This window comes from Odontesthes bonariensis, chromosome 23, assembly GCF_027942865.1.
Source record: "Odontesthes bonariensis isolate fOdoBon6 chromosome 23, fOdoBon6.hap1, whole genome shotgun sequence".
In the NCBI taxonomy this organism is placed as follows: domain Eukaryota; kingdom Metazoa; phylum Chordata; class Actinopteri; order Atheriniformes; family Atherinopsidae; genus Odontesthes; species Odontesthes bonariensis.
This window is the reverse complement of record NC_134528.1, coordinates 3,848,974-3,920,722: the sequence shown is the minus strand read 5'-3', so window position 1 is coordinate 3,920,722 and position 71,749 is coordinate 3,848,974. Positions and strand designations below refer to the sequence as shown.

At 44.9% G+C, this 71,749-nt stretch overlaps 3 protein-coding genes across 4 annotated transcripts; 2 read left to right on the top strand and 1 right to left on the bottom strand.

The window, feature by feature from the left end:
• Positions 1-6,855: 6,855 nt before the first annotated feature.
• LOC142373871 (transmembrane protein 100-like) lies at positions 6,856-11,307 on the top strand. The gene is made up of 2 exons (XM_075457327.1): positions 6,856-6,996; positions 9,920-11,307. Exon 2 carries the CDS (start codon positions 9,960-9,962, stop codon positions 10,398-10,400), a length of 441 nt encoding a protein of 146 aa, XP_075313442.1. The 5' UTR covers positions 6,856-6,996; positions 9,920-9,959; the 3' UTR covers positions 10,401-11,307.
• Positions 11,308-25,194: 13,887 nt separating this feature from the next.
• On the top strand, positions 25,195-25,524 carry smim36 (small integral membrane protein 36). The gene has a single exon (XM_075457133.1). It carries the CDS (start codon positions 25,195-25,197, stop codon positions 25,522-25,524), a length of 330 nt encoding a protein of 109 aa, XP_075313248.1.
• Positions 25,525-54,590: 29,066 nt separating this feature from the next.
• Positions 54,591-70,774, bottom strand: hlfb (HLF transcription factor, PAR bZIP family member b). 2 transcript variants are annotated; one of them, XM_075457444.1, is made up of 4 exons: positions 70,390-70,774; positions 65,859-66,188; positions 58,342-58,556; positions 54,591-55,700 (listed from the first exon to the last, which is right to left on the bottom strand). In XM_075457444.1, exons 1-4 carry the CDS (start codon positions 70,490-70,492, stop codon positions 55,485-55,487), a joined length of 864 nt encoding a protein of 287 aa, XP_075313559.1. In that variant the 5' UTR covers positions 70,493-70,774; the 3' UTR covers positions 54,591-55,484. The 2 variants fall into 2 exon arrangements, with proteins under 2 accessions (XP_075313559.1, XP_075313558.1); XM_075457443.1 differs by having other exon boundaries at positions 54,592-55,700; positions 58,342-58,559.
• Positions 70,775-71,749: the final 975 nt, after the last annotated feature.

Here is a 71,749-nt window from a genome sequence, read left to right as displayed (position 1 = left end):
ACTGTACAAGTGGAAAATGTCATCCCAAAAAACTCTGAAGCTTAGGGCAAGACCAGAGAAGATGACCCAGAGTCGTTTGGTGTGTTTCTAACACACCAAACGACTCTGGTGTGTTAGAGCCTCTCAGAGTGTCTCGGTAAACAACAAATGGGACGTCAGAGTGAGAGTGTTTTCCTCTGGTTTTCATGGGTTCAGCAGTTTGTTGGAGCCTCCCGGGGCCGTCAGGTGACTTCACACTTTTGATGAAGCCTTATTTTAGAAACAGGGAGTTTACGACAACGCTTCAGAAATGCTGAGTCAGCTGTTCCACTTTGTTTCCAGCCAGAAACAGAATCAACAGCGGCGGGATCGTGGAGCTGACGAACGCACCTGCGGTCGCAGGAAGCGGCAGGAAAAGCTAACTCACCACTTTACGTTCGCGGCCTGAAACCATCTGCTGCTCAGAGGAAGCGGCGCCGGACGTCTCCAGAGACTCGCGTCCGAAGCAAACAGCTCACATCTTCCCTGACCCAGAAATGAATCCGGGAAGGAAGTCATTTAGCGCTCTGCGGATGGCCAGCGGAGGGAAAATCAATCCGCCTCACATCAAACGTCTCATTTCGCTCCGATTGCTTTTGGAGAGAATCACTTCATAAACTCCAGGAAGTGTTGTGAAGCCCGAAGCTGCTGCAGCTGTGTGGGAGCCCAGAGCCCAGAGCCCAGAGCCCAGAGCCCAGAGCCCAGAGCCCAAAAAGGCCAGAGCCCAGAGCCCAGAGCCAGGAACCCAGAGAGGCCAGAGCCCAGAGCCCAGAGTCCAGAGCCCAGAGCCCAGAGCCCAGAGAGCCCAGAGCCCAGAGCCCAGAGCCCAGAGCCCAGAGCCCAGAGCCCAGAGCCCAGAGCCCAGAGCCCAGAGCCCAGAGCCCAGAGCCCAAAGAGGCCAGAGCCCAGAGCCCAGAGCCCAGAGCCCAAAGAGCCCAGAGCCCAGAGAGCCCAGAGCCCAGAGCGCCCAGAGAGCCCAGAGCCCAGAGCCCAGAGCCCAGAGCCCAGAGCCCAGAGCCCAGAGAGCCCAGAGCCCAGAGCCCAGAGCCCAGAGCCCAGAGCCCAGAGCCCAGAGCCCAGAGCCCAGAGAGCCCAGAGCCCAGAGCCCAGAGAGCCCAGAGCCCAGAGCCCAGAGCCCAGAGCCCAGAGGCCAGAGCCCAGAGCCCAGAGCCCAGAGCCCAGAGCCCAGAGCCCAGAGCCCAGAACCCAGAGCCCAGAGCCCAGAGCCCAGAGAGCCCAGAGCCCAGAGCCCAGAGTCCAGAGCCCAGAGCCCAGAGCCCAGAGAGCCCAGAGCCCAGAGCCCAGAGCCCAGAGCCCAGAGCCCAGAGCCCAAAGAGGCCAGAGCCCAGAGCCCAGAGCCCAGAGCCCAGAGCCCAGAGCCCAGAGCCAAGAGCCCAGAGCCCAGAGCCCAGAGCCCAGAGAGCCCAGAGCCAAGAGCCCAGAGCCCAGAGCCCAGAGCCCAGAGCCCAGAGCCCAGAGGCCAGAGCCCAGAGCCCAGAGCCAAGAGCCCAGAGCCCAGAGCCCAGAGCCCAGAGCCCAGAGCCCAGAACCCAGAGCCCAGAGCCCAGAACCCAGAGCCCAGAGCCCAGAGCCCAGAGAGCCCAGAGCCCAGAACCCAGAGCCCAGAGCCCAGAGCCCAGAGAGCCCAGAGCCAAGAGCCCAGAGCCCAGAGCCCAGAGTCCAGAGCCCAGAGCCCAGAGCCCAGAGAGCCCAGAGCCCAGAGCCCAGAGCCCAGAGCCCAGAGCCCAGAGCCCAGAGCCCAGAGCCCAGAGCCCAGAGCCCAAAGAGGCCAGAGCCCAGAGCCCAGAGCCCAGAGCCCAGAGCCCAAAGAGGCCAGAGCCCAGAGCCCAAAGAGGCCAGAGCCCAGAGCCCAGAGCCCAGAGCCCAGAGCCCAGAGCCCAGAGCCCAGAGCCAAGAGCCCAGAGCCCAGAGCCCAGAGCCAAGAGCCCAGAGCCCAGAGCCCAGAGCCCAGAGCCCAGAGCCCAGAGCCCAGAGGCCAGAGCCCAGAGCCCAGAGCCAAGAGCCCAGAGCCCAGAGCCCAGAGCCCAGAGCCCAGAGCCCAGAGCCCAGAACCCAGAGCCCAGAGCCCAGAGCCCAGAGAGCCCAGAGCCCAGAGCCCAGAGCCCAGAGCCCAGAGCCCAGAGCCCAGAGCCCAGAGCCCAGAGAGCCCAGAGCCCAGAGCCCAGAGCCCAGAGCCCAGAGAGCCCAGAGCCCAGAGCCCAGAGCCCAGAGCCCAGAGCCCAGAGCCCAGAGCCCAGAGCCCAGAGAGCCCAGAGCCCAGAGCCCAGAGCCCAGAGCCCAGAGCCCAGAGAGCCCAGAGCCCAGAGCCCAGAGCCCAGAGCCCAGAGCCCAGAGAGCCCAGAGAGCCCAGAGCCCAGAGCCCAGAGCCCAGAGAGCCCAGAGCCCAGAGCCCAGAGCCCAGAGCCCAGAGCCCAGAGCCCAGAGCCCAGAGAGCCCAGAGCCCAGAGCCCAGAGCCCAGAGCCCAGAGAGCCCAGAGCCCAGAGAGCCCAGAGCCCAGAGCCCAGAGCCCAGAGCCCAGAGCCCAGAGCCCAGAGAGCCCAGAGCCCAGAGCCCAGAGCCCAGAGCCCAGAGAGCCCAGAGCCCAGAGCGCCCAGAGAGCCCAGAGCCCAGAGCCCAGAGAGCCCAGAGCCCAGAGCCCAGAGCCCAGAGCCCAGAGCCCAGAGAGCCCAGAGCCCAGAGCCCAGAGCCCAGAGCCCAGAGAGCCCAGAGCCCAGAGAGCCCAGAGCCCAGAGCCCAGAGCCCAGAGCCCAGAGCCCAGAGCCCAGAGCCCAGAGCCCAGAGAGGCCAGAGCCCAGAGCCCAGAGCCCAGAGCCCAGAGAGCCCAGAGCCCAGAGCGCCCAGAGAGCCCAGAGCCCAGAGCCCAGAGCCCAGAGCCCAGAGCCCAGAGCCCAGAGCCCAGAGCCCAGAGCCCAGAGAGCCCAGAGCCCAGAGCCCAGAGAGCCCAGAGCCCAGAGCCCAGAGCCCAGAGCCCAGAGCCCAGAGCCCAGAGCCCAGAGCCCAGAGCCCAGAGCGCCCAGAAAGCCCAGAGCCCAGAGAGCCCCGCTGTGGGGATCAAAGGGGTCACCAGGGGCCCTGAGGCCCTCACCTGCAAAAACAATGTCAGGTTGGGGGGATGCGAGGCGTGGAAGGACACGAATGCAAACTTTCAAAAGGCAAACTGATTTATTGGTCAAAAACAAGGTTAACACAAAACGCTGCCGAGCCGGATAACAAGACTAAACTGTGATAGACAAAACATGACTATGGAAAAACAAAAGAATAGACTAGACAATCCAAAGGCATTCACCATCATGCAGGATCGCCCTTCCCCGACAATAACTAAACATCAAGCAGCTGGCTTCTCAGCTGCAGGGTGGAGGCTTGGAGGAGGAAAACATGACCCTGAGAGCTGTGCTGCTTTGTGACGTCACAGACAGCAGAGCTGCATCCTCAGAGCATCTCCCAGTGTGCACAGCTCAAACTGGAGACTTCAGGATTTACAGACCGGCAGACCAACCTGTAGCAGCAGAGAGTGAGGAACTAAGTGAACCCCTGATCCAGCAGCTGGTAGCAGCAGTGAGTGAGAAACTAAGTGAACCCCTGATCCAGCAGCTGGTAGCAGTGAGTGAGAAACTAAGTGAACCCCTGATCCAGCAGCTGGTAGCAGCAGTGAGTGAGAAACTAAGTGAACCCCTGATCCAGCAGCTGGTAGCAGCAGAGAGTGAGAAACTAAGTGAACCCCTGATCCAGCAGCTTGTAGCAGCAGTGAGTGAGAAACTAAGTGAACCCCTGATCCAGCAGCTGGTAGCAGCAGTGTGTGAGAAACTAAGTGAACCCCTGATCCAGCAGCTGGTAGCAGCAGTGAGAAACTAAGTGAACCCCTGATCCAGCAGCTGGTAGCAGCAGTGTGTGAGAAACTAAGTGAACCCCTGATTCAGCAGCTGGTAGCAGTGAGTGAGAAACTAAGTGAACCCCTGATCCAGCAGCTGGTAGCAGCAGTGAGTGAGAAACTAAGTGAACCCCTGATCCAGCAGCTGGTAGCAGTGAGTGAGAAACTAAGTGAACCCCTGATCCAGCAGCTGGTAGCAGCAGTGAGTGAGAAACTAAGTGAACCCCTGATCCAGCAGCTGGTAGCAGTGAGTGAGAAACTAAGTGAACCCCTGATCCAGCAGCTGGTAGCAGCAGTGAGTGAGAAACTAAGTGAACCCCTGATCCAGATGCTGGTAGCAGCAGTGAGTGAGAAACTAAGTGAACCCCTGATCCAGCAGCTGGTAGCAGCAGGAGAAACTAAGTGAACCCCTGATTCAGCAGCTGGTAGCAGCAGTGTGTGAGAAACTAAGTGAACCCCTGATCCAGCAGCTGGTAGCAGCAGTGTGTGAGAAACTAAGTGAACCCCTGATCCAGCAGCTGGTAGCAGCAGTGTGTGAGAAACTAAGTGAACCCCTGATCCAGCAGCTGGTAGCAGCAGTGTGTGAGAAACTAAGTGAACCCCTGATCCAGCAGCTGGTAGCAGCAGTGTGTGAGAAACTAAGTGAACCCCTGATCCAGCAGCTGGTAGCAGCAGTGTGTGAGAAACTAAGTGAACCCCTGATCCAGCAGCTGGTAGCAGCAGTGTGTGAGAAACTAAGTGAATCCCTGATCCAGCAGCTGGTAGCAGCAGTGTGTGAGAAACTAAGTGAACCCCTGATCCAGCAGCTGGTAGCAGCAGTGTGTGAGAAACTAAGTGAACCCCTGATCCAGCAGCTGGTAGCAGCAGTGTGTGAGAAACTAAGTGAACCCCTGATCCAGCAGCTGGTAGCAGCAGTGTGTGAGAAACTAAGTGAACCCCTGTGTTTTGTCTCAGTTTCTGTTCGATAACTAACAACACGGTGTGATATCTGTCAGGTTACAGGCGGTAAATAGAGGACTGTGTGTGTTTTCAGTCTCCAGGATGAATAAATCAGTTTTTTTTCCTTCTTGGTTGAAGCACCTTTTTGTTCTGCATCAGGTAAATCAGTTTATAAATCAGACTTTAGCCCCAGCAGGCAGAAAGGCTTTAACAGTAAACAGGGAGGCGGCTTCCTGCCTGTTGGGTTACTGTCGGCCAGGCTGAAGCTCCTCAGCGTCGGACAGTCTGAGTCTGTTTGGGGTTAAACGTGTGAAACCACAGGAATTACTCAGGCGGGGTCTGTTTTAGCTGTTTATTTGTTCAAAGCAGCAGGAAGGAGAGCTGGATTACAGACTGAGACTGAGATGCTGGATGCTGGTCTGATCTGTCTCATCGCTGGAGACACCATCAGCCTCACCAACACTATGACCTGTTCTAACAGCTGTCAGCTGCAGCTTCACTTTAACACGATGCAACAGACATGAAGCAGAGCTGCAGCTTCATTTTAACACGATGCAACAGAGATGAAGCAGAGCTGCAGCTTCATTTTAACACGATGCAACAGAGATGAAGCAGAGCTGCAGCTTCACTTTAACACGATGCAACAGACATGAAGCAGAGCTGCAGCTTCACTTTAACACGATGCAACAGACATGAAGCAGAGCTGCAGCTTCATTTTAACACGATGCAACAGACATGAAGCAGAGCTGCAGCTTCATTTTAACACGATGCAACAGAGATGAAGCAGAGCTGCAGCTTCACTTTAACACGATGCAACAGAGATGAAGCAGAGCTGCAGCTTCATTTTAACACGATGCAACAGAGATGAAGCAGAGCTGCAGCTTCACTTTAACACGATGCAACAGACATGAAGCAGAGCTGCAGCTTCACTTTAACACGATGCAACAGAGATGAAGCAGAGCTGCAGCTTCACTTTAACACGATGCAACAGAGATGAAGCAGAGCTGCAGCTTCATTTTAACACGATGCAACAGAGATGAAGCAGAGCTGCAGCTTCACTTTAACACGATGCAACAGAGATGAAGCAGAGCTGCAGCTTCATTTTAACACGATGCAACAGAGATGAAGCAGAGCTGCAGCTTCACTTTAACACGATGCAACAGACATGAAGCAGAGCTGCAGCTTCACTTTAACACGATGCAACAGAGATGAAGCAGAGCTGCAGCTACACTTTAACACGATGCAACAGAGAGGAAGCAGAGCTGCAGCTTCACTTTAACACGATGCAACAGAGATGAAGCAGAGCTGCAGCTTCACTTTAACACGATGCAACAGAGATGAAGCAGAGCTGCAGCTTCACTTTAACATGATGCAACAGAGATGAAGCAGAGCTGCAGCTTCACTTTAACACGATGCAACAGAGATGAAGCAGAGCTGCAGCTTCATTTTAACACGATGCAACAGAGATGAAGCAGAGCTGCAGCTTCACTTTAACACGATGCAACAGAGATGAAGCAGAGCTGCAGCTTCACTTTAACACGATGCAACAGACATGAAGCAGAGCTGCAGCTTCACTTTAACACGATGCAACAGACATGAAGCAGAGCTGCAGCTTCATTTTAACACGATGCAACAGAGATGAAGCAGAGCTGCAGCTTCACTTTAACACGATGCAACAGACATGAAGCAGAGCTGCAGCTTCATTTTAACACGATGCAACAGAGATGAAGCAGAGCTGCAGCTTCACTTTAACACGATGCAACAGACATGAAGCTGTCAGCTGCAGCCACGCCTCTAACATCACAATGTGACAACGTTTACACGTTCTCATGATTCCTGATCATGGGAATTTTCCAGGATTCGGCTGTTAGGAACACAGAGAGAGAAGCACCATGAAGGGAGGAAAGAGTTAAAGCTCCTGCTGCTGGTCTGGAGGAGGTGAGGAGGGGGAGGAGTGCTGGGAGGAGTGCTGGGAGGAGTGCTGGGAGGTGTACATAGCCTCACTCCCACACTTCCTCCTGCAGTCTGGGCGATGCAGCGAGCAGCTGCGAGGACGTGAAGCTGTGCAGGCTCCAGGCTTCATGAGCTCATGTCTGCAGGCAGAAAATCAGCTGGAACACGGAGGAACGCAGCCCTGCTCCCTCACGCTGTAAGTCTTTCATTTCCTTCATCTGATAACCGAGCAGCAGCAGCTGCTTTACTCCTTTTTTCTTTTTCCTGAAACGTGCGGCAGCTGCTCAGCTCTGATGCTTTTCTTTGACTCAGGAGTAATGAGGAGGTGTCTGCTGGGTGACACCTGGGAGGGAAGCCCGGCCGAACTGCTAACAGCAGCAGCTTCAGCGTTATGAATGAGAAACATGCAGGGAGAGATGGAAAAATCTCAATTTTAACTGTAAAATGTGTAAAAACGTGTCGCAGCTTCTTTAGTTTATGCGTTTATGTTTATGCATTTTTCTGTTTCTACGACTAAATTTACAGAAAAGTTGTGAAAATAAAACAGAACGGAATGATTTACTTTATCTTATTCACAACATATCAACACAGTTTCATGATGGCAGCAACACGTCTCATAAATGTTGGGACAGCTCTATGTGTCCCACTGTGACGCTTCTCCTTTAACAACATCTGTAAACATCTGGAGCTGAGGAGCCCAGCTGCTGGACCTCTGGCAGAGGAAGGTTGTCCCGTTCCCGTCTGACGGAGGACTCCTGGGTCTGCTTTGCTGTATTTTAGACGTTTTCAGGTGGTGAAACATCTGGACTGCTGCAGCTCAGTCCAGATGTTTTCAGGTGGTGAAACATCTGGACTGCTGCAGCTCAGTCCAGATGTTTTCAGGTGGTGAAACATCTGGACTGCTGCAGCTCAGTCCAGATGTTTCACCACCTGTAAACATCTGGAGCTGAGGAGCCCAGCTGCTGGACCTCTGGCAGAGGAAGGTTGTCCCATTCCTATCAGACTCCTAGGTCTGCTTTGCTGTATTTGAGATGTTTTCAGCTGGTGAAACATCTGGACTGCAGCAGCTCAGTCCAGATGTTTTCAGGCGGTGAAACATCTGGACTGCAGCAGCCGGACTCTTCCACCACGAAGCTGCTGGAACAGATACAGGATGTGGTTTAACTCTGTCCTTCCCTGAAGAAGATGCAGATGTTGCTCTTACAGCTGTTTACACCTCTCAGCACTGATGGAGCCTTTCCAGATGTGCAGGGTTTACAGTTCCAGAGGCACTAATGCCCCATCAGAGGTGCAGGCTTTGACCTGAGAGCTGATAACAGCTGTTTATACCTTTCAGCTTGGATGGAGCCTTTCCAGATGTTTCCAGCTGATAACATCTGGATGCTCCCTCTGTCCTCTTCAGTCTGGAGGACGCAGCGTCAGCTTCTGATCCATCTGACCACAGAACAGTTTCCCACTTCAGTCCATCCTAAACCAGCTGTGGTCCAGAGGAGACGGCAGAGTCTCTGGGTCATGTTCACATCTAGCTTCTTCTCTGCTGATGGAGCTCTGACCTGCATCTGTGAGCTGTGTTCAGACCGTGAACAGAATAACAGAATAACAGCAAAAAGGAGGCTCAGAGTCAGACTTTTAAGCCTCTGTGAGATCAAACGTAGTCTCATAAGGATGATGTCTGCTTGTGATTGGGTTTGATTCCAGCCGGTTAATATCAGAACTGGATCCAGATCCTGCTTTCATCATGAAACATGTAAACCTGCAGCAGACAGGGTCTTTGTTGGCTCGTTTCAGCACCGGATTGTTGCTGAAACAGCCTTTTCTCAGCCTGTTGTCACCCCTGATCTCTGCTTTTTATTTGGCCACACAGCCAGATGTCGTCTTATTTCAGCTGCTGTTTGTTGTTTTAATTTGCTGTTTGAGGCTGAAAGCTCCAGGCTCTCCTCTGTCTGAGTCACATTAAGGTTTCATTACCAGCAGCAGCCTGTTGAACCCAGAGACAGATGGACTCCTGGCTGTGCGCCCATACAGCTGCGCTGCTTCCCGTCAGGTTCACCTCGCTGATGCTCATCAGTAAATCATCAAGAGTGAGATGTTTGTTTTTCTCAGCCCACCTCGAGCGTTTGCCCTCCTGAAAGGTGGTTCAGATGTTCAGAGACAGACAGTTTTTTTTTATTTACAAAAATTTTTTGGCGGGGCTTTTGTGCCTTTAAGTGATAGGAAAGTTCAGAGAGACAGGAAGCAGGGGGCACAGAGAGGGGGAACAACACGCAGCACAGGACTGTCCAATGTGGGACTTGAACCGGGGCCAGCTGCAGCGAGGACTATAGCCTCTGTACATGGGGCGCCTGCTCAACCTACTACGCTACGGACCACCCCTGTTTTATTATTTATTTTATTATTGTAAAAGTCTGTTGCTCACAGGTTTTTATTTTGTAAAAGTCTGTTGCTCACAGGTTTTTATTTTGTAAAAGTCTGTTGTTCACAGGCTTTTATTTTGTAAAAGTATGTCGCTCACAGGCTTTTATTTTGTAAAAGTCTGTTTAGCAACATTTGAAACATTTTCAGGTGAGAAAGTAGTCGTTTAGATCCCCAACGTGTTGAAAATCTGACAAAATACCGGCTATTTACAATTTTGTTCCCACGAATTCGGCGCTGCTAAAGCTAGCCGCAGTGAGCAACGCACTTCCTGTTATTTTCACAAAATAAAATACCCGTTGCCTTTTATCATAGGGAAAGCCATTACCATACAATTGGTGCTTTTGTTTTGAAAACAGGAAGTGAACCTACCCTCGTTGTAGCTAGCTTGAAACTGCCGTTTTGACAGGAAATGACGATCGGCGACGTCACGTTACGTTGCATCTTGGGTAGTTTGAGTATGAGTAGTAACCTCATGATGCATACCCAACATTTCAGAGAATCTAGTATGCATCCGGGAACTTCTCGCTTACTCAAACTCGCATACTAACTCAAAAAGTTAGTAGGAGTAGTAGGAGAAGTATGCGGTTTCGAACACTGCTCATGTCTGAGCAGCAGCAGGAGATCCAGAAGAGAAGAAGAGTTTCCGCACAGCTGGACCTCCAACCTCAGTTAAACCTGTTCTAACATTCACTTTCTCTGTGCAGATAGCTGCTCTGTGATTGGCTGACCTCTGACGCCACCGAGATGGCCCACCTGTTCCTGGCCAGCAAGATCACCATGCCGGAAGACTTCCACTGCAAGGGTAGTTCCAAGAGGACGCCGCCAACCATCTCTGCTGAGAGGCCCAGGAAGGACGGCAGCGTGGTCGTGAACACGCGCGTCCCGCACGTTAACGAGGTCCAGCTGACCGCCGCCACCGGCGGCGCCGAGATGTCCTGCTACCGCTGCACGGTGCCGTTCGGTGTGGTGGTTCTCATCGCTGGCATCGTGGTGACAGCAGTGGCCTACACCTTCAACTCCCACGGGTCCACCATCTCCGTGCTCGGGCTGGTTCTGCTGTCGGTTGGGCTGGGCCTGCTGGGGTCCAGCGCCATCTGCTGGAGAGTCCGGCTGAGGAGGAAGAAGGACAAGCGGCGGGAGAGCCAGACGGCCCTCATGGTCAGCCAGGGGTACTGCGTGGTGTGATCCCACCGCAGAGGACCACATCTGGAAGTTTTTAAAATGTCCATTTTCCCAAAGACACACGGCGGACATCTTTCCAGTTTGTGAGCTGTGTTCGTCTTCACTGCCTGAACTCTGCGGGACGCCAGAAAAACTTGAATGGATCAGGTTTGCAGACTGGAAAGAGATGTATCTGATGGCCCACTTTGTGAAGATGACTGCAGACTCTTAGAAGAAGGCATCACGGAGTACAGGCTGCTCTTTGGAAACACTTTGAACTCAACTCTGAAGTGTCGGAGGCAGCTGGACTCTGTAGTTTGCTTTGTACCAAACAGGAACAAACGAGTTGAACTCTTGGAAGTCTCACTCAGTGGGGTCACATGGCCCTGAAAGGATCGGATTATTGGCTAAATTACAATCAGACTGAGTTATTAAGTGCATGTAGACACCTTAATCTGACTAAGAACTGGATCGGATGGGATTCAGACCCCGAGATAACTGGGCTGAAAGTCACTCTAAACCTGCTTGTAGACGCTGAAGCTCGTGGTGAATCAGACTTTGCGTTCTGCGCATGCTCCAGATGTTTTCCCGGGGTCGTGACCCGGAAGTCAAAGGAGACGATATTCCTGTTGTTGTCGCCGTCAGAAAGAAACAAACAACGCGATGGAGAATGCTCCGTTGGGCATCGAGTTTGTGCAACAAGCAGCTCATCACAGACCAAATGTAGAGGGACGTAGCTTCATCTGGCTCTGCGTTCTCCATCTTTCTCCAATGCCTGAGTTTGTTGTTGTTGTTGGTGGTGAAGAGGTCAACAGGAAGTGGCTCTATTAGCAACAGCTGGAATGGGTACAGCGCCACCTATCATACCGGGGTATGACACGCTTTGTGCCTCTGATCCCATTCATGCACCGCCATATATCCAAGGAGAATTACCCTTTAATAACTCATTCTGATTGTAATTTAGCCAATAATCCGATCCTTTCAGAGTCATGTGACCCCACTGATTGGTGAAAAAGACATTGCTGATTGATTGATTGATGTAGTTAGTTTCCAATGAATTTTAATCTGCACGAAGTCCTAAAGGTGCAAAGCATGAGGATGTTTAAACAGTTGGATTTCTTGTAAATGATTCATCTATCCAACATGGAGGATGTGATGGTGGGACAACAGAAACGACACCAAACACGACAGCGTTTGGGCTGATAAATGCGTCAGAAGCTCACTGATGATGGACACTTTCTGGTTAAATCTCGCTTAAAAGCTAAAAGAAAAAGCCTTTGAAATGGTACTCTATTTATGTGTTTCTTTCCTTCTTTCGTTGTTCGTTTGTCTCGTTTGACTGAACTCTTTGTGACCTCTGTTCATTATTCAGTCGTGCAGCCTTTGGCCCGGGGCATATTTAATTTAAATTTCATTTAAACAGCAAATAACGACAGATTTTAAGACTTCTAATGTCAGATTCTGTCTGATAAGAAGGCCTGAGAGGCTGCATGTTGGTCCAATAATAACTCAATTAAACAAGAATGTTAATCACGGGTCACTTCCTGTCCACTTGTCCTCAACCTCAGTCGTCACTCCATCACTCCTTCATCTATCAGCCGACCCTGTTTCCTCCGCTTGTGCTCTGTTTATTCAGACTTTCTGCTCTCTTCAGATATATTCTAATCAGACAAACTCCTCTGTTGAGGAATCATTTCAGGCTCTGTTTGCTCAGACTGTTCCAGGATCCTTTCACACAGTTTTATCCTCACTGAGCTGAACTTTTTGTCATCTGTGCACCAAAAACTCTGTTTTTTACTGCTTTGATTTTGTCGGGCACATTTGAAATCAGAACCTCTCATTGTGGATCAGCCTCTCTTTTTCCAGTTGGATCTATTAGACGTCTTATAATGTGGTGCAAACTGGTCTGTAGTTGCAGGTTTTAGATGTTGGATAACCCTCACATGATAAAAGCATCAACCAGCCGCTGCTCGGCCTGCTGTCATGCAGGTGTGCACAGGTAACACCCAGAGGTGGGTGGAGCAGCCAAAAATTGTACACAAGTAAAAGTAAAAAGTATTCATCCAAATAATTACTTGAGTAAGAGTAAAAAAGGTGAAAAAACTACTCGAGTACTGAGTAACTGTTGAGTAACGTCTGATTTATTTGTTAACACAAGCATTCAATCAGACAGACAAAAATACTAAATAATCATCTTTAGGCAGATTAGAGTTCATCCAATTGATGAAATAAATTAAAATGAATTAATTACAAAATAGCTTAAATTAAAATAATCCAGGTAAATTCAAGAACTTCAATAAAATAAAAGAGACTTAGGAAATGTTTAAAACATATGTAACCCATATGTAACCTAAAAAACAAACATTCACCTATCCATGGGGGGAAAAACGAGTTTAGGAAACTTAGCGCTACATGTTTCCTCAAGTTAGATGTTGAGTTTCTGCTGAAATGTGCGTTTGTTTTGGTTGACACAGAAGACACATAATGTAGCTGCTGTTTCTCACTCTTTGTAAGGTAAACATGCTTTCAGTATGAGGCCTCGTCTGCGTCTTCATTTCCCACCGTTGGTTCTGACATTTTTCATCTGTTTCTTTGTTTGCTACGACTGCTAATGCTAAAGCTAACCCGTCCCGCCGCTGAGATCGAGTACGGTCACGTGACCAGACTGCACGGCTGCGTCTGATTGGTGGAACACAGTCAGGTGGTAGAGCCTTTGGCGGAAGTCTCTCTCTCTGTCAGAATAAAACATTAAAATGAGGCGTACGCGGGGGGATAAAAATAATGAGGCGTAGAATACCAAAGAGGTAAGAAGAAAAGTAACCAGCTCATTGTAGCCTAATGTAGCGGAGTAAGAGGACAGTTTCTGCTGCACACATCTACTCAAGGAAAAGTAAAAAGTATAGAGATTTAAAACTACTCCTAGAAGTGTAATGTTTTCAAAAACTTTCCCACATGCCACTTTGTCTGTTTGGTGCTCTATGATCCACAGTGAAAGCTGCAATACGAGTTCACATGTTGAAGTTTTACCTGATCAGGTGTCAGCTCAGTCTCATTTATTCTGTCAGAGGACACAACTTTCTGCTATTAAACTCGAGTTCCAACCAAACTGAGCGGCTCCTTTCTCTCTGACTCAGCGATTACAAACTGGGAAGTTATATTTAGTTGTGTTTACGTTGCCTAGCGTCCCCCAGACACACGACCAGATAAACTGAGGAGGTGGTGGTGACGGCTAACGGTTACGACGCGTTGTCACCTGTGCAGCGCTAACTTTATCTCAGCTGGGGGCAGGAGCTGGGGGCAGGAGCTGGGGGCAGAAGCTGGGGGCAGGAGCTGGGGGCAGAAGCTGGGGGCAGGAGCTGGGGGCAGGAGCTGGGGGCAGAAGCTGGGGCAGGACCTGGGGCAGGAGCTGGGGCAGGAGCTGGGGACAGGAGCTGGGGGCAGGAGCTGGGGGCAGGAGCTGGGGGCAGGAGCTGGGGGCAGAAGCTGGGTCAGGAGCTGGGGCAGAAGCAGGGGCAGGAGCTGGGGGCAGAAGCTGGGGGCAGAAACACTCTGGAGCAGGCGCAGCTCCTCTGCGAGCACCACGAAGCTGTCGGGATGAAAATAGAAGCAGAATCTCACAGGAAGAGGAGCAACACTGAGACCCAACACGCCCTCTAATTGCATATCAGATCACTTCTGCTAAACTGCCCAACCAAACCGTAGCTGCGCCGACTTACTGCATGGTGGGTCCCAAAAGGAAGTGTTGCCCTCACTGACCCCCCCACAAAGGAATGCATCTCACTGGGAGGTTTTATTTGTGCATCCTGATTATTCTCCAATCAGGCATTTCAAATTTAAACACAGTTTGCACCACAGTTAAATAGGCAAGGCAATTTTATTTGTAGAGCACTGTTCAAAGTGCTTTACAGCTACATAAAATCACAAGAAGGCAATAAAATCATTCCAAAAAAACATAAAAAATAATCATTAATTAATTAAATTAAAAGTGAAGAGTGCAGATAAAACACTTTCAGGTGTCATATGCACAGCTAAATAGAACTGTTTTCAGCCTGGATTTAAAGCGGTACAATGTAACTTCTCAAAAAGCCAGAACTGGAGCTCCCCCTACAGGCTTGGACGGATACGACACTGTCGTAAATACAACACCCTTTCACTTTCACAAAACACGTTTGTTGACGAACCGGCGAGGAGTCAGAAGGTGCAAGCTATGTCGACTGAGAAGGTAAGAGTAATCAAATGTTTTACGGTGCGTTCACACCAAACGCGATGCGAATATTCGCACCGCCTTCATCGCGCGATCGTTGCCGCAGGTGTAAATTAAATTCCATTGCCTCTAACGCCTCTTTGACACCCTCCGGAGGCGCACTCAGCTCGGAGAATTTCACCGCCTTCTCCAGGAGTTGCGTCTGGATGACGGCCGCTTCCAGCGGTATTTCAGGCTCACCAGGACCCAGCCCGATGAGCCACTTTCCGAACACAGTGAAACATGAAGCAAGTACAACACAGCACAAAGCATGGCAGCAAATAAGCTACTTACTAATCCAGCAGAAAGGTGGCTAGCTCTGAATCGAACTTGTATCCAAATGTTGCTTTCAGCTCTCGCCAACGAGTAAAAGCTGTTCCGAGAGGAACTCTAGTCCGGTCTCTTGCTTTATCGGCCTCTCTCTTCCTCTTCCTTGCTTCATCAGTCAATGTGTTCTTCAGTTTCTTCGGTGCCTCTGCCATGATGATCGTACTGACAATGTTGTGCTAGCTTAGCCTTATACCTGGGAGCGTGGGAGGGGTCTGTGGTAGGAGTGCCAGAAAGCAAGTCGAAGTACTTCCGCTCAGCTACCGGGCCACCACCGGGCCGCTCCAGCAAAGTTACATAGCGCAGTTTTTCCAACTCAGACCCCCGAAGGGCATAGGAGACAGGCCAATCGTAATATTAAAACTCATTCTAGCCGCACAATTTTTTTCAAGCTGTTATTTTAAGGTAGAATTGTTACATAGTGCAGCTTTAAACATTGTCAGAGTTGAGGCCTGTCTCACATCTTCTGGAAGACCGTTCCAGATGTTAGGAGCATAAAACTGAAACGCAGCCTCACCTTGTTTAGTCCTGACTCTGGGCCCCAGCAGGAGACCCCTCCCTGAGGTTCTCAGAGCCCGAGTTGGTTCATATGGCTCTAACATGTCAGAGATGTACTTTGGTGCTTGACCATGAAGACACTTGTACACAAGCAGAGCTGTTTTAAAGTCTATTCTCTGAGCGACAGGAAGCCAGTGCAGAGACCTGAGCACTGGACTAATATGGTCTTATTTCCTGGTTCTGGTCAGGACTCGAGCAGCAGCGTTCTGGATGTAGTGGAGCTGTCTTACAGCCCGTTTAGAGCCCAGTGAGCAGGCCGTTACAGTCTAACCTGCTGAGACAAACGCATGGATCAGTCTCTCTAAGTCTGGTTTAGACACTATTCCTTTGATTCTGGCAATGTTTTTTAGATGGTAAAAAGCTGCTGATGTTACAGATTTAATGTGGCTGTTAAAGTTCAGGTCTGAGTCCAATATTCCCCCCAGATTTCTAACTTGATAAATAGGTTTTAGAGAGAGAGTCTCAAGGTGACTGATGACACTTTCTCTTTGTTTCTGTGGGCCACACAGACAATGATTTCAGTTTTGTCTGAGTTTAGGACATAGACATAGGCATAGACATAGCCATAGCCAGAGCCATAGCATTAGCCAAAGCCAAAGCCAAAGCCATAGCCATAACCATAGCCATAGCCATAGCCATAGCCATAGCCATAGCCATCGCCAAAGCCAAAGCCATAGCCATAACCATAGCCATAGCCATAGCCATAGCCATCGCCAAAGCCAAAGCCAAAGCCATAACCATAGCCATAGCCATAGCCATAGCCATCGCCAAAGCCAAAGCCATAACCATAGCCATAGCCATAGCCATAGCCATAGCCATCGCCAAAGCCAAAGCCAAAGCCAAAGCCAAAGCCAAAGCCAAAGCCATAGCCATAGCCATAGCCATAGCCATAGCCAAAGCCATAGCCAAAGCCATAGCCAAAGCCATAGCCAAAGCCATAGCCAAAGCCATAGCTATAGCATTAGCCAAAGCCAAAGCCAAAGCCAAAGCCAAAGCCAAAGCCAAAGCCAAAGCCAAAGCCGTAGCCGTAGCCGTAGCCGTAGCCGTAGACGTAGCCGCAGCCGTGGACGTCAATACCCGATACCGATACCGGTATCGGGTATTGGGTTGATACTATTCTAACATACTCGTATTCGTTAAAGTTAACCGATACCAATTTATTGCATGAAAAGGGTGGCTTGTCATTTTTGTTGTATTTTTTTAGATTGTCGGCTCGGGGAGATGTCGAGCTAATCAGGAACGGTGTGGTTAGGCTAGTGAGACCGAAACCTGTCTTTCAATTCATTGCATTTTTTTTGTGGTAGAAGTATCGGCATCAGTACTCAGATCCAAGTATCGTATCGGTTTGAAAAAAAGTGGTTTTGCTGCATCCCTGGTTAAAACTAAAATTTAGCTAATCCTTTTTGTTTTTCCTCCTTATAATGGAGACATTCTTATTTTGATCATTTTTCATAGATACACTTCTCTCACTTTGGGAGATGTATATATATATTAATAGATAACTTCCGTAGCCTGCTTTGTTTCTCTCTTGGAGAGCCTTGTGAACTCCTGCTCCTCATTAAAAGCCTTTTCGGATACATCATCTCCTGCTCCTGTGTCCTCCATTCTCTGGGAACTGACAGAATCTGCTCTAAAAACAAGAGGGAAAGCATTTCCTGAAGAATGTGAGGGGCTCACATGCTTATAAAATACCATTTTGTGTTGGGAAAAGGGCTTTTTTATGTGTTTATGCATCTGGTCCCTGGACTCTCTTATCAGGCTCATAACTAAAAGGCTGTGGTCTCTCATGTGAGTGTTTGATTTCATATTTCTATTTCTATATTTCTTCTTTGTCGTGCGCACAACTCTAAATGTTCTTGCAGTGCACGTGTAGGACACATTTCTTCAAAAACATGGTTAGTATTTGCAGACTTTAAGCCTCTGAGGTTGATGACCTGAAAGCTGCTTTAACACTGATTCCTGTTCCCTCGCAGAGATTCTCGTGCCTTCTCAGGCTGTGTGAGCGGGGGAAATCCCGAACCTCCCTTCCTGTAACGCAGCCACCAGTTGAAGGACCAAAGGTGTAACACAGTGGCAGTGTCACCCCCTTTCCTACTCCTGCTAAACACACCCCAGACTCTGGACCGGAAAGGGCCTGGCACGCAAAGAGACGGGGAATCGGCATCATGAAACGGGATCGGCCAGAGAACAGGAAGGACTTTCTGCTCACACACTCCCTTTACCAAAACTTTGAACCAATTCCCCAGCAGGCGTGAGACTGTCCTGTCATCCAAGGAGAGTCGAGGTTGTCTGAGATGAGGAAAATAAACCTGATTCCAGACTGAATCTGACACCAAAACTCTCATTCAGAGAAATGCATCTGCAGATAAAGTTTGGGATGAGGTTTAGTGGAAAAAACTAGCATCTGATGAGAGACTGATGGAACATTTTCAGATCTCTTCAGTTTCCTCCAAACGTGCTGCTGTGCATGATGAGCAAACATCTCCACTTTGGTCTGGTCTGTCCAAAGGACATTGTTCCAGAAGTCTTGTGGTTTGTTCAGATGCAGCTTTGCAAACCTAAGCTGTGCCGCCATGTTCTTTTTAGAGAGAAGAGGCTTTCTCCTGCAGCTTTAACCTTTAACATGCTAACTGAGGCCCGCAGAGTCTGAGATGTAGCTCTTGGGTTTCTGACCTTGGGGTGACCTTTAACCTTTAACATGCTAACTGAGGCCCGCAGAGTCTGAGATGTAGTTCTTGGGGTGACCTTTAACCTTTAACATGCTGACTGAGGCCTGCAGAGTCTGAGATGTAGCTCTTGGGTTTCTGACCTTGGGGTGACCTTTAACCTTTAACACGCTAACCGAGGCCTGCAGAGTCTGAGATGTAGCTCTTGGGTTTCTGACCTTGGGGTGACCTTTAACCTTTAACATGCTAACTGAGGCCCGCAGAGTCTGAGATGTAGCTCTTGGGTTTCTGACCTTGGGGTGACCTTTAACCTTTAACATGCTAACTGAGGCCTGCAGAGTCTGAGATGTAGCTCTTGGGTTTCTGACCTTGGGGTGACCTTTAACCTTTAACCTCTGGGGTGCTGATAAGTAAAATCTTGAATTAAAGTTAAATTTAAATGAAATGAAATGAAATTAAAGTTTTCACATGATTATTTAAACAATAAGAATAAGAATGATTATGTGAGAATAAGCTAAATCAATGAGAAGTTACATCAAACAGCTGGAACAACAGTCGAAGAGCTGCTGAACATCTGTAATGAAGTTAAACCACAAAACATTCATTCACTTCTGAGCTATGAATCACACTGATGACATGAAGGGATCTCAGTCTGGAACAGGTTTAATGGTCCTTACTATAGATAAGTTTTCAGGTGGCTCATTAGAGTGATGGAGCAGGCAGAGTTTGTGGTGAGGTGAAGTCTAACTACCCGTCAGCAGCTGCTGCCGACAGCTCGGTGGATCCGTAATGAGGCTGGAGGTCGATGATGCCGTCAGTCAGAGGCAGCACAGCTCGTTACAGACTCAGAGTCTAAAACTGGAAACCGATGCAACAGCACTGGTTCAGTCGTTATTTCTCCTTGTTAAAGTTATAACAGAATGTGTGTGGTAGCGAATGAGGGCGACACGGTGCAGTTTAAAACTTACTTCACTGATAGTTTACAAATATCCAGGGAAATTAATTAAAAAAGGACAAATAATAAAGAAAAATAAAGGACACATGATAGAAAATAAAGGACAAATAATAAAAATGGACAAATATTAAAAAAATATAAAGAACAAAAGATAGAAAATATAGGACAAATAATAAAAAAATAAAGAACAAATAATAAAAAAAGGACACACGATAAAAAATAAAGGACAAATAATAAAGAAAAATAAAGGACACATGATAAAAAAATATAGGACAAATAATAAAAAAATAAAGAACAAATAATAAAAAAAGGACAAATGATAAAAAATAAAGTACAAATAATAAAAAAAAAATAAAGGACACATGATAAAAAATAAAGGACAAATAATAAAGAAAAATAAAGGACAAACGATAAAAAATAAAGGATAAATAATAAAAAATGGACAAATAATAGAAGAATATAGGACAAACGATGAAAAATATAGGACAAATAATAAAAAAATATAGGACAAATAATAAAAAAATATAGGACAAATAATAAAAAAATAAAGGACAAATAATAAAAAAACGACACACAATAAAAAGTAAAGTACAAATAATAATAAAAAAGGACACACAATAAAAAGTAAAGTACAAATAATAATAAAAAAGGACACACGATAAAAAATAAAGGACAAATAATAAAGAAAAATAAAGGACAAACGATAAAAAATGTCCACAATCTCACTGGAGGTAAAATGTGTCTCCTCAGGTGTGTCTCCTGTGTTTTGTCTCTGAGGAACTTTCAAATGTGCTGGCTTTATAGAGACACCAAGCACAGCAACAACGAAAAAAGCATGACCCTCATCAGTGGATCACTGGGCTAATATACCATTTTGGTTTCTAAACACTGTCTGCCATACTGTTTTATGTGCAACGTACCATTTCAAATTACACACACCAAAATCCTGGAGAGACAGGATTGGAGATTCTTATTTTCATATTTAATTTCTTTATGCCATATTAGTCAATGTTTGATGGTATCTCATTTACAACTCACATACTGAAATGAAATGAATTTTGTGTAAATAAACAGTCATATTATTCATAATGTAGTCTACTGGTTATTATTACCATCACCTAAGGTCAAGGACTATCGTAGGACGTTATAAACCTTTTCTATATGTCAATACAAAATGCCACCCCTCTACAGATCGTGACCCTATCTGGCCCCCCCAAGAAAAAAATCCTAGACACGCCCCTGCGTGCACCCCTGAACAAGAGCTGAACCCCACTGGGACGACCAAGTGGTAGAAAATCCTGCACAGGTGCGGCTACTTAACCCCAACTGAATCATAGAAACTATTTAATAACCTGATTTATCATCCCCCTGTTGCCATGTGCACACACAACGTGTACTGAGGTCATGTTCTCCATGATGTTTTATGTTTACACAGCTTTAGCATCACAGAGCTAACCCTCAGTTTCTCCTGAAGACGTTTAATGGAAGAAAATAGGATCTTTAAAGACTTGTTGAACTGTTTATGTGAGATTACTCTGTTTTCTGCTCAATAAACAGATTTCCCAGGCTCTGATTTTAAATCCAGGGGCCACATCTGTGTTTGGCCCCTGAAGCTGTGCAGCCTGGAAATGATTTTGAACTCTGGAGGTTATGAGGCTTCAGAGGGTCAAGCCTTCATATCCTTTCCTCGGATGGAAAGCAATATGAGCTCGTCCTCTCAGGGCGACGTGAAGGAAGTCTGTTTGTTGCTCAAAGATTCTGGAAATCTGTGGAATATTACTGCGATCCAACAGACTGTGCAGCGACAGACTCTTAGCATGTGTTAGCATGTGTTAGCATGTGTCAGGCCCATCTTCAGGTTCCTGTGAGCCCCAGCCTGAAGCTAAGCTGTGTGCTAACGCTCGGCTCCAGTGATTTACTGTTTTTGTAGCACTCGTGTTAGACTTAATGTTAGAAATACAGTTTATGCTACTAAGACCTAGGTTCTGAGGAGTAATAAAGAGTATGGTTAGTAGTAAACAACTGACAGATTTATTGCAGCAACACACATAAAAAAATATATATAGAATATCACAATTAGAGTGACTGGAAAAATAACCCAAATAAAATAGAGCTCTTTTCTTACAAATAAAATAAAATAAAAGTACAAAAAACAGGGAATAAATGGCTTCCAAACCCTGGTTCCGTTGTTCAGTTCTTGTTGTACTAGTTAGTAAATGTTCTTTGTGTTTCTTGTGTTATTTGTGCAGAACAACAAATAAAATTACTTAATCACTTCAACACATATCAAATCACCATAAATGAAATGATGTCACGTTCAATCGCTGCATCAAGTTTACACTTTTTTTCTAAACCTGTAAATGGAGATAATCTCCCAAAGAAATGATTTTTAACAGTCTTTAGACATGAATTTTCTCAAATCTCCACTGGTAAAATTAGAGCATTCTCTAGGTAACACAGTAACATCTTTTAACATGTGATCAATTTTAACAACACTTTCAATGTGAAATAATGAACTTATGAACACATTTGACTAAATAACATGAATTCAACATTTAAATACTCCGACTGGTTTTAACCGACATTCTACTATGCTATATAATGCTAATATGAGCAATTCGCTAACCAACGGCCTTGCTAGCCGACGACCTTGCTAGCCATTAGCTTCACATATCATTGATATTTCTCACCAGAGTTTCCACAGTAAGTTACAATTATCCAGCCCCGTCAATGACACACTTTATCCTCTTTTCTCTTTTTTTTCTTTATACTTTCCTCTGTGCTTTGTGTCTCACCGCTCACATGGCTGGGCTCTCTCATTATGCTCGTTTTTTTTCTTGTCCCTCACACACACAAGCGGAGGATAGGGCCAAGGATCAAAAATTAACTCGCGCAGCATTAATCTTATTCGTGACCGTACACTTTTAGTGTGTGGGTTACACCTGGAAAAGGCTTCACACCCTGAAGGAGAAGCAGGGTTTGTTTGAGTCGAACAGCGGTGGGTCCAGGGTGGTGCGGTGGGAAAGATCCTGCCATAGAAGCCGGTTTCATCCTCTGAAGGAGACCCACCACAAGGACAACAATGGCACGGAGGCCCCAAACGGCCCCATTAACCAGGGTGAGGCACTTCCCTTCATCCGTCAAAAATCCATTTTCCCTCCCCAGACCTTTTCTCTTTCATTTGCTGACGTGCTGAAGGATTTAGAGGCTCGTTGGAATAATAGCCTGAGCTGGAAGCCCCCAGTTTGCAGGGGGTGCTGGGACAGATAAGCAGCCAGCGCTCCGCTGTGCCTCCGCGACACAGGAAGTTCACATTGTGTTAGAGGAGAATAGCAGCTCGCTTTGGACTGCCATTGTGGTCTGCTGTCGTTCTTCCACGAAGGCGTCAAGACTGGTCTGAAAAGGTTGTGATAAGAGGACGAAAGGCAGCTCAGGAGAGACGTATTCTCCAGGAAGTGACGTCCCCTCTGCTGTCGGTGGCTTAGTGGACCTTTGTGTTTCTTTTCCTCCTGGCTGAACATTTGTGTTTACACAACAAATCGTTTATTTTCACATAGCTTAAAGTCCAGTCCTCAGCAACCTGAAACTCCCCCAAACCTTCAGGAGGTTCACACACATTTCATGGAGATCTCCTCCACAGTAACGTAAAGGTTGTGGTTTTAAGTTGTTTGTGTTGTTGTCTCCGGTTACACACTTACATCTGTTTCAAATATGTTCATTGGGAAATACATAATTTCACAGAGAAATGAACAAACAACAGTTATGTTCCCTTTGTTTTTTAACAATAATAACGACAACGACAAAAACTTATAGTCTCTCTCTCTCTTATACATGATTTAAGCGGCACCAGCGAGAATACAGGAGGGAGGAACTTTCTCTCGTTGCGTTTCCAAAGAGAAAACAGATGTCACTCAGTTTTCAATGGAAAACAAATTCCAACGTTCATTTACAGTGATGTCTGCCGTCCATGACACGTAATGTGAACTAATTCACGTTCAAGTTCTTTATTAAAAAACGTGTTGCGTTCAGTTCAACGTTCACGAAAAAATGAGCGTGTTCAATGAACGCGTTCTTTTGAACTCGTTCACGCACAACAATGAAAATTGTTTGGTTCAGGCAGACTCTTCATTTTTTCGCCTGCCTTGAAGTATTTGCTGGTGCGACTCAATGGCGAAAGAGTCCAGCAATCTCAGCCAGCCATCCGGCTTTCGATTCTGCTCACGTAGCATCTCAGTCTGAGCGTTGATTGCTCTGCCAACCCCCTCAAACGCTGCCCACGTTTTCTTAATTTCTTGATATGCCAGGTATCCCCGAACTCCAAACAGCAGGAAACCAGTAATCATGAATCCAAATGTGTATAAATCGTCAACATCCTCGACTGACAACATCAACAAACACACGATCCGCCACTTCCCCCAGGAGTCCATTGAGTATCCATCGAAGAATGTCCCGCCGGGGCATGAGGGTTCTCCTTCTCCCAGTTTTCCATTAGAAAAAATGTGATCAATAGCGTTGAGAGACCAGCTGACCAGATCCATCATACTTTAATTCGTACGATATGTAAGGAGAGGCTCCAAAAGACAAAACTCAGACACGCTGAGCAGGGCAAAAAAAAAAATTTTTTTAATAACAGTAATGCTGCGTGTACACCAAGAGCGACCTACGCTACCTGAGCGCCGGAAATCCTTATTTCTCTATGGAGGGTGAGCTACCTGCGCTACCAGAGCGGATTCAAGCGATTAAACTCAAGCTAACTTTATGGTAATGAGCTATGACGCGGTTCGGCGAAAAGCAATGACAACCCACAGATTGTAGGGGTCCGCCAATCCGCGGGGTTCACGGAAACAGACGTGTAAACTTTAGTTCCTATCCAAACAATAGTCGTTTAATCCTGAGACTGTTGCAATTGCCGTGTCGAGTGCTTCAATACAATAGTGTAGTAACCCCACGCATACCTTTCTCACTGCAATTAAGTTTTATTTCGGATTCATTTCGGATTTTATTTCGAATTTAGTTTCTTTTTCACAGCTGCCTCTGCTATTCCTGCTCTTCTCAGGTGTGCCTAATGTAGTTTTACATCATTTGTAACGTGATGTATATCTTGTATAACAAATTGTAAATAACAACACGTTTATTCGTGTCCCTGCCCTCTCTTTCCTCGTGTTTTTTTCCGCGGGGCCTTTAAAAATTGAGCATTCTAAATGTGACGTCACGAGCTACCAAAGCTACCAAAGCTAATTCTCAAGCGAAGCCTCTCCAGCGACCTCCGCTACCAGGCAGCGGAGGTCGCTCTTGGTGTACACGCAGCATAACATCCACCTGATGGAGCTCTGATGGATGATGCTTTTAAAAGTTTAAGGAACGACAATAAAACTGGATATTCTGTATAATTCTTTCCAACCTTTATGTTTCCATTTATGACAGAATTAAAACGAGCATGAAAATACGGTGAAATAATCAATCTTAATAAATTTAGATACCAGGAAGTAACAGCAGAGATCACATTTCTGCAGCTTTAGCTCCTCTAACTCCTTCATTGGCTCCCTGTTAGAGCAGAATGATCAGGATGCATTAACATCATTAACACGGCAGCAGTGCTGCTCTGGGCTGGACCTCGGCCTGTTCTGCTTTTGCTTTTAGTGTAATTTCATTTGAAAAGCAGGAATAATCCCTCAGACGCTCCCAGCAGGGACGCTCACAGCCAGCTGACAGGTGTGCGCCGCCGCTGTCCATTTGGTGTAATTCTGTCACCGTGCTGTAGTTGGCAAAATCAAAATGGTGGCTTAAGTTATTAAAACTGAGCAGCTTTAGTCATTGGCTGCTGACATTGAAGGTTGTAGGAGCAGCGAGGATTAATGTCCTTTAAAGCCCAAAGCCTGATATCCTCTGTGGCCCCGCCCCCTCCCTCGGCTGATCCGTCTCATTTCATCTTCTGATGCCATCCTTTGCTCTTTCTGCTCCTCCTGTCATTCAGCCCGGCTGCCGGCCTCCTTCGTCACGCTCTCTTTTTTTCATCTGGACCGCACGTCTTCCTCCTCTCTGGGTCCTGGCGGGATACGAAGCGGCGCCATGGGTTTCATGGAATTCTACCTGGAGATTGACCCCGTCACCCTCAACCTCATCATCCTGGTGGCCAGCTACGTCATCCTGCTGCTGGTGTTCCTCATCTCCTGCATCCTGTACGACTGCCGAGGCAAAGACCCCACCAAGGAGTACGCCCCCGACAACACGCCGGCGCCGCCCAGCCAGTCGCCCATACGCCTGGTGGTCATGCAGAACTCGCCGGCCTCGGCCCGCTACGAGCCCAACAACACGGCGGGCCACGGCGAGCCGCCCACGCCGGACCTGAGAGGAGACCGAGCCGAGAGGGAGCGGGAGAAGAGGAGCACTCTGGTCTGAGGACGGAGGACGAGGGAGCTTCTGGGCCACGTGTTTCTGTTCCTGGACTCTTAGCTGTAACCTTTAACCTTTCTGGGTGGAGCTGCTGAGGAACCAGCCGGAGGTAAGCAGCCCAAACACTGGAAAAAATGCCCCTCCAAAAATAAGTAAAAAAAACAACAAATAAAAGACGTTTCTGCTTGAAATAAGCAAAAGAATCTGCCAATGGAACTAGTGAAAATCGGCCTGTCAAGATTTCTTGAAATAAGATGTGATATTTAGGACTTTTGAGATAAAAGTGATCTTGAAATTAGCTTAAAAACCTCTTCAAATGTAAAAAAAAAGCTTGTTTCACATAAAATCATACTCTAAACAATTTGTTTTCAAGACTTTTTCACTTAACAAGATATTCCAGATGTATTGTATTAAAACAAGTCCCTATATCTGGCTGAAATGGTGCTTGTTAGGCAGTTGTGTCTGATATTAAGTGTAATGAGATATTTTGACTAGAAATGAGACAAATATACTTGGTAAGACTTTGATTTTTTCCAGTGTAGTTACACTGGAAAAAATGCCCCTCCAAAAATAAGTAAGAAAAACAACAAATAAAAGACGTTTTTGCTTGAAATAAGCAAAAAAATCTGCCAGTGGAACTAGTGAAAATCAGCTTGTCAAGATTTCTTGAAACAAAATGTGATATTTGGGACTTTTGAGATAAAAGTGATCTTGAAATTAGCTTAAAAACCTCTTCAAATGTCAAAAAAGCTTGTTTCAAGGCAAGGCATCTTTATTTATATAGCGCATTTCATACCACAGGCAACTCAATGTGCTTTACATAAAGACATTTAAAAGATAACAAAAATAAAACACAGTTAAAAGCAATCAAAGAAGAGGGGGAAAAAGAAAAACATAAAAAATAATCATTAATTAATTAATTTAAAAGTGAAGAGTGCAGATAAAACTCTTTCAGGTGTCATATGCACAGCTGAACAGAACTGTTTTCAGCCTGGATTTAAACATTGTCAGAGCTGAGGCCTGTCTCACATCTTCTGGAAGGCAGTTCCAGATGTTAGGGGCATAAAACTGAAACGCAGCCTCACCTTGTTTAGTCCTGACTCTGGGCCCCAGCAGGTGCCAGTTTCATACGAAATCCAACTCAAAACAATTTGTTTTCAAGACTTTTTCATTTAACAAGATGTTCCAGATGTATTGTATTAAAACAAGTCCCTATATCTGGCTGAAATGGTACTTGTTAGGCAGTTGTGTCTTATATTAAGTGTAATGAGATATTTTGACTAGAAATGAGACAAATATACTTGGTAAGACTTTGATTTTTTCCAGTGTACAGACCAAAGTAAGAATGTGACCCCCTGAACTGTCTAAATGTTTCCATTTCCACAGAAAGTTTAAAGGCAGATTACAGGTCAGATACGTTCAGTTAACAAGGCTGTAGAGCCGAGAAAAAAAGCAGAAAAATGGAAATGAAAGCAGCAGATTTACTTCACATATGACTAAATTATTGTTTTAATCCCCAAACGGATGCCAGATGTGTTTCTGACCAACTTATCGTGTTCAAGTCTGAGCTAAAAGTGTCGACTGAAGCTCAAAATGCTTCTCAGAACGATCGATCGTGGTCCCAAAGTTTATCCCTCTCACAGCTGATTCATTCACTCATTCTTATCTTTTCTGATCATTTCTCATCGTAATATCAAACTGATTCATTTGGAGTAAATTATTCATTATTCAAAAGGGAAAAAATCTAAATGTTTAATAGGGACTGTTCAAAGTACATACCTTTAAATAACCGATAAATAAATAAATAAATGAAAATAAATAAAACAATAAATACAATAAATACAATAAATACAATAAATAAATGAAAATAAATAAAACAATAAAACAATAAATAAAATAAATAAAATAAATAAAATAAATAAAATAAATAAAATAAATAAAATAAATAAATGAAAATAAATAAAACAATAAATACAATAAATAAATAAATAAATGAAAATAAATAAAACAATAAATACAATAAATAAAATAAATAAAATAAATAAAATAAATAAAATAAATAAAATAAATAAAATAAATAAATAAAAATAAGTACAATAAATGAAAACAATAAATAAACAAATACAACAATAAATAAATAAATAAAATAAAACCAATAAATACAATAAATAAAACACAATAAATACAATAAACAAATAAAAACAATAGATAAATAAATAAATAAAATAAAATAAATAAAATAAATAAATCTCATAAAATAGAGCAAAAAGAGCTTCTTCTTAAAGTGGGGAAACTTCAGCTTAAAATGGTTTTTCATCCATTTTGTTAAATTATCAGCTCATTGATTTGCATAAATGTTGCATTTCCAGAAAGGAATTCATTTGCTAAAATCTTTAAATTGTGATGTAATTACAATCGAAATGGTAATTTTGTCTTCAGAAACCCGATGATGATGGTTATCCACATGAGGGATTTATCCAAGTCTCAGCTGTGAGTTAAAGTGCAGAATTAGACCAGTTTATGGAAAGAAGCTGCAGAATAAATGCAGCGAAATGTCCCTTTATGGAAAAGAGCCCATCCCAAACAGAGTAGATTGTTCCCAGTTAAACCACATCTGCTTAATCACCTTGCATATGAACATCTGCATGTTGTGGAATATTCAGGGTCGCTGTGAATCAAGGACACATGCAGCACGTGTGCACGCGTGCACGCCGCCACGCCCGAGCTCCGCTCGCTGTAATCCATCGTGCATTAGCAAACGGAAACCGAAGCCAGCAGCAGTTTCAGAGATCATCGGTCCATTTAATCACCGTTTGTCTCTGTTTGTTTCTGATGACTCAACATCAGAGGAAAAATGTATAAATACACATTTACATTTGCAGGACTGAGAGGTTCAGGAGGGCCTTTGTTCCCACGGCCATTAAAAGGCTTTTTTAACAGGGACTGCTGAGTTATTTTATTTATTCATTTATTGAGTCATTCATTATTATTATTATTGTTATTATTATTATTATTATTAGTTAGTAGTAGTATTTTTATTAGAATTGGTATTATTATTGTTGTTGTTAACATACAATCATTGTAAATATTAATAATTTTTTTTGAGCTACTTGACTAATTTGAATTTCCCCCATTTTGGGATGAATAAAGTATTTTTTTATTCTATTACTGCCACAGTTTGGGCTCATCTACCCAAACATCTTGACTGAGGAGGTGTGTCAGAACCACCTCTTCGACCCGCTGGTGTCACCATCAGATGCGATGGATAACATTCAGTTTTCCATGAACCGGGCTCACCGTTCCTGCACTTATTTAAGCTGCACATGTGGCGCCAGATGTTAAATATCACTGCGAGTGTGTCAAACACCGTCCATATCTGAAGGATGTTACCAGGAATACCCGAGTTCTGATGGAGTTCTGAGGGAGTTCTGAGGGAGTTCTGATGGATGATGCTTTTAAAAGTTTAAGGAATGACGATAAAACTGGATATTCTGTATAATTCTTTCCAACCTTTATGTTGTCGAAACCAGTTTCCATTTACAGACAGAATTAAAACGAGCATGAAAATATGGTCAAATAAATTTAAATACCAGGAAATACCAACTCAGTTAACAGCTAACAGCTAACGGGTAACGGGTAACAGCTAACAGCTAACGGGTAACGGGTAACAGCTAACGGGTAACAGCTAACAGGATACAGGTAACAGCTAACAGGTAACAGGTAACGGGTAACAGCTAACAGCTAACAGGATACAGGTAACAGGTAACAGCTAACAGGTAACGGGTAACAGCTAACAGGATACAGGTAACAGCTAACAGCTAATGGGTAACGGGTAACAGCTAACAGCTAACAGGATACAGGTAACAGGTAACAGCTAACAGCTAACAGGTAACGGGTAACAGCTAACAGGATACAGGTAACAGCTAACAGGTAACAGGTAACAGCTAACGGGCAACAGGTAACAGCTAACAGCTAACAGGTAACGGGTAATGGGTAACAGCTAACAGCTAACAGCTAACAGCTAACAGCTAACAGGATACAGGTAACAGGTAACAGCTAACGGGTAACAGCTAACAGGATACAGGTAACAGCTAACAGGTAACAGGTAACAGCTAACGGGCAACAGGTAACAGCTAACAGCTAACAGGTAACGGGTAATGGGTAACAGCTAACAGGATACAGGTAACAGGTAACAGGTAACAGCTAACAGCTAACGGGTAACGGGTAACAGCTAACAGGATACAGGTAACAGCTAACGGGCAACAGGTAACAGCTAACAGCTAACAGGTAACGGGTAATGGGTAACAGCTAACAGGATACAGGTAACAGGTAACAGCTAACAGCTAACGGGTAACGGGTAACGGGTAACGGGTAACAGCTAACAGGATACAGGTAACAGCTAACGGGTAACAGCTAACAGGATACAGGATACAGCTAACAGGTAACGGGTAACAGCTAACAGGTAAGAGCTAACAGGGAACAGGTAACAGGTAACGGGCAACAGGTAACAGCTAACAGGTAAGAGCTAACAGGGAACAGGTAACAGGTAACGGGTAACAGCTAACAGGTAAGAGCTAACAGGGAACAGGTAACAGGTAACGGGTAACGGGTAACAGGTGTTAATCTATCGACTGGAAGCATTTCAAACAACGAGAGCTTTTCAGAAGCAGAACAAACGACTTTAACTACACTATAAATGTTTGAGTCATTCAGAGGTGGCCACAGATGAATCAGATTATCTGGGATCATCTGTCAGTGTGAGCAGACAGCAGACAGAAACATCTGGCTGTGTCAGTCCGTGTTCCTGCACACCTTCCAGAATATCACCGATAAGTAAATGAACCAGGAAGAGACGTAATGCATACAGAGCTTTAAACTGATCTGGTCTCCAACGGCAACGGACAAGCAAAATTAGCTTTTTGATCAGGGCAAGCAGAGGTTGACAGTTCGATTCGTGGGAAACTCAAAGATCTGCTCCCATCCTGCTGGATGATAGTCTGGTTAACGGACCCTCGGAGGTCCGGCTGAGTCCACTGGATCCTTTTCAGAAGCAGACAAAGGACCAACAGGAAATCTGAGCTGATGCTGTGACACTTTGGCTCATCGGGGTGAGTTCTGGACGTCTTTGTTTGTGACACTTTGGTTCATCGGGGTGAGTTCTGGACGTCTTTGTTTGTGACTCTTTGGCTCATCGGGGTGAGTTCTGGACGTCTTTGTTTGTGACACTTTGGTTCATCGGGGTGAGTTCTGGACTTCTTTGTTTGTGACACTTTGGCTCATCGGGGTGAGTTCTGGACTTCTTTGTTTGTGACACTTTGGCTCATCAGGTGAGTTCTGGACGTCTTTGTTTGTGACACTTTGGCTCATCGGGGTGAGTTCTGGACTTCTTTGTTATTGACACTTTGGCTCATCGGGGTGAGTTCTGGACGTCTTTGTTTGTGACACTTTGGTTCATCGGGGTGAGTTCTGGACTTCTTTGTTTGTGACACTTTGGCTCATCGGGGTGAGTTCTGGACGTCTTTGTTTGTGACACTTTGGCTCATCGGGGTGAGTTCTGGACGTCTTTGTTTGTGACACTTTGGCTCATCGGGGTGAGTTCTGGACTTCTTTGTTTGTGACACTTTGGCTCATCAGGTGAGTTCTGGACGTCTTTGTTTGTGACACTTTGGCTCATCGGGGTGAGTTCTGGACGTCTTTGTTTGTGACACTTTGGCTCATCGGGGTGAGTTCTGGACTTCTTTGTTTGTGACACTTTGGCTCATCGGGGTGAGTTCTGGACGTCTTTGTTTGTGACACTTTGGCTCATCGGGGTGAGTTCTGGACGTCTTTGTTTGTGACACTTTGGCTCATCGGGGTGAGTTCTGGACTTCTTTGTTTGTGACACTTTGGCTCATCGGGGTGAGTTCTGGACTTCTTTGTTTGTGACACTTTGGCTCATCGGGGTGAGTTCTGGACGTCTTTGTTTGGGACACTTTGGCTCATCGGGGTGAGTTCTGGACTTCTTTGTTTGTGACACTTTGGCTCATCAGGTGAGTTCTGGACGTCTTTGTTTGTGACACTTTGGCTCATCGGGGTGAGTTCTGGACGTCTTTGTTTGGGACACTTTGGCTCATCGGGGTGAGTTCTGGACTTCTTTGTTTGTGACACTTTGGCTCATCGGGGTGAGTTCTGGACGTCTTTGTTTGTGACACTTTGGCTCATCGGGGTGAGTTCTGGACGTCTTCGTTTGTGACACTTTGGCTCATCGGGGTGAGTTCTGGACGTCTTTGTTTCTGCTGTAAGAGGCCGGCAGCAGCCTGTAATCCCCCGGCCGTCCCCACCCCCCCGGACAACATAAACCCTCGCTGGACGGGGACGTGATGAACGGAGGCTGATCGTCACTCATCCTTTGACGTATGCTGGACAGCAGGACTCGCCCTTTGAGGCCTGCATGTGTGTGTGGGGGGGTAAAGTTTACAGATGTGGCTGGCAGCAGATGTGGGAGTCAACAGATTGGTTGGATGGTGATAAAAGAGGCTGATGAAGAAACTCAGCTGATGATGATGATGATGATGATGGTGGGAAATCCTCTGGTTATCTCACACTAATGAGTGACATCAGCACCAGGATTCAGAAGAAGGAGCACAGCTGGATCACAGCTCGAGCATCGTGTTGACCAGCAAGAATATAGATCAAGATAGATTACAGTACCAGAGGTAGAGATTCGCATATAGCACGAGACACCGGCAAAGTTTTCCTACGGCTGTGTTCGAAACCGCATACTACATACTACATACTACATACTACATACTGCATACTAAATACTACATACTGCATACTGCATACTTCCATACTGCATACTGCATACTACATACTGCATACTGCATACTACATACAGCATACTAAATACTACATACTGCATACTACATACTTCCATACTGCATACTAAATACTACATACTATATACTGCATACTACATACAGCATACTAAATACTACATACTGCATACTACATACTTCCATACTGCATACTGCATACTACATACTGCATACTGCATACTACATACAGCATACTAAATACTGCATACTACATACTGCATACTACATACTTCCATACTGCATACTACATACAGCATACTAAATACTACATACTGCATACTACATACTTCCATACTGCATACTGCATACTACATACTGCATACTGCATACTACATACAGCATACTAAATACTGCATACTACATACTGCATACTACATACTTCCATACTACATACTACATACTGCATACTACATACTTCCATACTGCATACTACATACAGCATACTAAATACTAAATACTACATACTGCATACTACATACTGCATACTACATACTACATACTACATACCACATACTAATCGATCAGACATTATGCAGAGCGTTTACCCACAATGCATTTCGCTCCTGCCCGAGCCGAAATTAGCCGGCCTGAAGCTGATTTCCCTTAAGCTCTAAACTCTGTAAACTTTAGCAACATTTGAAACATTTTCAGGTGAGAAAGTAGTCGTTTAGATCCCCAACGTGTTGAAAACCTGACAAAATACCGGCTATTTACAATTTTGTTCCCACGAATTCGGCGCTACTAAAGCTAGCCGCAGTGAGCTAACGCACTTCCGGTTATTTTCACAAAATAAAATACCCGTTGCCTTTTATCATAGGGAAAGCCATTAGGATACAATTGGTGCTTTTGTTTTGAAAACAGGAAGTGAACCTACCCTCGTTGTAGCTAGCTTGAAACTGCCGTTTTGACAGGAAATGACGATCGGTGACGTCACGTTACGTTGCATCTTGGGTAGTTTGAGTATGAGTAGTAACCTCATGATGCATACCCAACATTTCGGAGAATCTAGTATGCATCCGGGAAAAAAGTCAGTATGAGAGGTAGGAGAAGTATGCGGTTTCGAACACAGCCTACATCTCCAAGGAGGGATGGCTCTGTTTGGTGGTAAACTTCCACATCTGCAGGTTTTTTGAAAGAGTGCGAAACGCCATCACAGGTGAGACGCAGCTCAGCTGGGTGGAACATGTCATACTCGATGCCCGCCTGTCTGAGCTTCGCCTTGACCGGGTCAAAAGCTGCTCTGTGGCGGCTGAGCTCGGCACTCATATCCGGGAATACGTGGACCCTGGCCTCTCTGAATTTAAGTTGGCCCGTGTTTCTGGATAGATGAAGGATCTTTTCCTTATCCGAGTCGTAGTGCAGCCGCACAGTTATGGCTCTGGGGCGGTCGCCGAGTTTGGGTTCCGGAGCTAAAGTTCTATGAGCACGGTCGAGCACCAGAGGCACCTCGGTGAAAAATGAGGCCATGAATGTCGTCGGTTTCCCGTTTTCTGCAGCCTCTGGGATCCCGATAATTCTTAGATTCTGCCGGCGGCGTCCTTTAGTTTCCCGATCTCCCGCTTGAGCTCCGAAATGACGCCCTCCATGCTGGTGATGCTGGAATGATGACGGTTCAGCGCGCCCTCCATCTCCCGAACAGTCGTTGCCATCTCGGTCTGTGTGGAGCGCAAAGATGCTATTTCAGCTCTGAACTCCGTTTTTAGAGAGGCGATGTCAGCCTTTGTGTCGTGTCGGAGAGCCTCGAGGTCTTGTTTGATTTCAGCACCAAAAGTCACCATCTCCTGTTTGATCGTATCACCCAGTGGTTGAGGAGAAGCATCCATCTCAGCTTTAAGTAGCTGGAAAAAGAGCGTACTCCTCGGGTTGCTGCCTCGGAGATGGGGTTGTCCGGGTGGTGGTAGCGCTAGCGTTAGCCATGAGCGTTTGTTTGAGTGAGGGGCTAGCTAAACTTTGGCCGACCTCTTCTGAGTTTTATTTGCCATAACACACACAAGTGGTTCAACAATATATGCGCTGCAGAGTTATGTTAAAATGTCGTGTCCTACTCAAAGTAATAAGTTGAAATATGCGGAGCGTGTCAGACTTGCGGTTACTCCATGTCGGGTGAAAACCGGAAGCCTTATCCTTCATCTTTATGCTCTGAACAGGAAGCAGACCCTCCTGCAAAGCTGCAGAAACTGTCTGAAAGACGCATCTTTCTGGAGCTTCAGATCATCTCCAGCGGATTAAGTCTGTCACGTTAGTCAGATCTGGAGTTACAAGCTTTACGGATTTAAACTTCAAAGGTCATCTTTGGGTTTTTACACCCCTTTGTAGCTCTTCTGTCAGCTGAGAGCTGTTTCCAAGGCTGAGAATGAGCTCTGAACATCAGCCCGTCTGGCATCTGTTTCAGCTAAATTAATCCTGAAACCCTTTCTTAAAGACATCACTTTCAGATCCTGTTCATCTGCTGTAGATAGTTCTTTAGGCCTGACACTTCTTCTTTTGTCCTCCACTTGTCCAGTTTCCTCAAATGTTTTAAGGACACACTGCACACCATGCTGAGATATGCCAAGTTTTCAGCTAACAGCTCTTTGGGAATCACCTTGTTGCTGCAGAAATCCTGTTTTCTGTCTGTCACACTGTGTTATCTTTGCTGTTTTTCACACATGCAGCTAAAGAAATGGGAACAAATCTTAATTCCAGTCTAAAACCCACAAAGAGCTTCTAGATTATTCATTTCTGGTGGCATAAAACAGTTTAATCATTTAATTTATATTAATGGTTCCATAATTAGTCATTAGATTATATCTTATATTCCTTTTAAATTGAATCTTATTTACTTTTACTTGATGTTGAATAACATATAATTCTTATTATTGTCTGTTTTTTTTCCTACTTTTCTACTTTTAGATGTGATAGCGTTCATTATTTTGGGATTAGGATTTTTTTTTAAAACTGTATTTCTTATATTAATTTGACTCTTTTGGTAACTGAAAGCAGTTTTAACGTAAATGTACAAAAAAGTTGAAACTATGAAGCTGTTTTTCACAGATGCAGCTAAAGAAATGGGAACAAATGATGTGTGTCTGTGACAGGCTGCTGGGAACAAAGTGCCTAAAGATCCAGTTTAAAATGGCTTCTTTGCAAAGTTGGACACAACACTGGTTCATCCCTTGAGTTAGAAGCCTTTTTCCTGCCTGAATGCTTCATAGCTCAGAGTTAAGTGGCTTAACAAAGAAAAAAAACACATTCCTCTGAAGATGCTCAGGTACAAGGACTGAAGATGAGGGAAGAAGCAGAAAATGTCCAAAGAGAAACTCTGAAAGAGCTTCAGGAAGCTGCAGAACTGCTGATCGGGACAAAGATGGAGTTAAAACAGCAGCACCTGCTCCACCAGGAAAGTTTGTGTTGTGCAGATTTAAGATGTAAGAAAATATAATTTATCTATCACAAACTAAACTAAAATGAAAAGATGCAGTTTCTGAGCCTTCTACCTGTAATAAATAAAATGTGTAAATTGCTCTCAGTTTACTTTTTACTTTAACTTTTACTATTTTTATATAATTTAGTGAAGTGAAGTGAAGTTAAATTTATTTATATAGCACTTTTCAGCAACAAGGCGATCCTAAGTGCTTTACAACACAGAAACAACAATCAGGTACAGAAATACAGAAATAAAAACATAAAAAAAAATCAAACACAGAAATACAGATACATAACATCAATCAGGTAATTTTAGCTAATAGTGGGATTGGTATAACTATAACAGAGCAAAAGTAAATTTAGCTAACAGTAGGATTGGTATAACTATAACAGAGCAAAAGTAAATTTAGCTAACAGTAAGATTGGTATAACTATAACAGAGCAAAAGTAAATTTAGCTAACAGTAGGATTGGTATAACTATAACAGAGCAAAAGTAAATTTAGCTAATAGTAGGATTGGTATAACTATAACAGAGCAAAAGTAAATTTAGCTAACAGTAGGATTGGTATAACTATAACATCTTTTTGTGTATCCAAAGCCAAGAGCTCCTGAACTAAACTTTATTACGGCTGCATGGTGACAACAAATATTCTGGATTCTTGATTCTTTACCTAATCGCTCCTTATTCTTCTCATGTGTTCCAGACTTCCCCTTTAATTCCCTCCTCTGGCCTCCACCCTCCTGCAGCAGCACGCCCTGCCTCCACCCTCCTGCAGGCAGCACACCCTGCCTCCACCCTCCTGCAGGCAGCACACCCTGCCTCCACCCTCCTGCAGCAGGCGGCACCCTCTGCCTCCACCCTCCTGCAGCAGGCAGCACGCCCTGCCTCCACCCTCCTGCAGCACACCCTGCCTCCACCCTCCTGCAGCAGGCAGCACGCCCTGCCTCCACCCTCCTGCAGCAGGCAGCACGCCCTGCCTCCACCCCCTCCTGCAGCAGGCAGCACGCCCTGCCTCCACCCTCCTGCAGCAGGCAGCACGCCCTGCCTCCACCCTCCTGCAGCAGGCAGCACGCCCTGCCTCCACCCTCCTGCAGCAGCACGCCCTGCCTCCACCCTCCTGCAGCAGCACGCCCTGCCTTCACCCTCCTGCAGCAGGCAGCACGCCCTGCCTCCACCTTCCTGCAGGCAGCACACCCTGCCTCCACCTTCCTGCAGCAGGCAGCCCGCCCTGCAGCAGGCAGCCCGCCCTGCCTCCACCCTCCTGCAGGCAGCACGCCCTGCCTCCACCCTCCTGCAGCAGGCAGCACGCCCTGCCTCCACCCTCCTGCAGCAGGCAGCCCGCCCTGCCTCCACCCTCCTGCAGCAGGCAGCACGCCCTGCCTCCACCCTCCTGCAGCAGCACGCCCTGCCTCCACCCTCCTGCAGCAGGCAGCACAGCCTGCCTCCACCCTCCTGCAGCAGGCAGCACACCCTGCCTCCACCCTCCTGCAGCAGGCAGCACACCCTGCCTCCACCCTCCTGCAGCAGCACGCCCGGTTCAACACAGCGCTGCAGACCTCCAGCAGTGGACACGCTGCACCTTCTCTGGTTTGCTTCATCAGGACCTGCAGGAACAACAGACTCCCTGAGGCAGAACGTTCAAAGCATCTCCGTCAGCTGGTGTCCAGTCAGCTGAAGGGATTTAAAGTGTGTAAGATGCACAGAGAGCCGTGGAGACGCAGCGGTGGGTGATCAGGGATATCTGCAGAGCCTCAGATCCTCAGATCTTCGGTTTGCTCTGCGCTCAGGACACAGAAGACGCTGGCAAAGACTCCAGGGATGAAGAAACACCGACAAAGTTAAACCTTCAGAAAACTCAGGCCAGAAGAAGTGATGAAGACGAGGCTGATTCAGTCTTCAGATGCTCCTTTAACCAGTGTTAACCATTCATTTACTGATGTACAGCAGGGTGAGAGTTACCGTGTAGAAACATGCAGGCGCAGCACGAACTGAGCATCCAGTCTGAGAACCAGAAATAATAACGATTATTCATGAAGACAACCCGATGAGTCGGTGGATAAAGGAGTTCCCTTTCGTGTTTTTAACATCCTTTTAGCAGCAATCTCAGATTGTTCTCATTTAAAAAGTCATTTCTTTGCTCCTGACACTCTAACTATGAGCCGCAGCTCATCCTGATGCTGCATTAAACAGAAGCTGTTTGACTGTTTGTCCAAAAACAGCCGTCACAGCGAGCTCTGACCCCGTGTTCAGGCTGTTACCGAGAACATGATGAGCTCCAACAAGCCAAACCTTTGCACATTAAAGGGACAGTTCGCCTCTTTTGACATGAAGCTGTGTAACATCCCATATCAGCAACATCATTTCTGAACATCTTCTTACCCCCTGCTGCGTCCTGTGAGCAGAGTTCCAGCCTCGTTTTGGTGTTGATGAAGGTAGTCCGGCTAGTTGGCTGGGGTTTAAAACATAAAGCGTTTTGCTTCTCAAAACAATATGCGTTCAACAGAGTAATACATTTGCATCACAAAATCAATCTCCAGGAAAAAGTCAGATCTCACAATCTCTTGGCCCTATTTTCTCTCCCTTCGTATCACTGCCTGCTGTGCAGACCGAGCAGCAAACAGCGTAACAGGCGCGGCTGTCGGCAGGCGCGGCAGGCAGTGATACGAAGGAAGAGAAAATAGTGCGTTGTGGCCATTTATGTTTGTAAATCATAAGTTCTGTCCATTTAGTTTTCTTTGGGCAGTTAGAATATACTTTAGTTAGTTTGGAATCAAAATCTGTAATTCATTTTTATATTTGAAATTGTTTAGATTATTTTGGTAACTTTTAGACCCTCCCATTAATCAGAGAGATTAAGAACACACCGGGGGGGGCGTGTTGGAGGAACTTTTTGTTGGTCAGATGTCCGCTGTGAGGACGGGAGGTTTTGGTTAAATGATTTTTTGAACACTTTTTGAGCTCGTAAAATCCGATTAAGTTAACTTTCGTTTTTCATCTAATTTGTAAGAGATTTTTAATTATTATTGTTTTGTTCATATTTTTTGTTGGAAATAAACTACATATATTTTTTTAAACAATCAAGTCGGAAGTGCGTGCAAAAATCAAACCACCTGTTGCCCCCCACGGCCTTTCTTAGAAAATGTAGTTTGGAAACTTAAAAGGCAGCGACATAGGGCCAAGCGATTGTGAGGTCTGACTTTTTCCTGGAGAACCATTTTGTGATGCAAATGTATTACTCTGTTGAACGCATATTGTTTTGAGAAGCAAGACGCTTTATTATTTAAACCCCAGCCAACTAGCCGGACTACCTTCATCAACACCAAAACGAGGCTGGAACTCTGCTCACAGGACGCAGCAGGGGGTAAGAAGATGTTCAGAAATGATGTTGCTGATATGGGATGTTACACAGCTTCATGTCAGAAGAGGCGAACTGTCCCTTTAACACAGGATGTGTTGGGATGTTTCCCGAAGCGTCAGTGTGTGAAAGGTCAGAGTTAAAACAGCCCTGAAGGTTTTCTTCTAACCTCACCCAACATGCTGCATCAGTTCTTTACAGGAAGGGTTTTATTCTTATTTTATTTCTACATGTGATAAATGCTGGTTTAATCTGTTCATGGTGAAAATGACACATCAACCAAAAAGAGGCCGCCCCCCCCCCTCAGTGGCACCATGTGAGGGATAATTCAGTCTGCAGAGGACACGGACCCCAGAGACACTGGGACAAATCCTCTTACATAAAAACAGAAAAACAGCACATCCCACCAATGGCTGCAGCCATAATATGAATTGCACAATTACCCCCCCCCCCCCCCCCTTCATATTTCATGTTTGGGGATTATGTTCTGACCGCCAGTATTAGAAGCTTGTGTGATGTGTTTGTGTGTTTTCATCCACGCGGGCGGGCGGGCGGGCGGGGGGGGGGGGGGGGGGGGGGGGTTATGTAAGCTAAAGGTTGTCAGAGATTGTGTTGAGTTCAGGGTTGAGCTGGTGGATCATCTGATGCCTGAAACTGCCCCATCAGAGAGCTGAAACTGCCCCCATCAGAGAGCTGAAACTGCCCCCATCATAGAGCTGAAACTGCCCCCATCAGAGAGCTGAAACTGCCCACATCAGAGAGCTGAAACTGCCCCCATCAGAGAGCTGAAACTGCCCCCATCAGAGAGCTGAAACTGCCCCATCACAGAGCTGAAACTGCCCCATCAGAGAGCTGAAACTGCCCCATCAGAGAGCTGAAACTGCCCCATCAGAGAGCTGAAACTGCCCACATCAGAGAGCTGAAACTGCCCCATCAGAGAGCTGAAACTGCCCACATCAGAGAGCTGAAACTGCCCCCATCAGAGAGCTGAAACTGCCCCCATCAGAGAGCTGAAACCGCCCCCATCAGAGAGCTGAAACTGCCCCATCAGAGAGCTGAAACTGTCCCATCAGAGAGCTGAAACTGCCCCATCAGATAGCTGAAACTGCCCCATCAGAGAGCTGAAACTGCCCCATCAGAGAGCTGAAACTGCCCCATCAGAGAGCTGAAACTGCCCCCATCACAGAGCTGAAACTGCCCACATCAGAGAGCTGAAACTGCCCCCATCAGAGAGCTGAAACTGCCCCCATCAGAGAGCTGAAACCGCCCCCATCAGAGAGCTGAAACTGTCCCATCAGAGAGCTGAAACTGTCCCATCAGAGAGCTGAAACTGCCCCATCAGAGAGCTGAAACTGCCCCATCACAGAGCTGAAACTGCCCACATCAGAGAGCTGAAACTGCCCCATCAGAGAGCTGAAACTGCCCCATCACAGAGCTGAAACTGCCCACATCAGAGAGCTGAAACTGCCCCCATCACAGAGCTGAAACTGCCCCATCAGAGAGCTGAAACTGCCCACATCAGAGAGCTGAAACTGCCCACATCAGAGAGCTGAAACTTCCCCATCAGAGAGCTGAAACTGCCCCATCAGAGAGCTGAAACTGCCCACATCAGAGAGCTGAAACTGCCCCCATCACAGAGTTGAAACTGCCCACATCATAGAGCTGAAACTGCCCCATCATAGAGCTGAAACTGCCCCATCAGAGAGCTGAAACTGCCCACATCAGAGAGCTGAAACTGCCCCCATCACAGAGTTGAAACTGCCCACATCATAGAGCTGAAACTTCCCCATCAGAGAGCTGAAACTGCCCCATCAGAGAGCTGAAACTGCCCACATCAGAGAGCTGAAACTGCCCCCATCACAGAGTTGAAACTGCCCACATCATAGAGCTGAAACTGCCCCATCAGAGAGCTGAAACTGCCCACATCAGAGAGCTGAAACTGCCCCATCAGAGAGCTGAAACTTCCCCATCAGAGAGCTGAAACTGCCCCATCATAGAGCTGAAACTGCCCCATCAGAGAGCTGAAACTGTTGTATTGTAATGTTACATTAACTGTGACCACGTCAAACCTTTCCAGGCTCAAACCTGCAGATTTCTGGAACAAACTGGACGTGTTCGATGCTCCTGTTTTGAGTTGAACCTCAAACAGAATCCGACTCGTTTCCATCGATGGTTTGAAGTGAATAAACTCGGCTGCGTGATGTCACCAGAGGGGGCGCTGTAGGCTCGAGTTTACTGGTTTTAATTCAGTAGAAGAAGCAGTTATCCTAAGAGGAAGCAAAGCTGGAGGTGGATAAAAACAACAACTGTGGAGGACACCCACAGGAGGAAAACAGGGAGGGCTTCTGTAGGAATGGCTTTCATATCTGGGAATACCTGAGAATATCTGGGAATACCTGGGATATGAGATCATATCTGGGAATACCTGAGAATACCTGAGAATACCTGGGAATATCTGAGAATACCTGGGAATATCTGGGATATGAGATCATATCTGGGAATATCTGGGATATGAGATCATATCTGGGAATACCTGAGAATACCTGAGAATACCTGGGAATATCTGAGAATACCTGGGAATATATGGGATATGAGATCATATCTGGGAATATCTGGGATATGAGATCATATCTGGGAATACCTGGGAATATATGGGATATGAGATCATATCTGGGAATATCTGGGATATGAGATCATATCTGGGAATACCTGGGAATATATGGGATATGAGATCATATCTGGGAATATCTGGGATATGAGATCATATCTGGGAATACCTGAGAATACCTGGGAATATCTGAGAATACCTGGGAATATATGGGATATGAGATCATATCTGGGAATATCTGGGATATGAGATCATATCTGAGAATACCTGGGAATATATGGGATATGAGATCATATCTGGGAATACCTGGGATATGAGATCATATCTGGGAATACCTGAGAATACCTGAGAATACCTGGGAATATCTGAGAATACCTGGGAATATCTGGGATATGAGATCATATCTGGGAATATCTGGGATATGAGATCATATCTGGGAATACCTGAGAATACCTGAGAATACCTGGGAATATCTGAGAATACCTGGGAATATATGGGATATGAGATCATATCTGGGAATATCTGGGATATGAGATCATATCTGGGAATACCTGGGAATATATGGGATATGAGATCATATCTGGGAATATCTGGGATATGAGATCATATCTGGGAATACCTGGGAATATATGGGATATGAGATCATATCTGGGAATATCTGGGATATGAGATCATATCTGGGAATACCTGAGAATACCTGGGAATATCTGAGAATACCTGGGAATATATGGGATATGAGATCATATCTGGGAATATCTGGGATATGAGATCATATCTGAGAATACCTGGGAATATATGGGATATGAGATCATATCTGGGAATATCTGGGATATGAGATCATATCTGGGAATACCTGAGAATACCTGGGAATATCTGAGAATACCTGGGAATATCTGGGATATGAGATTATATCTGGAAATATCTGGGATATGAGATCATATCTGGGAATACCTGGGATATGAGATCATATCTGGGAATAACTGGGAATATCTGGGATATGAGTACATATCTGCGAATATCTTGGAATACCTGGGATTATGAGATCATATCTGGGAATACCTGGGAATATCTGGGATATGAGATCATATCTGGGAATATCTGGGAATACCTGGGATATGAGATCACACCTGGGAATACCTGGGAATATCTGGGATATGAGATCGTATCTGGGAATATCTGGGATATGAGATCACAACTGGGATATGAGATCATATCTGGGAATAACTGGGAATATCTGGGATATGAGATCGTATCTGGGAATAACTGGGAAATGAGGTCATATCTGGGAATACCTGGGAATATCTGGGATATGAGATCATATCTGGGAATATCTGGGAATATCTGGGATATGAGATCGTATCTGGGAATAACTGGGAATATGAGGTCATATCTGGGAATAACTGGGAATATCTGGGATATGAGATCATATCTGGGAATATCTGGGATATGACATCATATCTGGGAATAACTGGGAATATCTGGGATATGAGATCGTATCTGGGAATAACTGGGAATATGAGGTCATATCTGGGAATAACTGGGAATATCTGGGATATGAGATCGTATCTGGGAATATCTGGGATATGAGATCACAACTGGGATATGAGATCATATCTGGGAATAACTGGGAATATCTGGGATATGAGATCGTATCTGGGAATAACTGGGAAATGAGGTCATATCTGGGAATACCTGGGAATATCTGGGATATGAGATCATATCTGGGAATATCTGGGAATATCTGGGAATATCTGGGATATGAGATCGTATCTGGGAATAACTGGGAATATGAGGTCATATCTGGGAATAACTGGGAATATCTGGGATATGAGATCATATCTGGGAATATCTGGGATATGACATCATATCTGGGAATAACTGGGAATATCTGGGATATGAGATCGTATCTGGGAATAACTGGGAATATGAGGTCATATCTGGGAATAACTGGGAATATCTGGGATATGAGATCATATCTGGGAATATCTGGGAATACCTGGGATATGAGATCACACCTGGGAATACCTGGGAATATCTGGGATATGAGATCGTATCTGGGAATATCTGGGATATGAGATCACAACTGGGATATGAGATCATATCTGGGAATAACTGGGAATATCTGGGATATGAGATCGTATCTGGGAATAACTGGGAAATGAGGTCATATCTGGGAATACCTGGGAATATCTGGGATATGAGATCATATCTGGGAATATCTGGGAATATCTGGGATATGAGATCGTATCTGGGAATAACTGGGAATATGAGGTCATATCTGGGAATAACTGGGAATATCTGGGATATGAGATCATATCTGGGAATATCTGGGATATGACATCATATCTGGGAATAACTGGGAATATCTGGGATATGAGATCGTATCTGGGAATAACTGGGAATATGAGGTCATATCTGGGAATAACTGGGAATATCTGGGATATGAGATCATATCTGGGATATGAGGTCATATCTGGGAATACCTGGAAATATCTGGGATATGAGATCATATCTGGGAATACCTAGGATTATGAGGTCATATCTGGGAATATCTGGGATATGAGATATCTGGGAATAACTGGGAATATCTGGGTTATGAGGTCATATCTGGGATATGAGGTCATATCTGGGAATATCTGGGATATGAGATATCTGGGAATAACTGGGAATATCTGGGTTATGAGGTCATATCTGATATATGAGGTCATATCTGGGAAGACGCCGGTCAGCCAGAGTTTATCGTTTGTCGGCTCAGAGCAGAAACAGCTGGTTTGTCGCATCATTTTAATCTTTGCAGGTCAGAGCAGATTCAGAGTTTTTCTCTCTGATGTTCATCAAATCTTCTTCAAACAGACAAAAATCACCTCAGTAGTTTGTAAATTTAGTGATTTTTGTTTCTACCGTTTACGGTTAATAAAACCCGCTGGTTTCATGATGTTGAACTAATTTAAGGAGTTTCTTCATGTTAAAGGTGCATAAATAACGTGTGTTGGTGGAGTTTTAAAGACAGAATCAAACAAACAGAACATGTTCCAGAGCAGAGCCGGCTTCTTCTGAGGTTTACAGCTGGAATTCAGTTAAATGTTGGAGCCAAAGCTGGTTTCAAACAGAAATTAGATTTATATTTGAAATGTTATTTTGGGTATTTTGGGAGATAATGTGGCAAGAATTTAAAGAGGTACAAAAAAAGTGTAATTTGACCCAGTGTACAGAAATCTTTGAATAAAAGAGTGAAAACTGAGCTGCTGTTTATTATTTGAATGATTGACACAAGCAGAGGATCAGCGTGACTGTGGGGTAAACCTTGTGCTGCATGTTGTTCCCCCTCTCTCTGCCCTCTGCTTCCTGTCTCTCTGAACTTTCCTATCCATTAAAGGCACAAAAGCCCAATTTTTTATCTTTTTTTTTAATTTTGAAAATAAATAAATAAATAAAACCTGCGTTAATGCGCGATAAAACATTTATCGGCGTTAAATAATTTGCGAGTTAATACGATAATAACGAGTTAACTCGCCCACCCCATATATATATATATATATATATATATATATATATATATATATACATATATATATATATATATATGCATTTATGAGGTGTAGGCTGGATGGCGGTGATCTTTTGTTCAGCAGACCTTTCCTCCCTGGAACAAACTGGATCCAGTCATCAGCCATCAGGCCACATCGTGTCAGTTTTTACCATCACAGCTGCTACAGTTTCTGTTTGCTGTGACCTTAAACCGCAAAGCATGTTTAATAAATGTAAATTCGTTGCAATCTGTTGGTTTCCTTAGCTAGGAAATTGTGTTTGAAATTGGCTCCATATGAATGAATTGGATTATTTTGTAAATAATTATGATTACAATGAATTGAATTCCAATTGGCTTGAATTTGACTTTATTATTTAAGTGCCTTGAGATGACATTTGTTGTATTTGGCGCTATATAAATAAAAATCAATTGAATTGAATTAAAATAATCATTTTGCATCAGCTTTTGAGTCAGAATCGTCATCGTCGGCATTTTGTCTTAAGCTCTTGTTTAATAAATATTGGCAGTGTAATAAGTCACGTGTTATTGGTAATGTTTCATTTTCTTTTATTATGTCCTGATATGTAAAAAAGAAGCTGGATTTTCTTCTTTATCGTGACATCATGGAGACATTTGAGGCTCGGTCAGACAGCAGAGGTGATGCACCGTATAATGGTGAAGGACAACCAAATCTGGACTCTTTTCAGGCCGAGCTCACGTGTCTGCGCAGGAAACACACGGTTTATGGACCGCTCTCTGTGCTCTCCGACCCACCAACCGGACTGAACAGCAGCTTTAAATCTGCTCTGTTGTCGGCATGTGACGGCCGAACTGCTGGGATTAGCAGAAACACCCCGATCTGCTGCCTTTCACTTTGACAAAATGGCATTACATAAGGACAATGCCAACTTGGCAGTCTGTTCCAGCGGCTCAGAGAGAAGGCAGCACGATGACAGGAAGCCGTGCATGTTGTGCACACACTGGGATTAAAGCAGAAGACTCTGCTCACAGTCAGAGGCTTGCTTTCCTCTCGGGGTTTGTTCATCCTGTTCAATGCTGGAAGAGTGCATCATCAGATGATTGTTATTTCAGCAAATACAGAACTATGATGCATTTAAAGAAAGATAAAAATAAACTAGAGTTCAATATGAAGGCGAAGCGAGAATGACCATTTTAAATCTTATATTTACACAAATGGAAGTAAAAACCTCCACAGGACTGGTGAAGATATGAAAATGATCATTTTCTCTTTGCACAGAATTTAGTCGATTCAGCTTGTTGGGAATCTAAAGATGAGCATCTGTAAATTACATTATATATGGGGGAAAGATTAGATGTATTTGGGTGTCTGGAGTGACCAACTCAGAAAAAAACTCACTTTGGGAAAACATGCGATTCAGATTCACGCTGCACCCCCCCAAACCTGCTGCTGTGAACAGGGCTGTGAAGGTAGGGTGGGTGCCAGGAAGGATGCGGATTCTTTCAAATACAAAACTTGATTTATTTTCAAAAAGGTTTCAACAAAAAGCCGGATATCAAAAACTAAATTGACAAAAACAAAACATGACTATGACTATGAATACAAGAAAGGTACTTAACTTTGGAGTGACGAATGACGAAGGAGGATCTGGCTATGAGCATGGACAAACCTGGGCAGTGTTCGAAACTGCATACTCATCGATCAGACAGTATGCAGAGCGTTTACCCACAATGCATTTCGCTCCTGCCCGAGCCGAAATCAGCCGGCCTGAAGCTGATTTCTCTTAAGCTCTAAACTCTGTAAACTTTAGCAACATTTTCAGGGGAGAAAGTAGTCGTTTAGATCCCCAACGTGTTGAAAACCTGACAAAATACCGGCTGTTTACAATTTTGTTCCCACGAATTCGGCGCTACTAAAGCTAGCCGCAGTGAGCAACGCACTTCCGGTTATTTTCACAAAATAAAATACCCGTTGCCTTTTATCACAGGGAAAGCCATTACCATACAGTTGGTGCTTTTGTTTTGAAAACAGGAAGTGAACCTACCCTCGTTGTAGCTAGCTTGAAACTGCCGTTTTGACAGGAAATGACGATCGGCGACGTCACGTTACGTTGCATCTTGGGTAGTTTGAGTATGAGTAGTAACCTCATGATGCATACCCAACATTTAGGGGAATCTAGTATGCATCCGGGAAGTTCTCGCTTACTCAAACTCGCATACTAACTCAAAAAGTTAGTAGGAGAAGTAGGAGATGTATGCGGTTTGGAACACAGCCAATGACTATGACTAAGAGAGGTACTTAACTTTGGAGTGACGAATGACGAATGAGGATCTGGCTCTGAGCATGGACAAACCTGGAGACTAAATACTGTGGAGGGTGATTGAGTGCAGCTGATGGCAGGGCAGGAGAAACACTGAGGAAAAAGGTGGCAAAGCATGGCAAAACTAAGACCTAAAACTTAACAAAACTAAGAACTTAAACAGAAACTAAAAACGTGGCAAAAAACAAACAGACATGACACCATGGCTGAGGAAGGAGCTGTTCTGCATCTGTGTGTTTTCAGAGGTTTTATTTAGTGTGAACAGACGCGTTTTAGCTTTAAGGTTTGCAAATTCCTCGGGTGTCACTTTAAAGATGAAACTTTAGCTGAATTTAGCTCTCCTGCAGCTTCCTCCCATCTCTCCTCCTTCAGATGGAACTTCATGCAACACACTTCTGGTTTTGTTTCTGGTCAAAGGCTTGTTTCCACGGCTGGTGAGAAGATAACGAGGTAAAAACACTTCAGATGGTTTACAGACGGGTTCGACTGTAACAGAATATTAAACCTTAAATATAAGAATATATTTTTAAAAATATAAATATATAGATATAAAAAGGATAAAAGAATGAAACCAAATGATTTACAGAGAATATAGATTTACAACAGGTTTGTCTTATTGTAGTATTAGTTTATGTAATGTCCTTACATGAAGGCATGAACGAGACAAAGCTGATTTATGCTCTTTATTTTAATGCAGTCATGAGATTTTATTGATGCTTTTTCATGCATCATGTAAAGTGAAGAACAAGGGATTACTTAATGGTCGATTTAATTCAATTCAATTAAAAAATACTTTATTTATTTAATGGAAAAATATTTTAAATTGATATAAAATCTTCAGGATTTCAGACTGACCACCTTAAGACGTGAATCCATTAAATCAGGAGTTTCACTTCTTCTCATCGTCCTGAACAATCTAAATACACAAATCTTGCTTCCAGCTGGATTCTTTTTGCATTTTCATCTGCTTTTCATTCAAAAGTCTGTTTTTCCTGTGTGCATAAATCTATAATGAAGGATAATAAAGCAGCTGCTGAGTTGTTCAGATAGAACAGACATCATGAACCGATCATCTCTTACTTACAGGCGTTTTGTTCAGATGTTTCATCCCGTTTGGCCTCTGCACCAGCAGCTCTTTGTGGCTAAACTAAAGTGCAAAAGCTGCAGAAACTACTCCATCCATCAGAAATGAAGCTCAGTGAACGCATCTGACACTATGAAACAGAATTAAACGTGCACGGTGTGGGTGACCCCGGAAACCATCAGTGAGGTGATGAAGGACAGGTGCGCAGAGGGAAGAACGGGCAGGTGACGGTGGTGGGTGGAGCTCTGAGGACACCTGGTGGACAGAGGAGGAACAACTACAGTGTGATGACGCTTTGAAACTGATTCTGTTTGTCTTTGATTGAATATTAAGCGTCATTGATCCTCCTCCTGCTGACGTGCTTCCACATCATCAGTTGGTCATCAGCAGTGGTGCTTTTTCAGATCACGTGGACATCTTTAACACTGACCGACTACGTCTTTATTATAGGGCTGGGCAACGATTAAAATGTTTAATCTAATTAATCACATGATTTCCCTGATTAATCACGATTAATCGCATTTGTACGCAGAATCCAAAAATGAATCCAAAAGTAGCGTATAGCTTTTAGCATTTAGCTTTATTTTAAATGTGCTGCCATATGAATGAAAGTGCCATAACATTTGTTGTGCAAACACACTTTTAACATCAGCATCTTTCTGTAGTTTTTATGTAGAAGCCTCGCTCCACTGTCTGTTTCCTTGAATGACTTGCTGCTATCAGTTGTGTGTTTTGCCTTTAAGTGATATTTTAGACTGGAACTACTACGCTGAGAAGACAATTCAACTTGGCTGTGTTTACAGATGACTTTGGTTCTGTCGACTCCGCCGTCTGGAAGAACTTTAACATGAAAATGGCCGAGTAAAAGTTCCGTACCCTTCTCCATGTTTGGTGGATCCGCCGATTACTTTCTTTTCCTGTTCCACAGCAGACAAATTTTACAAAATAAAAGCCTGTAAGCAACAGACATTTACAAATAAAAGCCTGTGAGCTACAGACTTTTACAAAATAAAAGCCTGTGAGCCCCAGTTCGAGTCCCGCATCGAACGGCCCTGTGCTGCATGTTGTTCCCCCTCTCTCTGCCCCCTGCTTCCTGTCTCTCTGAATCTTCCATTAAAGGCACAAATAATAATAATAATAATTTTTTGGTTCCTTAATTATTATAATTTTTTTAATAATTATAATTATTAAAAAAATAACAATTCTAATAAAAAATTTTTTTTAAATAAATAAAGTCAAATAAAACCTGCGTTAATGCGCGATAAAATATTTATCGGCGTTAAATAATTAACGAGTTAACGCGATAATAACGAGTTAACTCGCCCAGCCCTAATTTATAAGCTTTATTTGTGTGAAACATTTCCAAACTGATCCGTGTTTTTAGGATTCCAGCAGAAAGGATGATGATTCTGGGGCACATAATGTTTGAAAGGGGAGGTTTTATTCGAGTAAAAAGAGTAAAAAGAGACGCTGTGAGGCCTGTAGGGAAGCAACGTGCCGTGATATCTGCGATGTTAACATGATGCTCTGAGTTACAGCCTCTTGGTCACAGTGAACATCTGCTCCCCGAATAATGCGGATAAATTTAATTCTGAAGCCCGTTTGAAAGCCATGGAGCGAGAACTTTCCACATCATCTGATCTGAGGGTGCAGAAGGACATGCAGTGATTTAAAAGCAATCAGCGGAGCTTTAAAATTGTATTCCGTGATGAGGAGTCGGCGTGATTCAATCAGGGCGGCGTGGATGTGATGTGTGAGTCGTGCTGCTGCAGGGATGGAGGTAAAGACGTGAGAATCTCTTTCTGATCTGAAAACAGCAGAACTGAGCGTCTTTCTTTCTGTGTTGGGACCGAGCACACAAGATCAAATCCCTTCCGTCTCCAAATAAGAGACGAGCTAAAGCCCTGTGGGGGAGAGGCTCGCCCTTAACCCTCTGTGCAGTCTTAACATTGTGTTTACCGCCCTACCAAAGCCCCAAAATAAAGCAACTTAATTTAATTTTAAATCCAAAATCTATTTTGTATGATGAAACCACCTGTTATTTATCTATTCAACTCAATTCAATACATTTTTTATCATGTATTTTTTGTTACACAATACAAAAAGACAATCACCAGTTTTCAGGATTACACTTTTTTTTTTTTTTTTTTACCACAAACCAACTGTCAGTTGGACCAACAGTTTTCTTGTTTTCTCAGTTTTCTTTGACATAATAAAGGTTTATTATTGCTATTATATAAATGGGAAGTAATTACTTCTGAATTAATTATATTGAAAGGGAAAAAAAACTGAACTTTTTTTCTGGTGTTTAAATGTTTTTATAATTCACGGGTCAAAAATGGCCCATAAGACAATCTTTGTACCCTAGTGGTGTACAGCCCACATGGAAACATAAACAAAAATAAAGTATGACTTTTTCTAATGATGGGGTCCCTTTAGGAAAAGTCATAACATTTCAAGTTGGAAAAAGATAGTTTAAGGTATTTTTTCTACAGCTAAACTTGGTAGTGGCTCACTTTGGACCCGCAGGACAACAGGAGGGTTAAAAATGTTTTAGTTCACAGGTCTGAAGAAGAAAAAGACGAGACAAAATCTAGATTAAAACTTTGATTTATTATTCTGATCATGAGGAACATAATCAAGACAAATAGAGTAAAAAGCTTCGGTGAGCACAGAACCTGACAGAAACAAGTGAACACGAGGAAGCCGGAGAGAGAGAAAAAATCACGGCAAACCCGTCACAGGAACAACAGAAGAAGAAGAAGAAGAAAAATAAGTGCTTCATTTTGGGGGGATACATTCCTCTGGGCCGGATACAAACTATACAAACATCCACATGGAGGCCTAAAGGAGGAGAAACCAACAGAGGAGCAGGGCCTGGGGTCAGCTGATGTGGCGCCTGCACAGGTGTGATGGGGAGGCGGCTTGAGGTATTTCAGCTGCACCAGGAAGGAAAGGAGGACTGAACCCCGGAGGGTTTCTATAATGCCCATAAGTCATATATATTATCTATCATGTAAATGTTTGATATACCGCTTCTGTTTATGAAAGCCTTTCCAAAATACTCGGGTAATATCTGTGTAGGAAAACAGACTGTACAAGAAACAAGAATAACTCTGTAGAAACATTAAAACCTTTAATATATCAATATATCCTGTAGGTGCTGGATTCTTTTGGTCTGTAGTAAAGTGACTCCACAGCATGAGACGACAGCACTCAGGCTCAAACATTCATGTCTCTGGGTTCTGTTTGTGGCTCAGAACATTTGGTTCGGGGTCAGTGATGTGTTGACGTGTCTGCAGGCCCGTTTCACTCGTGGCTAACAGGCCCGCTAAATGACGGCATGGCGCTGAACTGGAGCCTATCAGCACGCAGGTTATTTACTTAATCAAAGAGCTGAGACAATGAGTCCAGCATTAATCACCAGTTAGTGAGTTCTTCTTACGGCTGAGGCTGGGTCCATCAGTCAGGAACGGATTCTGTCATTCAGACCAGATGGAGGCTGGAGGGACGGTACGGGTCGGTTCAGAACGGTACGGGTCGGTTCAGAACGGTACGGGTCGGTTCAGAACGGGTCGGGTCGGGTCTCTTTGGGGTCAGACTGTACAAAGGGGACCCTCAGGGGTGGGAGGAGCCAAAGCGTAAACAGCAAGTAACAGCAAACATCCATAATGTGGAACCACCTCCCAGCTTCTTCAGCTTAATGCCACACCGGCTCGCGGTCCGGTTGAAACCACTCTCTGACATTTCTGCTCAATCAGCTGGAAAACTTTTGGTTTGACCCAGCGCCATCGAGCTCCCGCTGCACAGCCTCCTCACCGACACCGGAGAGCAGAGCCTGGAACCGGTCCTGTGTGCTCGGTACCCCAAGCAGAAGGGTTACAGACATGGTAACCATGGGTGCCATGGTAACGGGTTCCATGGTAACGGGTTCCATGGGACCGGTACGCTTTGGTGGTAGTGGAAACACTGAGATAAGAGAACCGTTCTGAACCGACCCATACCGGACTGCATAGTGGGAACACGCCATATGTGTTTACTGTGTTCTCAGCAGGAAAAGTCTGGATTCGGACTCAGAGTCTCGGCTGAACATCCAACATGGCTGCAGTGGTGATCCGCTGTTTAACAGCACTTCTGCCAGCGGGGGTCTCAGCTCCACCAGTGAACACACTCCTGATGATAACCAGCCTGCTCCACGAACACCCAGAACACGCTCGCCTTTGGTGTGACGTCACTTCGGGCTCTGGGTTCTGACCTCGGAGCTAAATGGAAGGCAGACTCTGACCGACCACCTCAGACTCTGACCGCCAGGCTGAACCAGCTGAGCCTCAGCACGCTTGGCTGCCTTCTAACGGTGAGTCAGCTCTGGGCCACAAACGGCAGATTTGGGTCACATTTGGATCGACTACAGACAAATTGCAGCCCGTTTTAGACACAAACCACTATACTATGTTTCCCATCATTCATGCTGTTAACAGGCCAAGTTGTTTGCTTTGGCCTGCTGGGCTTCCTGGGGACCGACCACTCTGGCTGCCGGGGTAGAAACTAACCTGTTCTGTTTATTTTGGACGTGAAGCTCAGCTTCAGCGCTGCTGGTTCCTAAAAAACTCCTTCAACACATCACAGAAACGTGGCTGAGATTCTTTTTCTGAGAAAACAGAAGAGACGGAACCTGAAAATCATCAGCTCGTGTGTTTGCAACACGTTGTAACACGTTGTCACATGACCATATGGACAGCATAGGGCTTCATGACTCACGACACTTGTGCACCAACTAGCTCATCATGGCAGAAATCTGTGCACATGCCATCCTCGTTTTTTCCAGACAACCCAGGTGATCGTTACTCCATGATTAACGACTTCTGGGGCTCTATAAGTAACTGTAGATGTGTAAAATGTTCCTAAATGCAGCTTTTCTGTCTTTAACACGGCGACAATATTCAGAAACATACGTACAAATTATGATAAACACAAAGAGACAAAGAGAAACAGGAGGATACAGCAGTGGAGGAGGTTAAACCAAGAGCCTTTATCATCCAGGTCTGCAGTGTGGATGCAGCTCTGAGAGTCTGTGAAGTGAAACTGTACACGAGCCCCATCGTTGTGTGAAGATGCTGAGGCCCCTCCCCCAAAAAACAAGCTGGCAGAAGGTTCTGAGGCCCCTCCCCCCCAAAAAACAAGCTGGCAGAAAGTGTTGAGGCCCCTCCCCCAAAAAACAAGCTGGGAGAAGATGCTGAGGCCCCTCCCCCAAAAAACAAGCTGTCTGAAGATGCTGAGGCCCCTCCCCCCAAAAAAACAAGCTGGCAGAAGGTTCTGAGTCCCCTCCCCCCAAAAAAACAAGCTGGCAGAAAGTGTTGAGGCCCCTCCCCCTAAAAAACAGGCTGGCAGAAAGTGTTGAGGCCCCTCCCCCAATAAACAAGCTGTCAGAAGATGCTGAGGCCCCTCCCCCAAAAAAACAAGCTGGCAGAAGGTTCTGAAGCCCCTCCCTAAAAAACAAACTGTCAGAAAGTGTTGAGGCCCCTCCCCCCAAAAAATAAGATGACAGAAGATGCTGAGGCCCCTTCCCCCAAAAAACAAGCTGTCTGAAGATGCTGAGGCCCCTCCCCCAAAAAACAAGCTGTCTGAATGTTCTGAGGCCCCTTCCCCCAAAAAAAACAAGCTGGCAGAAGGTTCTGAGGCCCCTCCCCCAAAAAACAAGCTGTCGGAAAGTGTTGAGGCCCCTCCCCCCAAAAAAACAAGCTGTCAGAAAGTGTTGAGGCCCCTCCCCCAAAAAAACAAGCTGTCAGAAAGTGTTGAGGCCCCTCCCCCCAAAAAACAAGCTGTCAAAAGATGCTGAGGCCCCTCCCCCCAAAAAAACAAGCCGTCAGAAGATGCTGAGGCCCCTCCCCCCAAAAACAAGCTGTCTGAAGATGCTGAGGCCCCTCCCCAAAAAAACAAGCTGTCAGAAAGTGTTGAGGCCCCTCCCCCAAAAAAAAACAAGCCGTCAGAAGATGCTGAGGCCCCTCCCCCAAAAACAAGGTGTCAGAAAGTGTTGAGGCCCCTCCCCCCAAAAAAACAAGCTGTCCGAAAGTGTTGAGGCCCCTCCCCCAAAAAAACAAGCTGTCAGAAGATGCTGAGGCCCCTCCCCCAAAAACAAGGTGTCAGAAAGTGTTGAGGCCCCTCCCCCAAAAAACAAGCTGTCTGAAGATGCTGAGGCCCCTCCCCCAAATAAACAAGCTGTCAGAAGATGCTGAAGCCCCTCCCCCAAAAAAACAAGCTGTCAGAAAGTGTTGAGGCCCCTCCCCAAAAAAACTCTCTTTGGGTTCGTCTTGTAAGGTTTCGTTTTAAAGTCACGCTCCCTGTTGCAGCACATCTGTATGCTTCTACATTTTGGGGTGTTTTTAACAAATGATAAAAACAGGTGACAACAAAAACTTTTTGGCTTACCGAGGATGATGGAAATCATCATCAGGTGCATCTAAAGATCAAACCTCAGAAAGACTTAAAGGTGGAGAAAAAGAAAAAGCAGGTGGACCAATGGGAGGGCAGAGGGGGCGGGGCATAGTCCCGTACAAAGTCATCGGGGCAGTTGTGGGCCTGTGAACAGGTGCACTGTGGGAGCAAACCTGCAGGGGGCGGAGTCTGTGGCACAGATCGAGGCGTTGGTGTCCGGAGATGATGATGATGATGATGAGGAGGAGGGGTCACTGGAGTCCAAACAGTCTGTGAGGAGATGTGTGTGTTTGGGGGGGTTTTATACTCGCCGCTTGCAGCAGGTAAAGGCTGCTGTTGCCATAGAAACAGATGAGCGTGTGTCTGAATGCGTGCACAGGTGTGTGACAGCGGCTCACAGCGGCCCGTGCCGGGCCTCGTACTTGGCCAGGATGGTCTTGCTGCGCCCGAGCTCCTTCCTCAGCTCCGCCACCTCCTGCCTCAGGGCGCCGTTCTCCTTCTCCAGGAAGCCGGCTCGGATGGCGATCTGGTTCTCCTTCAGCCGCCGGGCGTCACGGGACCGCTTGGCCGCCAGGTTGTTCTTCCTGCGCCGGGCCCAGTACTTGTCATCCTGCTCGAGAAGAAACGAGGAAAAAAACAGAGGAGGCGTCACTTCAGCGCTGGTGTTTGGGACGCACATTAATGTCAGAGGTGTGGCGTGATGGAGGGGCGGAGCCTCAACACGGAATGAATGTTTAGGTATGAATATAAATGGAGAGATGAGAAATATGAGACATTAATTCCACTTATTCTATGCAAATAATGCACGTAATGAAACATAAATGACACACAGCAGATCTGACCCAGTCCAACACCTGTCCTGGTGTGTTTCACAGCTTTATAGTTTATCTACTTTCCCCTGAGTTTCGTCTCTCAGGCGACATAAAAGACTGGAGGCTTCAGACTCTTCCAGGTTGAAGACACACCTATTTTCAGTTGCATTTGAATAAAGCTCCAAATCTGAAGCTGGAGTTTCAAAACTTAATCACATTTTAAATCCTGATTTTATCTTATTTATTTATTTTTCTTTGAAATTTAAATCGGGCTTTTTATTTCTACTGTTTTAATGTATCTGTAAAGCACTTTGAGTCACCTTGTTGTTGGATTATGCTGTACAGATAAACTTGCCTTGCCTCTTCTCAGACTGGAAAACTGTATATTTATAACCTGCTCTGCTTCTTTTTCCAAAAAGATGAATGTTTTTAGATTCTTAAGGTTGTCCTAAAACATATGAAATATTTCTTCTGCTCAGAACCTGCTCTCAAACCCTGCTTCATCCCGCTCAGAATCCTCAGGTTTTTAACTTTTCCAACGTGAAGTGAAGCAGTGAGCTTCCACAGATCGCTTATTCCCTGAACAACAAAAAGCCAAATCCCGTGAGGCTGACCCGGCAGCGCGGCAGGCGGCGGGATCATCAGCATCGCCGCCGTCTCATTCACTCTCACATTAAGCCTCTTAAGCTGGAGGCCCCGCCCCCTGGAGCTGCAGCCGGCCAATAGGAGGACAGAGGCTGCTGACTGACAGGAGAGCGACTCGGTCCATCCCAGCATGCCGCGCTGCTGTGAGAGAATAATCTGCCTGCACGTCTGCAGCAGCTTTACCTTCATCAGGGACAGTGTCAAACACACCTTTATGCTGAGTGTGCCGTGCATGTTCCCCGAGTTCCACTCCATCTCATATTCACTGCAAACATGCACCGATCAGCTTAGAAATGAGAGCTTCACCACACATTCCCATGCTCTGCAGCACCAAAGTGTCTCACTCAGCGGGGTCACATGGCTCTGAAAGGATCGGATTATTGGCTAAATAACAATCAGACTGAGTTATTAAGTGCATGTAGACACCTTAATCTGACTAAGAACTGGATCGGATGGGATTCAGACCCTGAGATAACTGGGTTGAAAGTCACTCTAAACCTGCTTGTAGACGCTGAAGCACGTGGTGAATCAGACTTTGCGTTCTGCGCATGCTCCAGATGTTTTCCCGGGGTCGTGACCCGGAAGTCAAAGGAGACGATATTCCTGTTGTTGTCGCCGTCAGAAAGAAACAAACAACGCGATGGAGAACGCTCCGTTGGGCATCGAGTTTGTGCAACAAGCAGCTCATCACAGACCAAATGTAGAGGGACGTAGCTTCATCTGGCTCTGCGTTCTCCATCTTTCTCCAATGCCTGAGTTTGTTGTTGTTGTTGGTGGTGAAGAGGTCAACAGGAAGTGGCTCTATTAGCAACAGCTGGAATGGGTACAGCGCCACCTATCATACCGGGGTATGACACGCTTTGTGCCTCTGATCCCATTCATTCACCGCCATATATCCAAGGAGAATTACCCTCGCTCAGAGGTGGGTAGTAACGAGTTACATTTACTTGAGTAAGTTTTTGAAAACATTACACTTCTAGGAGTAGTTTTAAATCCCTATACTTTTTACTTTTCCTTGAGTAGATGTGAGCAGCAGAAACTGTCCTCTTACTCCGCTACATTAGGCTACAATGAGCTGGTTACTTTTCTTCTTACCTCTTTGGTATTCTACGCCTCATTATTTTTATCCCCCCACGTACGCCTCATTTTAATGTTTTATTCTGACAGAGAGAGAGACTTCCTCCAAAGGCTCTACCACCTGACTGTGTTCCACCAATCAGACGCAGCCGTGCAGTCTGGTCACGTGACCGTACTCGATCTCAGCGGCGGGAGGGGTTAGCTTTAGCATTAGCAGTCGTAGCAAACAAACAAAGAAACGGATGAAAAATGTCAGAACCAACGGTGGGAAATGAAGACGCAGACGAGGCCTCATACTGAAAGCATGTTTACCTTACAAAGAGTGAGAAACAGCAGCTACATTATGTGTCTTCTGTGGCAACCAAAACAAACGCACATTTCAGCAGAAACTCAACATCTAACTTGAGGAAACATGTAGCGCTAAGTTTCCTAAACTCGTTTTTCCCCCCATGGATAGGTGAATGTTTGTTTTTTAGGTTACATATGGGTTACATATGTTTTAAACATTTCCTAAGTCTCTTTTATTTCTTATTGAAGTTCTTGAATTTACCTGGATTATTTTAATTTAAGCTATTTTGTCATTAATTAATTAATTTTAATTTATTTTATCAATTGGATGAACTCTAATCTGCCTAAAGATGATTATTTAGTATTTTTGTCTGTCTGATTGAATGCTTGTGTTAACAAGCACCGGCTCCAGAACCGGCTCCAGATTACCTTCAGGTCGCTCGGGATGAAGATCTTGCGCGCTTTCTTGATCATGGGCTGCGGCTTCAGCTCCTCAGCAGAGAACTTGCGCTTGCGTGGGTCGAACATCTCCTGCCCCGGCACGCTGGAGAGAGCCAGGTCCGCTGGGTCCGGCTCATAGCCCACAGGAACCTGGATGGAGTCCGGGTCGATGGGGCTGGGGGTGTTTCTGGAGCTGGGGAAGCCTGCTGGGGGAGGAAGAGGAGGGTTAGAGCTGGGGGAGGAAGAGGAGGGTTAGAGCTGGGGGAGGAAGAGGAGGGTTAGAGCTGGGGGAGGAAGAGGAGGGTTAGAGCTCAAACCCAGAACCCTGATCAGAACCATCAGTACGCTTCTATCCTGCTGCTTAGCTTTACACCGACTCCCTTCATCCCTGTTTTTTCTTTTCTTTTTCTTTCATTCTTTTGTTTCTTCTCTCGCTTCTTTTTGTTATTTTCTTTTTCTTTCTTTTGTATCTTCTCTCGCTTCTTTTTGTTATTTTATTTTTCTTTCTTTCTTTTGTTTCTTCTCTCGCTTCTTTTTGTTATTTTCTTTTTCTTTCTTTTGTATCTTCTCTCGCTTCTTTTTGTTATTTTCTTTTTCTTTCTTTTGTATCTTCTCTCGCTTCTTTTTGTTATTTTCTTTTTCTTTTTTTGTTTCTTCTCTCGCTTCTTTTTGTTATTTACTTTCTTTATTCTTTTGTTTCTTCTCTCGCTTCTTTTTATTATTTTCTTTTTCTTTCTTTTGTTTCTTCTCTCGCTTCTTTTTGTTATTTTCTTTATTCTTTTTTCCAGTTCTTGTTTCTTCTTTGTCTCTCTCTTTATTCTTTTCTGTTCTAACATGTTTGTTCCTTCTGATTCTCCACATCTTTCTTGCTACAGCTTCATTAAACATGAAAGTCAGCAGCAGATACTGAAGGTTTCCCCTGACTGCTGACATTTTACAGCACATTCGCGGTATTTTCTCATTTCTGTCTGAGCTGCAGTGCTGAGCTGCGGCCACCAGGTGGTGACAAACTGCCAGAAGCGGATTTCTTCCTCATCTCTGCACCATTTTAAAAAGTGTTTCCTGGACAACACGAGCATCCCAGAGCCTTTCAGAGCTAAAACACAAAAATATAAATCATCATAACATAAGACGAGGAGCAGAGTGTGAAGGCAGAGCCGCTGATTTACTGTACGCAACACTTTTAATCTCCAGATTTACTCTGTTTATCTTTCATTTTGTGTCTGTTCGGCAGTGAAAAAAAACCTTCATCTTTTTCAGATTTAGCAGGAATTCCACTTAACTTTTTTCAGGTTTTACTCTCACGACGTTACGTAACACTAACTGTGTGTGATCCAGGAAATTAGTCCTAAAATAACAAAACAATAAACACTGCATGGTTCTCCATGTTTGACTTTGTGTGTAACGGGTCACAGCTGGTACGGAAGCCAGTTGGTGGCAGAAAGAAGAAAAAGTTCATGTCAAATTAAAACCAAACCAAAATTAAAATAATTTAATATGAAAGAAGGTGGAGCCGCAGACTGATTCGGTTTTATTGTGTAATTCTGATTCAGATGCATTCGCCTAAGATATCATCAGTTATGGAAGAATAATGACTTCAGATAAACTTCCTTCCTCTTCCTCACATGGTAACATCTGGATTTTAGTCATCATGATTCATTCTGTTGCTGTTTCTGCTCGTGAATCTGAAATAAAAATCATTTCAGTCGGTCATCTGAGTGAAAAGCAGACTTTTTCTAAATCCTCACAGAAAGCTGGAAGTTTAAAAGTTTGAATGTTGCTGAGGCCCCAGATGATCGGCCTGGTTTCTCCATCCAGGTGTGAAGATGTGATGCTGCGCTGGACGTCTCCGTGGTAACGGAGAGGACGGAGAGGACGGAGAGGAGGAGCAGTTCCCGGGAGGCTCTGTTTGTTTTTCCTCTCCAGCTGCTGCTAGCGTGTGTGTGTGTTGCACGTGTGTGCGTGTGCATGTGTGTGCACGTGCGTGTGTGTGTGCATGTGTGTGCACGTGCGTGTGTGTGTGTGCACGTGTGTGCACGTGTATGTGCGCTCTCCATATGTTTTTCTCTGTGAACACACCGACAGTTTTCGAGCTCGGAGTAAGGCCAGGTTCAGAAACAGAACAGTTTAACCCATCTCTGCTGGTTCTGGTTCTGGTTCTGGTTCTGGTCCTGGTCCTGGTTCTGGTTCTGGTTCTGGTTCTGGTTCTGGTTCTGGTTCTGGTTCTGCAGAGTGAAACCGGCAGCAGAACACCCTGATAAACCGTGCAGCTGTGCGTCTCTCAGACAGATGTTCAGAGGGACGCTCTGATGCTCCAGAAGCTGGACGCCATGGAGCAGGTGGAGGAGGAGTTTCTGACTCTGTGACGGAGGTCTGAAGGTGGAGGAGCAGGTGGAGGAGGAGTTTCTGACTGTGACGGAGGTCTGAAGGTGGAGGAGCAGGTGGAGGAGGAGTTTCTGACTCTGTGACGGAGGTCTGAAGGTGGAGGAGGAGTTTCTGACTGTGACGGAGGTCTGAAGGTGGAGGAGCAGGTGGAGGAGGAGTTTCTGACTGTGACGGAGGTCTGAAGGTGGAGGAGCAGGTGGAGGAGGAGTTTCTGACTCTGTGACGGAGGTCTGAAGGTGGAGGAGGAGTTTCTGACTCTGTGACGGAGGTCTGAAGGTGGAGGAGCAGGTGGAGGAGGAGTTTCTGACTCTGTGACGGAGGTCTGAAGGTGGAGGAGGAGTTTCTGACTGTGACGGAGGTCTGAAGGTGGAGGAGCAGGTGGAGGAGGAGTTTCTGACTCTGTGATGGAGGTCTGAAGGTGGAGGAGGAGTTTCTGACTCTGTGACGGAGGTCTGAAGGTGGAGGAGCAGGTGGAGGAGGAGTTTCTGACTCTGTGACGGAGGTCTGAAGGTGGAGGAGCAGGTGGAGGAGGAGTTTCTGACTCTGTGATGGAGGTCTGAAGGTGGAGGAGCAGGTGGAGGAGGAGTTTCTGACTCTGTGACGGAGGTCTGAAGGTGGAGGAGCAGGTGGAGGAGGCCTCTCGGCTCGGCTGAACCTAACTGCTGAGTTCCTGCCTCCTTATCAGCTGCACAACCATGCGGCCGTGTGGGAAAACAAACATGGCCGATTATTTGGTAGATTACTTTTTCTATATTTAGACAGGAGTGCAGCAGCCTCTGCTGACATGAAGCCACGCTTTTGATCTGCTGTGAAAAGACTCGTGACCCGTGGTGGAAAAGTGCCGACACCACAAACCAGAGTCGGTTTCTACATCTGAAGCTTGCTTTCTGCATTTCTGAGCATTTAAGACTCATTTAGCTCATTTCGCTCATTTAGCTCATTCTCTAGCTGTTACCATGAAACATCTGCAGATATTCATTTTAAAGCTGCTCAGAACTGAACTAACTCTGGTTCTGCCTCAGATTCTGGGTTTATGTTCATGTTGGAACATGTTTCAGTGAATCAGCTGCAGCTGTTACCATGGAAACATCTGCAGATATTCACCTTAAAGCTGCTCAGAACTGAACTAACTCTGGTTCTGCCTCAGATTCTGGGTTTATGTTCATGTTGGAACATGTTTCAGTGAATTTCTGCAGCTGTTACCATGGAAACATCTGCAGATATTCACTTTAAAGCTGCTCAGAACTGAACTAACTCTGGTTCTGACTCAGATTCTGGGTTTATGTTCATGTTGGAACATGTTTCAGTGAATCTCTGCAGCTGTTACCATGGAAACATCTGCAGATATTCACCTTAAAGCTGCTCAGAACTGAACTAACTCTGGTTCTGCCTCAGATTCTGGGTTTATGTTCATGTTGGAACATGTTTCAGTGAATCTCTGCAGCTGTTACCATGGAAACATCTGCAGATATTCACCTTAAAGCTGCTCAGAACTGAACTAACTCTGGTTCTGCCTCAGATTCTGGGTTTATGTTCATGTTGGAACATGTTTCAGTGAATCAGCTGCTTCCTGCTTTTATATAAAATATGTAAAGAAATGAGGGCTGCTGCACTGTGCTGTGCACTTTCCAGCAGGAGCTTCTCTGATGCAGCTGCTAATATTACAGAGAAAGCTCACGGTGGAAGCTCCAGAGGATTACCTGCTGGATTCACACGTTATCAACAGGTAGCTGGCAGGGTGATCCCAGACTTCTCAGATTTCCTAGCACAAATGAACCTACTTCAAAGGTGCAAAGAGAGTCCGGAAAGGTCAGAACTCCGGAAACACTTGGAATACATGAAGAAGAACCAACATGTTTGTGCTTGTGTCCCTCATCAGTGTCACTAAAAACAGCCAACAGCCAGCTCTTAATAAGGCGAACATGGAACCTGAAAAACACAAACCAACCAGATACATCCACAGAGATGCTTAAAGGATTCGGAGGTCTCAGACTCTCAATAAGGTTGATAAAACAGGGGTCCTTTAAACACCTAAAAGCCTTTTTAAAGCATTGATCAAAGGTTCTATCACTGGTGCTCTGAGGGGTTAAAACTTACCGGCCCACCTCCCAGAGGATGGGATGGCATCACGCCACATCCTGAAGGTGTTTCAGGGCTCCGGGAATAAGGCGAGTTAACCACTGCTGACTGACAGCAGGGCAGAAAATAAGCTTCCACCTCTTAAGATAAAAATATAGATCTGTCTTTTTCTGCTGTGGTCGGTTTCAGAACCTCTGATCTCTCTGTGGCAGCATCTGATTGGTTGGTTTTGTACTCTTTCAGTTTAAATGCTCGGTGTATCACAGTGATAGGAAGGGAGAGAAAATAGGGCCAAGCGATGTGAGGTCTGACTTTTTCCTGGAGAACCATTTTGTGATGCAAATGTATTACTCTGTTGAACGCATATTGTTCTGAGAAGCAAAACGCTTTATTTTTTAAACCCCAGCCAACTAGCCGGACTACCTTCATCAACACCAAAACGAGGCTGGAACTCTGCTCACAGGACGCAGCAGGGGGTAAGAAGATGTTCAGAAATGATGTTGCTGATATGGGATCTCATACAGCTTCATGTCAGAAGAGGCGAACTATCCCTTTAAGATCAGAGTTGAAAGATGAACTCTCTGCTGCTCTGATCTCACAGACTGTGTTTAGTTGATCTGAATGTAAACACTCTGCTGGAGACGTGTGGACGTCTGAGGTGCCGCCCCCTGGCCTACTTCTGCAGGGAACACCATGTCCTTAAAACACTCGCAGCTTGTTTTCTCAGGACCTTTTGGTCCCGCTGAGGTCAAGGCTGTGGACTTTGTGCTCTTTGTGGATCTGAGTAAACTGTGTTTTTTTCTGTGAGGGAAAGAGCCCCCAAACAGGTGGTCAGGTGGGACGAGCCCGTCTGTCTCATATTCAGACTCATGCAGGTTGAACTGCAGAAATGAAAGGAAACCCTCATTATCAGAGCATGCCACACCTATTTTCTCAGATTGTTCAACATATGAAACAACTCAAAGTTAAGATGATTAAATTCTGCTCTGAAAAACCATGAAAACGCTGAGTTTTACCGGCAAACATCCAACCTGAGCAGCTGCTTTGTGGAAATGACTAACTAATGAAAGAGCTGGTAACTAATGAAAGAGCTGGTAACTAATGAAAGAGCCGGTAACTAATGAAAGAGCTGCTAACTAATGAAAGAGCCGGTAACTAATGAAAGAGCTGGTAACTAATGAAAGAGCTGGTAACTAATGAAAGAGCCGGTAACTAATGAAAGAGCCGGTAACTAATGAAAGACCCGTTAACTAATGAAAGAGCCGCTAACTAATGAAAGAGCCGGTAACTAATGAAAGAGCCGGTAACTAATGAAAGGGCAAGTAACTAATGAAAGAGCTGGTAACTAATGAAAGAGCTGCTAACTAATGAAAGAGCCGGTAACTAATGAAAGAGCCGGTAACTAATGAAAGAGCTGCTAACTAATGAAAGAGCCGGTAACTAATGAAAGAGCCGGTAACTAATGAAAGAGCTGGTAACTAATGAAAGAGCTGCTAACTAATGAAAGAGCCGGTAACTAATGAAAGGGCAAGTAACTAATGAAAGAGCCGGTAACTAATGAAAGAGCTGGTAACTAATGAAAGAGCCGGTAACTAATGAAAGAGCCGGTAACTAATGAAAGAGCCGGTAACTAATGAAAGAGCCGGTAACTAATGAAAGAGCCGGTAACTAATGAAAGAGCTGGTAACTAATGAAAGAGCCGGTAACTAATGAAAGAGCTGGTAACTAATAAAAGAGCTGCTAACTAATGAAAGAGCCGGTAACTAATGAAAGAGCTGCTGACTAATGAAAGAGCTGGTAACTAATGAAAGAGCTGCTGACTAATGAAAGAGCTGGTAACTAATGAAAGAGCCGGTAACTAATGAAAGAGCCGGTAACTAATGAAAGACCCGTTAACTAATGAAAGAGCCGCTAACTAATGAAAGAGCCGGTAACTAATGAAAGGGCAAGTAACTAATGAAAGAGCTGGTAACTAATGAAAGAGCTGCTAACTAATGAAAGAGCCGGTAACTAATGAAAGAGCCGGTAACTAATGAAAGAGCTGCTAACTAATGAAAGAGCTGGTAACTAATGAAAGAGCTGGTAACTAATGAAAGAGCCGGTAACTAATGAAAGGGCTTCTGCCTTTTGTTCGGCCTCTTTACTGTCGATCTGCTGCTGGTTAAGAGACGCTGAGTCGCTCATTTTTCTTTCATTTAGATGCTGATTTGGTGAAATCTCCTAAACCGATGCTATGCTGATGATGCGCTGCTTTATCCAAAGGTTAATCAATCAGCCTCTCACCTCACTTTGCTTGCTTTATTTAATCAGATTATCCCTTCAGGCATTAAACGTCTTCTTTAAGAGGGACTTGGCCACGGCAGCAGCCGGATTTCTCTCATGGATCCTTTGTGGGAAAGTCTCTTTTCCCTCTTTTCCCTGATCCTGACCCTGATAATCATCATATTCAGACTGAACTCGACGGTTTGAAGGATGTAGGAGCCTGGGTCCTATTTGGGTTTATTAATATTTGGGTTAGCTATTTGAGTTTACATGTTGAAATATGATTTACGTTAATTATAATAAAAAAGGAGCTATTTACAGTATTTATAGACATAATTAATTTAATAAGTTAACAGTTTAATTCAGGTAATATATGTGTGCATTATTTAAAAAGGTTAAAAATGGCGTACATTGCCTTTAATTTGTTGTTAATCTCGGGAGAGTTACCGGAGTCTTTTTGGTCGGGCGGCTTAGAGTGGAGCCACGCAGTTTTTTGACCTTTCTCTCTCTCTGTCACTTTCTTTGTTTTTTCTCTCACCTTTTTTATTTTCTCATTGCTGTACATTGCATTCTTTCTGTTTTTTGGAAGTAAATTGAGGAACAAAATAGGATCTTGTGGAGTTTTTAAGTTGTCGTGGATGTGGATGACGAGAGAGAAGAGCAACAAGTTAATGGCTTCATTAAGGAACCTACAAAGGGTATTGGAAATGAAGTGGCTCCTAATTAAAAGGATTATTTTCAGAACAGATAGTAAAATACTGCATGTGTGGGTGAGTTACCTGCTCTCGCCGGGCTGCTGTGCAGGCAGTTTGGGGAGATGACGGTGGTGTGTGCAGAGGTGGAGGCGTGGCTGCTGAGGTCCATCACCGGGGGGGCCTGAGTGGGCGTGGCCATGATGGGCGGCTGGCGTTGAGGGGCGTGTGCTTGGTGCTGAGAGGGGCTGGACGGGATGCCGTTCTCGGACAGGAACTCCTCCAGGTCCATGTACTCCAGCTGGAAGGTGTCCCCATCGTAGGTGAGGGTTTTGTCCCACAGCGTGGGGCCCAGGAAGGCCGACTGAGGGACGCTGCGCTCCTCCTCCAGGTTCTTCTCCTTCTCCTTACTGAAAGCTGCAGAGGAAGAGGAACTCAGTCAGAAAACAACCTCCAGGGGTCTGCTACCATCTGAGGATTCATGCCCTGGGCCAATGATTCAGGTGGTGATTTACATCTGAAGCAGGTGAATAAAACACATCTGAAAAAAGATCTAATGTCCAAAAGAGCCAGCCATCCGTCTCTTCCCTGTCAGCTAAGGTTCTTTCTTTGGGTTTATGAGAAAATAACTTATTTCCACTCGTTTTCTTCAGCATAATAATGAGAGAAGCAGAAGGAAATGCTTTCACAGCAACGGAGATGGTTCAGTAATGTTGGAACAAACTAAACTAGGGTTTGAAAACTTTGCTATGTCAAAGCTAGAGTTCTCTGAAGTGTGCTCAGACTGGGAGGTGTTGCAAAAACCAGTTCTTAGCTAGAACCAGCTTAGAACCAGCCCTGAACCAGAGCTGGATACACTTTGGTCCGATTAGGGGACAAGACCAAGAACTCTAAACACTCAGTGGGGTCACATGGCTCTGAAAGGATCGGATTATTGGCTAAATTACAATCAGACTGAGTTATTAAGTGCATGTAGACACCTTAATCTGACTAAGAATTGGATCGGATGGGATTCAGACCCCGAGATAACTGGATAACTGAAAGTCACTCTAAACCTGCTTGTAGACGCTGAAGCTCGTGGTGAATCAGACTTTGCGTTCTGCGCATGCTCCAGATGTTTTCCCGGGGTCGTGACCCGGAAGTCAAAGGAGACGATATTCCTGTTGTTGTCGCCGTCAGAAAGAAACAAACAACGCGATGGAGAATGCTCCGTTGGGCATCGAGTTTGTGCAACAAGCAGCTCATCACAGACCAAATGTAGAGGGACGTAGCTTCATCTGGCTCTGCGTTCTCCATCTTTCTCCAATGCCTGAGTTTGTTGTTGTTGTTGGTGGTGTAGAGGTCAACAGGAAGTGGCTCTATTAGCAACAGCTGGAATGGGTACAGCGCCACCTATCATACCGGGGTATGACACGCTTTGTGCCTCTGATCCCATTCATTCACCGCCACATATCCAAGGAGAATTACCCTTAATAACTCATTCTGATTGTAATTTATCCAATAATCCGATCCTTTCAGAGTCATGTGACCCACTGAGTGAGACAGGTTTGAAAGAGAAAAACTTTGGAATATTTTCAGAGCAGAATACGTAACCTCGAGAAGAAGAAGCCAAAAGTTTAAAAATACAGCTTGAGGTTCATTGTTCTGAGGACCGACTGGTTCAAGTCCCGCATCGGACGGCCCTTTGCTGCATGTCGTTCCCCCTCTCTCTACCCCCTGCTTCCTGTCTCTCTTCAACTATCCTGTCCATTAAAGGTGGGGTATGAGATGTTTTCTGGAGCATTTTTTATCATATTGTCTGAAAACCTCCTCACGACCCCATTGCACCCACTAAAATAGAGTGTTTGGAATTTTTTTTTAATATTTCAGTCCATTGTAGAGGGTGTAGCAAGAGGAAATGTCTGACCAATAGAAGTAATGATGAGAGTTACTTCTATTGGATTCTGACATGCCAATCAACCGTCAGCCCCCCTCCCCCCTGCACGTTCACAGACTTGTGATTCGTTCATGTGTTTTGAAGGCGTGGTTTCGATGGGTGGGCTGAAGGGAGAGGCAAGTTGTGTATTTTCAAAAATATAGCTTGCAGGAACCGTTTTTTCCAAGATCTCATACCCCACCTTTAAAGGCATAAAAGCCCCAAGAAATAATTAAAAAAAAAAAAGAATACATAACCTAAAGACAAAGCTAAAAGTTTAAAAAACACTGCCTGCTGCCGCCTGCCGACAGCCGCGCTTGTTACGCTGTTTGCTGCTCGGTCTGCACAGCAGGCAGTGATACGAAGGGAGAGAAAATAGGGCCAAGAGATTGTGAGGTCTGACTTTGTCCTGGAGAACCATTTTGTGATGCAAATGTATTACTCTGTTGAACGCATATTGTTCTGAGAAGCAAAACGCTTTATTTTTTAAACCCCAGCCAACTAGCCGGACTACCTTCATCAACACCAAAACGAGGCTGGAACTCTGCTCACAGGACGCAGCAGGGGGTAAGAAGATGTTCAGAAATGATGTTGCTGATATGGGATGTTACACAGCTTCATGTCAAAAGAGGCGGACTATCCCTTTAAAGAGACAGCAGCTAAAAGTGCTTGTTTCTGCATAAAGTGTCCGATAAATAAGGACTCTCCTGAACTGGGAATCATGTGAAGATGCTCCATGCTGTAAGCTGTAACAGAACACTGATAAAACCAAACCCTAAAAGCCTCTTTAACCAACAAACTGCAGAGTCAGTTTTATCTGACAGCTTTATCAGTGACCTCTGACCCCCCCACCAACACTGGAATCAACACTGTTTATGTTCCACATGACAGGAGTGTGGGACACCTGGTGAAAACCAACCGAACCTATCAGTTCAGCAGAAACCTGACGGAGTTTCTTAGAATATCCACATGTTCAGGAGGAATAAAAACGATAGAAAAGTAAGAACTGTACAACCAGCATCTGAGTGATTTCTGGGTTCAGTTTAAAAAAACACTAATTTTATTCTCTTTAAGAGCTTTAAGAGCCTGAAGCATCTGGTGAAGGAAGAACATTCTGAAAGGGTTCTTCTTACGTCCTTTTAAACATCTCAACAACATTTCATCCTTTAGGTGGAAAACCAGCACATTTCATCCTTTAGGTCAGCTCAGTCAGACTGAACAGAACGAGTCACAGAGCAGGTGGAGATTAAGATCATTCAGATGGAAACTGTTTGATGAACCGGATTTTATCATTTCAGTTTGATAAAAGAGGAAATCTGAAAAGATGATCTCTGAAGTCAAAGAGGCTGATCAGATAATGTTTAAAGGATCGATACGATCAATATGATTAGTGATAGATCTGAATCTGATCGATCTGATCGATCTGATCGATACGATCAATACAATTAGTGATAGATCTGAATCTGATCGATCTGATCGATACGATCAATACGATTAGTGATAGATCTGATCGATACGATCAATACGATTAGTGATAGATCTGATCGATACGATTAGTGATAGATCTGATTGATACATTAGTGATAGATCTGATCGATATGATTGATACGATCAATACGATTAGTGATAGATCTGATCGATCTGATCGATACGATCAATACGATTAGTGATAGATCTGATCGATCTTATCGATACGATCAATACGATTAGTGATAGATCTGATCGATACGATCAATGCAATTAGTGATAGATCTGATCAATACGATTAGTGATAGATCTGAATCTGATCGATCTGATCGATACGATCAATACGATTAGTGATAGATCTGATCGATCTGATCGATACGATCAATACGATTAGTGATAGATCTGATCGATCTGATCGATACGATCAATACGATTAGTGATAGATCTGAATCTGATCGATCTGATCGATACGATCAATATGATTAGTGATAGATCTGAATCTGATCGATCTGATCGATACGATCAATACGATTAGTGATAGATCTGATCGATCTGATCGATACGATCAATACGATTAGTGATAGATCTGATCGATCTGATCGATACGATCAACACGATTAGTGATAGATCTGATCGATACGATCAATACGATTAGTGATAGATCTGATCGATACGATTAGTGATAGATCTGATCGATATGATCGATATGATCGATATGATCGATACAATTAGTGATAGATCTGATCAATACGATTAGTGATAGGAGGAGCTCTCAGATGTTCTTCCTGCTCAGAAAGTAAATAACTGAATATTGATCATTGATCAGAAGCATGTTTATCAGTTTTATCTGGTAGAGTTTATCAATTTAAACCAGATAAACACCACAAACTGCTCCGCCTGCCCGGAGGGAAACTTTGTGCCTGCAGGAGTTGATCAGACGGAAATATTTCAGCTCACAGAGACTCAGATTCCCCAGGAATCATTTAGAATCATTTAGAATCTTTTAGAATCATTTAGAATCTTTTAGAATCATTTAGAATCATTTAGAATCTTTTAGAATCTTTTAGAATCTTTTAGAATCATTTAGAATCATTTAGAACCATTTAGAACCATTTAGAATCATTTAGAATCATTTAGAATCTTTTAGAATCTTTTAGAATCTTTTAGAATCATTTAGAATCATTTCTAATCTTTTAGAAGCTGTTTCTCAGGCAGACAGGATTCAGACTTCTTCACCTTCATGATGCAGCGGCAGCTTCATCGGGTTCTCCAGCAGGGACTTCAGCACTCCGTGCGCGGCCGGCCGCAGGAACCCGGGGTGCCGGGACATCTTCTCCATCACGCCTCCGCGCTCCCACCGGGAAACACGGCTCAGAGGAGGCTGAGACCGCGGATACAGCAGGAGAAGTGTGCGGAGGGATCTGTGCAGCCCGCAGGAACAGCCGAGGCAGCAAAGTGCCAAACAGAAGTCCGTCAGGAGGGAAAAACAGGAGAAGAAAAAACAGGAGGATAAAAAACACGAGAAGAAGCGCGAGGCTCGAGCTGCGGGCGCGTGCGGCGGTGCCTGAGCGGGCTGCGGGAGGATGCTGACAGACCGAGACCCAAACCATGTGTGAGCGCCGAGGACTGCTGACGTCAGACAGCTAGCCGGGCACCCGCCTCTCCACACGCACAGACAGGCGCGCGCACAAACACACGCACACACCGAGTTTGTGATACTGGAACTGAGCTGCAGAGTTCAGAAAATGAGCATTTATTCCAGTTTTTCCTTCAAGGTGGAGAAAGTTTGTGGATCAGGATGCCTTCATTATTACACCTGAGACTGAAGATAGAGTTAAATATAAATCATTTATTACAGATACAGACAGGATGCCTTCATTATTACACCTGAGACTGAGTTAAATATAAATCATTTATTACAGATACAGACAGGATGCCTTCATTATTACACCTGAGACTGAAGATAGAGTTAAATATAAATCATTTATTACAGATACAGACAGGATGCCTTCATTATTACACCTGAGACTGAAGATAGAGTTAAATATAAATCATTTATTACAGATACAGACAGGATGCCTTCATTATTACACCTGAGACTGAAGATAGAGTTAAATATAAATCATTTATTACAGATACAGACAGGATGCCTTCATTATTACACCTGAGACTGAAGATAGAGTTAAATATAAATCATTTATACAGATACAGACAGGATGCCTTCATTATTACACCTGAGGCTGAAGATAGAGTTAAATATAAATCATTTATTACAGACAGGATGCCTTCATTATTACACCTGAGACTGAAGATAGAGTTAAATATAAATCATTTATTACAGATACAGGCAGGATGCCTTCATTATTACACCTGAGACTGAAGATAGAGTTAAATATAAATCATTTATTACAGATACAGGCAGGATGCCTTCATTATTACACCTGAGACTGAAGATAGAGTTAAATATAAATCATTTATTACTCTTTTAACTGGACTTCCCACAAAGAGCATTAAACATCTGCAGCTCATCCAGAACGCTGCTGCTGGAGTTTTAACCCGGACTAAGAGATCTGAACACATCACAGCAGCTTTAAAA

What these genes read in the sequence shown, in the direction of transcription:
- smim36 (XM_075457133.1), top strand. Translation starts at nt 25,195, where the DNA reads ATGGGTTTCATGGAATTCTACCTGGAGATTGACCCCGTCACCCTCAAC.
- hlfb (XM_075457443.1), bottom strand. Translation starts at nt 70,492, where the DNA reads ATGGAGAAGATGTCCCGGCACCCCGGGTTCCTGCGGCCGGCCGCGCAC. An exon ending in GCTGCCGCTGCATCATGAAG is followed by an intron (nt 66,189 to 70,389) that starts GTGAAGAAGTCT and finishes CTTCCTCTGCAG; the next exon opens with CTTTCAGTAAGGAGAAGGAG. An exon ending in TCATCCCGAGCGACCTGAAG is followed by an intron (nt 55,701 to 58,341) that starts GTAATCTGGAGC and finishes CTTCTCGAGCAG; the next exon opens with GATGACAAGTACTGGGCCCG.
- LOC142373871 (XM_075457327.1), top strand. Translation starts at nt 9,960, where the DNA reads ATGGCCCACCTGTTCCTGGCCAGCAAGATCACCATGCCGGAAGACTTC.